Raw genomic sequence first — 70,515 nt, 5'->3', positions numbered from 1 at the left:
AGTGTGGTGGTTATTCATGTTTAATTTATAAAGACACTATACATGAATAAACTAACAAAAACAATAAACGTGCGAAAACCTAAACAGTCCTATTTGGTGCAAACACAGAGACAGTAACAATCACCCACCAACACACAGTGAAACCCAGGCTACCTAAGTATGATTCTCAATCAGAGACAACTAATGACACCTGCCTCTGATTGAGAACCATACTAGGCCGAAACATAGAAATACCCAAAACCTAGAAAAACAAACAGACTGCCCACCCAACTCACGCCCTGACCATACTTAATAAATACAAAAGAAAGGAAATAAAGGTCAGAACGTGACAACGCACAACGCATCACCGGGTGCATACTACCTGCCCTCCAGGACACCTACGCCACCCAATGTCACAGGAAGGCCAAAAGGATCATCAAGGACAACAACCACCCGCACTTCCTGTTCACCCCTGTCATGTTTTGTCATATATTGTCTTGTCCTTGTGCTTTCCCTTCTGTTCGTTTCCCCCTGCTGGTCTTATTAGGTTCGTTCCCTTTTTCTATCCCTCTCTCTCCCCCTCCCTCTCTCTCTTCTCTCTATCGTTCCGTTCCTGCTCCCAGCTGTTCCTCATTCTCCTAACTCACTCATTTACTCTTTTCACACCTGTCCCCTATTTTTGCCCTCTGATTAGAGCCCTATTTCTCCCCTTGTTTTCCGCTTCTGTCCTTGTCGGATCCTTGTATGATGTTCGCTGTGCTGTGTCCTTGTCTCGCCCTGTCGTGTTTTGTCTCCTTCAGATGCTGCGTGTGAGCAGGTGTCTTAGTCTGCTACGGTCGGTGCCTTCCCGAAGCAACCTGCAGTCAATGGTCGAGTCTCCAGTCTGTCCTCGTTACTACGAGTGGATTTAAGTTTTTTCCTGTTTTGTTTTCTTCTTGATTTTTCCAGGATTATTACTTTTGTCATATACTGGAATAAAGACTCTGTTTTCGTTAATTCGCTTTTGGGTCCTCATTCACCAGCATAACAGAAGGATCCGACCAAGAATGGACCCAGCGACTACGGATTCTCGTAACACTGCCGTCGAGATCCAGGGAGCTATGCTCGGCAGACACGAGCAGGAATTGTCTGCTGCTCGTCATGCCGTTGAGACCCTGGCCGCTCAGGTTTCCGACCTCTCAGGACAGTTTCAGAGTCTTCGTCTCGTGCCACCAGCTACTTCCTGGTCTTCCGAGTCTCCGGAACCTAGGGTTAATAACCCACCATGTTATTCTGGGCAGCCCACTGAGTGCCGTTCCTTTCTCACCCAGTGTGATATTGTGTTCTCTCTCCAACCCAACACATACTCAAGAGAGATAGCTCGGATTGCTTACGTCATTTCACTCCTTACTGGTCGGGCTCGAGAGTGGGGCACAGCTATCTGGGAGGCAAGGGCTGAGTCTTCTAACAATTATCTGAACTTTAAAGAGGAGATGATACGGGTTTTTGATCGTTCAGTTTTTGGTAGGGAGGCTTCTAGGGCCTTGGCTTCCCTATGTCAAGGTGATCGATCCATAACGGATTACTCTATAGAGTTTCGCACTTTTGCTGCCTCTAGTGACTGGAACGAGCCGGCGCTGCTCGCTCGTTTTCTGGAGGGACTCCACGCTGAGGTTAAGGATGAGATTCTCTCCCGGGAGGTTCCTTCCAGTGTGGACTCTTTGATTGCACTCGCCATCCGCATAGAACGATGGGTAGATCTTCGTCACCGAGCTCGTGGAAGAGAGCTCGCGTTAACGGTGTTCCCCCTCTCCGCATCGCAACCATCTCCTCCCTCCGGCTCAGAGACTGAGCCCATGCAGCTGGGAGGTATTCGCATCTCGACTAAGGAGAGGGAACGGAGGATCACCAACCGCCTTTGCCTCTATTGCGGTTCTGCTGGACATTTTGTCAATTCATGTCCAGTAAAAGCCAGAGCTCATCAGTAAGCGGAGGGCTACTGGTGAGCGCTACTACTCAGGTCTCTCCATCAAGATCCTGTACTACCATGTCGGTCCATCTACGCTGGACTGGTTCGGCTGCTTCATGCAGTGCCTTGATAGACTCTGGGGCTGAGGGTTGTTTTATGGACAAAGTATGGGCTCGGAAACATGACATTCCTCTCAGACAGTTAGGGAAGCCCACGCCCATGTTCGCCTTAGATGGTAGTCTTCTCCCCAGTATCAGATATGAGACACTACCTTTAACCCTCACAGTATCTGGTAACCACAGTGAGACCATTTCCTTTTTGATTTTTCGTTCACCTTTTACACCTGTTGTTTTGGGTCATCCCTGGCTAGTATGTCATAATCCTTCTATTAATTGGTCTAGTAATTCTATCCTATCCTGGAACGTTTCTTGTCATGTGAAGTGTTTAATGTCTGCTATCCCTCCTGTTTCTTCTGTCCCCTCTTCTCAGGAGGAACCTGGTGATTTGACAGGAGTGCCGGAGGAATATCATGATCTGCGCACGGTCTTCAGTCGGTCCAGAGCCAACTCCCTTCCTCCTCACCGGTCGTATGATTGTAGTATTGATCTCCTTCCGGGGACCACTCCCCCTCGGGGTAAACTATACTCTCTGTCGGCTCCCGAACGTAAGGCTCTCGAGGATTATTTGTCTGTTTCTCTTGACGCCGGCACCGTAGTGCCTTCTTCCTCTCCTGCCGGAGCGGAGTTTTTTTTTGTTAAGAAGAAGGACGGTACTCTGCGCCCCTGCGTGGATTATCGAGGGCTGAATGACATAACGGTTAAGAATCGTTATCCGCTTCCCCTTATGTCGTCAGCCTTCGAGATTCTGCAGGGAGCCAGGTTCTTTACTAAGTTGGACCTTCGTAATGCTTACCATCTCGTGCGCATCAGAGAGAGGGACGAGTGGAAAACGGCGTTTAACACTCCGTTAGGGCATTTTGAGTACCGGGTTCTGCCGTTTGGTCTCGCTAATGCTCCAGCTGTTTTTCAGGCATTAGTTAATGATGTACTGAGAGACATGCTGAACATCTTTGTTTTTGTCTACCTTGACGATATCCTGATTTTTTCACCGTCACTCGAGATTCATGTTCAGCACGTTCGACGTGTACTCCAACGCCTTTTAGAGAATTGTCTCTACGTGAAGGCTGAGAAGTGCGCCTTTCATGTCTCCTCTGTCACATTTCTCGGTTCTGTTATTTCCGCTGAAGGCATTCAGATGGATCCCGCTAAGGTCCAGGCTGTCAGTGATTGGCCCGTTCCAAGGTCACGTGTCGAGTTGCAGCGCTTTCTAGGTTTCGCTAATTTCTATCGGCGTTTCATTCGTAATTTCGGTCAAGTTGCTGCCCCTCTCACAGCTCTTACTTCTGTCAAGACGTGCTTTAAGTGGTCCGGTTCCGCCCAGGGAGCTTTTGATCTCCTCAAGAAGCGTTTTACGTCCGCTCCTATCCTCGTTACTCCTGACGTCACTAAACAATTCATTGTCGAGGTTGACGCTTCAGAGGTGGGCGTGGGAGCCATTCTATCCCAGCGCTTCCAGTCTGACGATAAGGTCCATCCTTGCGCTTATTTTTCTCATCGTCTGTCGCCATCGGAACGCAACTATGATGTGGGTAACCGCGAACTGCTCGCCATCCGCTTAGCCCTAGGCGAATGGCGACAGTGGTTGGAGGGGGCGACCGTTCCTTTTGTCGTTTGGACTGACCATAAGAACCTTGAGTACATCCGTTCTGCCAAACGACTTAATGCACGTCAAGCTCGTTGGGCGTTGTTTTTCGCTCGTTTCGAGTTTGTGATTTCTTATCGCCCGGGTAATAAGAACACCAAGCCTGATGCCTTATCCCGTCTCTTTAGTTCTTCTGTGGCTTCTACCGATCCCGAGGGGATTCTTCCTTATGGGCGTGTTGTCGGGTTGACTGTCTGGGGAATTGAGAGACAGGTTAAGCAAGTACTCACTCACACTGCGTCGCCGCGCGCTTGTCCTAGTAACCTTCTTTTCGTTCCTGTTTCTACTCGTCTGGCTGTTCTTCAGTGGGCTCACTCTGCCAAGTTAGCTGGCCATCCCGGCGTTCGAGGTACACTTGCTTCTATTCGCCAGCGGTTTTGGTGGCCTACTCAGGAGCGTGACACGCGCCGTTTCGTGGCTGCTTGTTCGGACTGCGCGCAGACTAAGTCAGGTAACTCTCCTCCTGCCGGTCGTCTCAGACCGCTTCCCATTCCTTCTCGACCATGGTCTCACATCGCCTTAGACTTCATTACCGGTCTGCCTTCGTCTGCGGGGAAGACTGTGATTCTTACGGTTGTCGATAGGTTCTCTAAGGCGGCACATTTCATTCCCCTCGCTAAGCTTCCTTCCGCTAAGGAGACGGCACAAATCATCATTGAGAATGTGTTCAGAATTCATGGCCTCCCGTTAGACGCCGTTTCAGACAGAGGTCCGCAATTCACGTCACAGTTTTGGAGGGAGTTCTGTCGTTTGATTGGTGCTTCCGTCAGTCTCTCTTCCGGTTTTCATCCCCAGTCTAACGGTCAAGCAGAAAGGGCCAATCAGACGATTGGTCGCATATTACGCAGCCTTTCTTTTAGAAACCCTGCGTCTTGGGCAGAACAGCTCCCCTGGGCAGAATACGCTCACAACTCGCTTCCTTCGTCTGCTACCGGGCTATCTCCGTTTCAGAGTAGTCTGGGTTACCAGCCTCCTCTGTTCTCGTCCCAGCTCGCCGAGTCCAGCGTTCCCTCCGCTCAGGCGTTTGTCCAACGTTGTGAGCGCACCTGGAGGAGGGTGAGGTCTGCACTTTGCCGTTACAGGGCGCAGACTGTGAGAGCCGCCAATAAACGTAGGATTAAGAGTCCTAGGTATTGTCGCGGCCAGAGAGTGTGGCTTTCCACTCGTAACCTTCCCCTTACGACAGCTTCTCGTAAGTTGACTCCGCGGTTCATTGGTCCGTTCCGTGTCTCCCAGGTCGTCAATCCTGTCGCTGTGCGACTGCTTCTTCCGCGACATCTTCGTCGCGTCCATCCTGTCTTCCATGTCTCCTGTGTCAAGCCCTTTCTTCGCGCCCCCGTTCGTCTTCCCTCCCCCCCCCGTCCTTGTCGAGGGCGCACCTATTTACAAGGTACGTAGGATCATGGACATGCGTTCTCGGGGACGTGGTCACCAGTACTTAGTGGATTGGGAGGGTTACGGTCCTGAGGAGAGGAGTTGGGTTCCATCTCGGGACGTGCTGGACCGTTCGCTGATTGATGATTTCCTCCGTTGCCGCCAGGATTCCTCCTCGAGTGCGCCAGGAGGCGCTCGGTGAGTGGGGGGGTACTGTCATGTTTTGTCATATATTGTCTTGTCCTTGTGCTTTCCCTTCTGTTCGTTTCCCCTGCTGGTCTTATTAGGTTCGTTCCCTTTTTCTATCCCTCTCTCTCCCCCTCCCTCTCTCTCTTCTCTCTATCGTTCGGTTCCTGCTCCCAGCTGTTCCTCATTCTCCTAACTCACTCATTTACTCTTTTCACACCTGTCCCCTATTTTTGCCCTCTGATTAGAGCCCTATTTCTCCCCTTGTTTTCCGCTTCTGTCCTTGTCGGATCCTTGTATGATGTTCGCTGTGCTGTGTCCTTGTCTCGCCCTGTCGTGTTTTGTCTCCTTCAGATGCTGCGTGTGAGCAGGTGTCTTAGTCTGCTACGGTCGGTGCCTTCCCGAAGCAACCTGCAGTCAATGGTCGAGTCTCCAGTCTGTCCTCGTTACTACGAGTGGATTTAAGTTTTTTCCTGTTTTGTTTTCTTCTTGATTTTTTCCAGGATTATTACTTTTGTCATATACTGGAATAAAGACTCTGTTTTCGTTAAGTCGCTTTTGGGTCCTCATTCACCAGCATAACAACCCCGCTACCATCCAGAAGGCGGGGTCAGTACATGTGCATCAAATCTGGGACTGAGAGACTGATAAATTGCTTCTCAAGGCCATCAGACTGTTAAACAGCCATAACTAACACAGTGAGGCTGCTGCCTACATACAGACTTGAAATCATTGGCCACTTTAATAAATTGATCACTAGTCACTTTAATAATGACACTTTAATAATGTTTACACATCTTGCATTACTCATATAATGTATAAACTGTATTTTATACCATATATTGTATCTGCCTATGCTGCACGGTCATTGCTCATCCATATATTCATATATATTCTTACTCCATTCCTTTACTTATATTTGTGTGTATTAGGTAGGTGTTGTGGAATTGTTAGATTACTTGTTAGATATTTCTGCACTGTCGGAACTGGAAGCACAAGCATTTTGCTACACTCGTAATAACATCTGCTAACCATGTGTATGTGACCAATAAGATTTGATTTGATTTGAATCAGGCCTTCATGATCGAATTGCTGCAAAGAAACCACTACTAACGGACACCAATTAGAAGAAGAGACTTGCTTGGGCCAACAAATATTACATGTGGACATTAGACCAGTGGAATTTTTTGTCTGATGAGTCCAAATTTGTTTATTTTTGGTTCCAACCGCTGTTTCTTTGTGAGACGCAGAGCAGGTGAACAGATGATCTCTGCGTGTGTGGTTCCCACCGTGAAGCATGGAGGAGGAGGTGTGGGGGTGCTTTGCTTGTGACACTGTCTGTGATATATTTAGAATTCAAGGCACACTTAACCAGCATGGCTACCACAGCATTCTGCAGCGATAAGCCATCCCATCTGGTTGGCGCTTAGTGGGACTGTCATTTGTTTTTCAACAGGACAATGACCCAAAATACAACTCCAGGCTGTGTAAGGGCTATTTGACCAATGGGAGTGATGGAGGGTGCATCAGATGACCTGGCCTCACAATCACCCGACCTCAATCCAATTGAGATGCTTAGAGATGAGTTGGACCGCAGAGTGAACGAAAAGCCGCCCAACAAGTGCTCAGCATATGCGGGAGCCCCTTCAAGCCTGTTGGAAAAGCATTCCTCATGAAGCTGGTTGAGAGACTGCCAAGAGTGTGCACAGCTGTCATCAAGGCAAAGGGTGGCTACTTTGAAGAATCTAAAATATATTTAGATTTGTTTAACACTTTTTCGGTTACTACATGATTCCATAAGTGTTATATCATAGTTTTGATGTCTTCACTATTAGTCTACAATGTAGAAAATAGTAAAAATGAAGAAAAACCCTTGAATGAGTAGGTGTGTCAAATGTTTTGACTGGTACTGTACATTAATAAACATGTATTCACTCTGGACATGTACTGATTTTCAAAGTTTTGAGTCATAAGCTCTAAGTTTTGTCTTGATGTTGAATTTACCATAGAAGTTAATAAAAAAATGTGAAGACCAATGTGCCAAACATGCTATGAAAAAGTTATTCTTTTGTAATCTAACAACTGAAAAATGAAAATGAGTTGTGTATGCAAAACCTTATTGTATTTGTTCATCCCCAAAATGTGGCCACTTAAAAGCTTGATAGGTGCATCCTTCTTCCTCAAGGAACTGTCTGCAGATAACTGACAACAGGGTGGCGGGATTTTTTATGTGGTGCTCTAGAGTTCTATAGTCCAGAAGACTCACCTTGGGATAGGGGGATGGAAACATTCGTTTTTATAGACTTTTACAGGGAGGAGAGAGAGCAGAGTACACAAAATCCAATCCAACCAGTTGTCCGGGATAATCTGCCATGTCATCACACATACAGACTGCTATAGCTAAGGCGTTTTACATAGTGCATCAGGTATACTATTATGAGTGGAGCTTACTTTGTGCTTTTGTAAAAAAGGCTGTCCTGCTCCCCACCTCTCTACCCAACATCCCCTCACAGTCCACTTAGTTTCCCTTAAATCCTGTTCATTTGTCTGCTCAGTCTAATTTAGTTGTCACTCATGCCATTCCCAACCAATCAGAGTGCTTGGAAAAGCATGTCTGGACACTGCACCCACCCACACAGGTCAGAGTGTTATCGCTGTCCGAAGAGAGAAGAGGCATGTTTTCTGAATACTTTTTATTGTGGGCAGTAACACGAATAACTGAATGTTGTGTGTGTGCATTGAAATAACCACAAGTCATTCAGAGTATCACAACAGTTCAACTACTATTCCACAAGATTACTTGTGGAGAAGCAATTATTGGTACCATGATTGTCTATGAATTATTTTCATTTTTATTTCCATTTGCTATAATGGGGGATCCTGTTTTTTGCTAACAATGCCTGCAGTACCTTGGTCGGTTATGAACTTCCCATAACCCATAATTACAAAGCAAAAACATATTTTAGAAATGTTTGCAAATTTATTAAAAATAAAAAACTTATGTAAATTTGTTATTTAAGTATTCAGACACTTTACTCAGTTCTTTGTTGAAGAACCTTTGTCAGCGATTACAGCCTCGAGTCTTCTTGGGTATCACCTTACAATCTTGGTACACATGTTCAAGTCCGTGCTCTCGCTGGGCCACTCAAGGACATTCAGAGACTTGTCCCGAAGCCACTCCTGTGTTGTCTTGGCTGTTTGCTTAAGGACGTTGTCCTGTTGGAAGGTGAACCTTTGCCCCAGTCTGAGGTCCTGAGTGCTCAGGAGCAGGTTTCCATCAAGGATCTCTCTGTACTTTGCTCCATTCATCTTTCCCTCAATCCTGACTAGTCTCCCAGTCCCTACCGCTGAAAAACATCCCCACAGCATGATGCTGCCACCACCATGTTTCCCCGTAGGGATGGTGCCAGGTTTTCTCCAGATGTGACGCTTTGCATTCAGGCCAAAGAGTTGAATCTTGGTTTCATCAGACCAGAAAATCTTGTTTCTCATGGTCTGAATGCCCTTTAGGTGCCCTTTTGCAAACTCCAAGCGGGCTGTCATATGCCTTTTACTGAGGAGAGGCTTCCGTCTGACCACTCTACCATAAAGGCTGTCCTTCTGGAAAATTCTCCCATCTCCACAGAGGAACTCTGGAGCTCTGTCAGAGTGGTCACCTCCCTGACCAAGGCCCTTCTCCACCGATTGGTCAGTTTGGCTGTGCGGCCAGTTCTAGGAAGAGTCTTGGTGGTTCCAAACTTCTTCCATTTAAGAACGATGGAGGCCACTGTGTTCTTGGGGACCTTCAATGCTGCAGAAATTTTTTGGGGCACGCCTCCCCAGATCTTTGCCTTGACACAATCCTGTCTAGGAGCTTTACGGACAATTCATTTGACCTCATGGCTTGGTTTCTGCTCGAACATGCACTGTCAACTGTGGGATCTTATATCGACAGATGTGCCATTCCAAATCATGTCCAATCAATTTAATTTACCATAGGTAGACTCCAATTAAGTTTTAGAAACATCTCAAGGATAATCAATGGAAACAGGATGCACCTGCGACGCCCAGGACCGCTGAACCAACTGCAGAGGGAGGTGCCACATTTACCCGATAGTACCTAGCAAAGGTGCAAGAGGAAGCCCAGCTGGCCGCAGCACAGATATCAGCGAGGGGAACTCATCTCAGTAGAGTCCAGGACGCAGCCACACCTAGTGTTGAATGGGCCACCACAGATCCTAGCACTGGCCTGCCAGCCAGGTGGTATGCTGTCGTAATCGTGTCCACTATCCAGTGAGAGAGCCTCTGCTTTGATGGCCACGCCCCTAGGACTCTCTCACCATAGCAGACAAAGAGTTGGTCTGTTGTTCTCACTGACCGTGTCCGCTCCACATAGTGCACAGCATGCCGAAGGGAGGCCCAGACTCCCCCTCCACTGCCAGGGGGTCGTAAGCAGACGGGATAAAAGGGATGTTCACATGCCTGTCTGACAGAACCTTCGGGAGGAATGAAGGGTTGGGGCGGAGAGATGTACTCCTCCCCCAGGGGTCCATCCGGTAGCACTCAGAACTTACCGAAAGAGCATGGAGCTCACCCACCCTCTTCATGGAAGTAATTGCTACCAAGAAAGCCACCTTCATAGAGAGGTGTTTCTGGGAGGCAGACTCCAACAGTTCGAAAGGTGGCTTTGCCAAAGCTGCCAAGACCACATCCAAATCCCAGCTCCCCATTGAATGGGTCCTAGCTGGACGCAGGCAATGAACCCCCTTCATAAACCTGGAGACCAAGGGATGGCACCCCACTGGCCTGTCCATCCACCCCACATGGCAGGCAGATATAGAGGCCAAATACCCTCTCAGTGTAGAGGCTGCCAAGCCCTCATCCAAGTGAGACTGCAGGTATTGGAGGTCATACTGCATCCCACATGACTCGGGCACAACCTCAATACCAGTGCACCAAGAGTAGAGCAACCACCAGCGCAACTGATATGCCGCATTTGTAGCTGGTTCCCTTACGCTTGCATGGTGTTCATTACACCCTCCTGTAGTCCTAACATGGACCATTGGTGCCATTCAGTGGCCAAGCCCACAGACCCAGGCGGTGCGGCCTGAGAGAGCAGGTCCGATCTCAGAGGAAGTTGCCAAGGTGTCCCAGACAACAGGGACAGGAGAAGGCTGAACCAGGGTCATCTGGGCCAGTATGGGGCCACCAGAAGCAGATTATGCTCTGCCATCATGGTCCTGTCCAGCACAGCATGGATCAGGGGAAAAGAGGGAATGTGTAAAGCTCCAGCCCCGCCAATCGTGAGCCAGAGCATCCAAGCCCAGAGGCCCTGGTGGCTCCGAGATGGAGTACCACAGGGCGCAGTGTGCATTGTCCAGGGAGGTCCACTTGTGCCCTTCTGAACTTATCCCACAGGTGCTGCACCACCTGGGGATGTAGATTCCAGTTCCAAGGTGGCGGGCCCTCCCTCGAGAGCATATCCACTGCCACATTCAGGATGCCAGGTACGTGGTTGCGCATAGAAATGCTAGACATCCCTGAGCCCAAAGAAGTAGCTCTCGTGCCATAAGGTGGAGGCGGTGGGACCTTAGTCCACCCTGATGGTTGATGTAAGCCACCACTGTGGTATTGTCCGTTCTCACCAGGACATGTCTTTCTTTCAGATGTGGAAGGAAAGACTGCAGGGCCAGCAGTACAGCTCGGAGCTCTAGTGTATTGATGTGCCTGCCGCTCCAAGGGGGTAGCCAACAGCCGTTGGCCGATCTGCCCTTGGTCACATCCCCCCAGCCGTGCTGACAAGCTCCCAGCAGCACATCCTCATCATCTCCACCCACCTGAGAGAAAGGAGTGACAGCACCACCTCAACAATGCCCTGAGGCACTGTGCGGTCACCCGCAGCTGGCGGTGACGGTGGCGGTTCGGGTGCAGCCGGTGGGAGTTGAACCACCGTTGAAGAGGCCGGAGATGGAGCAGGCCCAGGGGACTCAATCAACAACGAGTCCCGCCATCTGCAAGCCCAGCAGGTGTCGGCAGATTAGGGCAGAAACCACCCGCCCCTGCTGAAAGCGGTCGAGGCAAGATAAGATTGCCTGAACCCTTCTGGTGGGCAGGCGTGCTCTCATGAGGACTGAGTCCAGTTCCATTCCAATTAATGCCACCCTCTGGGTAGGCATCAGACGACTCTTCTTGTTGTTTACAGTAATGCCCAGCCCACCGATGTGGGTCAGGAGCATGCCTCTGGGTCTTGGTCGGGGCACAATTCAACCAATCGTCCAGGTAATTGAGGATCAACAATCCTCGGCACGTGAGAGGTCCATGCACTTTGTGAAAATGTGGGGTGCCAAGGAGACCAAAGGGAAGAACCATGAATTTGTAAGCCCTCGCTCCAAAATCGAATCGGAGGTACTGCCAATGAGCCGGGTAAACAGGAACATGAAAGTATGCATCCCTCAGGTCCAGCGTCACAAACCACTTGTCCACTGCAACAGGCAGGCTGGGGACAGCATGTCAAACCTCAGTACCTTCAAGTACCCATTGAGGTTGTGAAGGTCCAGAATCGGTCAAAACTCTTCCGTCTCTTTTTGGGACCACAAAATAAGTGGAGTAGAACCCACCTAGCCGTTCTGTTGTCTTGATCCTGCGGATGGCACCCTTATACAGGAGTGAGGAACCCTCCAGTCGCAGGATTTTCTTCAGGGGGTCGGCCACCATATTGACATGAAGGCCCCTGAAGGATGGGGACTCCACACATTCCTCCCACTATGCCCTTTGAGACCTGAAGAAGAGGCCGAGGACGGGGAAGGGTGAGTCAGGGGTCCTCCCTCTGGCGCCCCGAGGGCCTGGGTCCCCCAGGCACGTCCCCATGGCAGTGACGGTTGATAGGTTGTTGCTCCACCACACGCTTTGCCCCTTCCCGCTGTCGTCCCTCATAAGGCGATGGGCAGGAGAGGGACCCTAATGAGGCGGTATGAACCGTCTCAAGGTTTCCCGGACGCTACGAACCTTATCAGTCTGCTCCAGAATGTCATTAACCCCTGGGCCAAACGTCAGCCACCACTGACGCCCTGGAGTGATGGGTAGAGTGGCAAATGTGCTCTCGAGAGCAGCTGGCAGACAGGATTGGGCCAGCCAGAGATGGCGCTGGGAGGTAACCACCTGCGCCATGGCCCGTTCATTGGAGCGGGCCACATCCCTCTGGAGCAGGGAAAGCAGGCGAGACACCTCCATTGCTTCCCGGAGGAGCTCCTTTGCACCCTCCTGCAGCTGGGGCAACAGAGTCTGCAGGTAGGCCTGCAGCAGCATGTTGGTAAGGTGGCCAAGAGAGCAGAGGGACCCATGTGTAGCTTCAAGTCCTCATCAAGGACTCTGGGGGGTCCCTGCTTCAGTCACGGGTTCTGCCCTATAATCTCCTGGTCCAGGAGGACCATGGCAGCTATCATGGTGTCCATGGTCGGGTACTCCCGGAGGCCGAGTGACTCTGTGCCAACAACATAACTCCTTGGTCCAGTCTCTGTTGTGAGTCGGAAGCGCCCCCTGGCAGAGGCCCAGCTTTCCTGAAAGGCCTCGCTGAACTCAACAGAGATGGGGAGAGTCATCACTGTCCACCAGTTTGATGTCCAAGTGCATTGGCTAACTGAGTGAGTAGGCCCCTCATTGCCTCTCGCCCCACTGCCGGCTACTGATGGCTTGTCAGTCTGGTAGCCCCGCTCACGGTGGTGAACAGTGCCAGCATCGTCCCCCAAAAACAGCCTATCACTGGCCAACAGGGAACAGCTGTCGTCGCCATCGTAGATATCAACCTCCTGATGCAGGGCATGCGCCCTCCTCTGTCCCAGTGGTCCGCCTCCTGCCCCCGTCCAGGACTGGCAGCAGATGGGCTCTGCTTCCCGGGAGGGGTACTGGGCCCAGTAGAGGGACTAACAGCTCGCTGGCACACCACTCCTGAGGGAGGGAGCTCGTCACCAGCCTGGGCCCGAGCCTGGCCGACCCACTCACACATGGCCTCCAATCGCGCTAGGCGCAGGCGTTCTGAGAACACCACACAAAACAGTGGCTCAAACCTAGGCAGTGTACACACAAGGTATGCAGATCTCCAGGGGGGATGCCACCATCACACCTGTCACAAAGGGAAGCCATGAGCTCAGCCAAGCCACCAAGGACACGGAGCAGGGTTCCGATGCCCTGGGAGAGCTTATTTCATGACTTGCTTGGAGGAATAGGTACCCGGTGAGGGATAAATTACCCGGTACCTCTGCAAAATATGGGGAAGAGTGTGGGAAAAGCAGGCAGACAAAAAAAACAGCAACCAGGCAATGGACTTAATTTATGTGTTTTTTAGTTTGTTTTACGCCAACTGCAATATTACCTAGCAGGTTTAATATACAAGCAGAAAACAAAAAACAGCACCATATGATGGAGTAACTCCATTAAGGAACTCCAAAGTTAATGTCTCAATGTAGTGGAAGCCCACCACAATACTCTTACATTCGGCAGTGGAAAGAACAAGAAGAAAAAAACCTGCAGGGTAATTAAAGCAATTCCCAACACACAGAACAAGCCAGTCAGCAAGTTGTGTAAGGTAAATACAGTATGTGGCAGCAAGAGCCAACAATATATTAATGGATGCACTTGGAGTTGTAGACTAACGCCAATGAAACACAAGCATGACAAACCACAGGCGGAAGATACAGATCAGCCATGCGCAGCAAGTGGAGCACTCAAGAAGAGGGGCTGGCCATGTGGACAGCCAGTGAGCAAACAGCCAGTGAGTATACTTCCACGCAAGATATTACACTTACCAGTGACTTACCAAGCGAACTTCAGAAAGTTTTACCTCAAACCATACGGACGCCCAGTGAGAAATGAAAGAGAACGTGTGTCGCGGCCATAGGGTCTATATATAGGGGCGGACCCCAACCGTGACACAGGTGTATACGGGAGTAACTCTGTAAATCCTCACCTCGGATGTATCCCTCCGCCTCGGAGTGATACCAATGTATTGGAGTGATCCAATATAGTGAACAGGAGCAAGGGAACAAACGCTGGTAGGTTTCACAAAACAAAATAAACTGGCAACAGACAAACAAAGAACACAGGTATAAATACACTGCGGATAATGAGGAAGATGTATGACACCTGGAGGGGGGTGGAGACAATCACAAAGACAGGTGAAACAGATCAGGGTCTGACACATTTCCAAATATTTTTTGTTAGCTGCATGTGTGACATAACGCCACTGGTCCTATTTATGATATAATTTACAAAGATCACACCTTTTTAAACATTGTTTTGAAAAATATTGCTTTTTTAAAAATCAATTAGTATATTTGAGTTTAACCACAATATTTGTTGAATTATTTGTTCTGTCTTTTCTGGTGGATTAAACTAGAATTGCAACCAACTTTCTATGGCTTGTTTTAAAGACAGTGATGTCTTGGAGATGATTTAATGTTCAAATAACTGAAAGTGAGAGGTTGTAATTTGAATAAAGGGGAAAAGGCCATTCTTGAACATGGGGTGAGACATTCTTTCTAATCTGCTATAGAATCAGTTTGGATTTAAATATAACTTTTGTATGACTGACACCTTTAGTGAGAGGTCTAATAATTTCTGATTCATATTCATATTCATTATATAAATAGGCCCTTTAAATTTTGTCTGACTTGTTGTTCCAAATAAAATTGAATATAAAAATATGAAATAAAAAATTTAAAAAACAGGTCGCTGGGTGTAAGCAAGACCATAAGCAAATAGGTCAACTAGGAATGTTATTTGAGTTCTCTAACGAGATCATAGTACTGGTGATACTTTGCCTCGTAACTAGCCACGCCCCAGGGAGCTCAGAGAGCGTGTCAGCATGACGAAAACGCCCCTTTTTCCTTGTGGTATAAAAGATTGAGTTAAGAATTAACATACCAGACTATAAGGACCACAAACTGCAGCAAGATCTACATTAGTCACGACCCTGAAAATCAACACAAGGTTGAAGAAGACGAAGTAGCCTCTAACAGTCAATGTTACGGTTGAGGTGCTGTTCTCGGTACTGTATCTAAAAAAGTTAATTTAAGTAGGACTATCCGGTTACTCTTTTCAAATCATCGCCGACTACACTGCTTTCTTCAACACTCTGGGAATCATCGACACGGCTGATTAGCTGTCCTCCGAAGAACACTCTTCCAGAACGAGTGCAGGTGAACACAGACAATTAAGAAGAAGGACATTGTGACCTCTTGTGGACAATCAGAGCCTTACACCTGTTTCCAAGTACTTGTCTTATATTATCTCCCATTTATTGTCCATGTAAAAAACTTGTCTGATTAGGATGAATAATATCAGACATTACCTTTTGAATTCCATGCGCTATACATTTTGCTAGAATTTTTGCATCACAAAAGTGCAGTGTAAGGGGTCTCCATTTTTTTATGGACAGGGTCTTTATATTTAGAACTTGGATCATGATTCAGTAATAATGAAATCAGACCTTCTTGTTGAGTAACTAATAATCTACCATGTGTGTAGGAGTGGTGCTCCACATGCTAATAACGGTCCTCTGAGTGCATCAACAAAGGTTTGGTATACTTCCACTGGTATGCCATCCAACTCTGGAGTTTTCACTGACTTAAAGGCTTTAATTGCATCAAGAAGTTCCTCCACTGTAATTTGGGCTTCACATGCGATAATTAGTTAGTTAATTTTACATAATTAATAGAAAAAAATCCATACAATTATCGTTGGTTAGTGGAGATGGAGGAGACTGAAAATAAAATGTGCTTAAACTACTTGCTTCCTCTTTCAAAATATTGTTTGGTGAATCATGGGTGACTCCATCATTGTCACAAGTTTCAGTAAATTATTTTGGGGGGCATTTCTAAATAATTTGGTGCATTTTTCCCCATATTCCATCCAGTTTGCTCTATTTTTTATAATATAATTCACTTGATCTTTCTTGAATAAGTTCCTCAATTTCTTGTTGTTTTTCCTCTAACTTATTATGTGCCTCTATGGTACAGTTTTTATTGCTATCTATCTGTACTATTAGTCCTTCCATTTGCTTTGTTAATATGGACTCTTTTGACCTAAATTGCTTTTGTTTTAGAGATGAGTGCTGAATTGCATGGCCTCTAAAGGCACATTCATACAATAAGGGGATCTGCTCGTCAACAGGCCTATGTTATGTCCTTTATAAATTCTTATGCCCTAGTTAAAAACAAATTATCATCCAATAGGCTGATTCAATTTCCAATATCCTTGCGTACGTGGAAATTCTGTAAGAGTAATATATGTTGGTATGATGGTCTGACCACATTCTGTCCCCCCTATCAACACATTTTAAACTAGTCAAGGTGACTAGCTTGATTGAGCCTCTGCCATGTATATCTCGCTAGGCCTGGATATTTAAGCCTCCATTTAAAGTGCATTCGGAAAGTATTCAGACCCCTTGACTTTTTACACATTTTATTACGTTACAGCCTTATTCTAAAATTGATTAAATAATGTTCCTCATCAATTGACACACAACACCCCATAATGACAAAGCAAAAACAGTTTTTAGAATTTTTGCTAATGTATAATTTATTTTTATTTTTAAATACCTTACTTACATAAGTATTCAGACCCTTGCTATGAGACTTGAAATTGAGCTCAATTGCATCCTGTTTCCATTGATCATCCTTGAAATGTTTCTAAAACTTGATTTGAGTCCACCTGTGGTACATTCAATTGATTGAACATGATTTGGAAAGGCAGACACCTGTCTACAGTTGACAGTGCATGTCAGAGCAAAAACCAAGCCATGAGGTCCCAGGGCCCCCGAGACACCGGGACCCAAACTTCGAAAAGAGCACACCGTGCCACCCACAGAACAGAAGCAGATCAAAAGCATTTCCAACGCCCTCACCTCGATTTGTATTATGAACTCAGCAAAAAAAGAAATATCCTCTCGCTGTCAACTGCGTTTATTTTCAGCAAACTTAACATGTGTAAATGTTTGTATGAACATAAGATTCAACAACTGAGACATAAACTGAGCAAGTTCCACAGACATGTGACTAACATAAATGGAATAATGTGTCCCTGAACAAAGGGGGGTCAAAATTAAAAGTAACAGTCAGTATCTGGTGTGGCCACCAACTGCATTAAGTACTGCAATGCATCTCCTCCTCATGGACTGCACCAGATTTGCTAGTTCTTGCTGTGAGATGTTACCCCACTCTTTCACCAAGGCACCTGCAAGTTCCCGGACATTTCTGGGCGGAATGGTCCTAGCCCTCACCCTCCAATCCAACAGGTCCCAGACGTGCTCTTCGCCGGACCTCAAATGGGATTTGAGGTCCGGTCTCTTCGCTGGCCATGGCAGAACACTGACATTCCTGTCTTGCAGGAAATCACGCACAGAACGAGCAGTATGGCTGGTGGCATTGTCATGCTGGAGGGTCATGTCAGGATGAGCCTGCAGGAAGGGTAACACATGAGGGAGGAGGATGTCTTCCCTGTAAAGCACAGAGTTGAGATTGCCTACAATGACAATAAGCTCAGTCCGATGATGCTGTGACACACTGCCCCAGACCATGATGGACCCTCCACCTCCAAATCGATCCCGCTCCAGAGTACAGGCCTCGGTGTAACGCACATTCCTTTGACGATGAACGCGAATCCGGCTATCACCCATGTAGAGACAAAACCACGACTCGTCAGTGAAGAGCATTTTTTGCCAGTCCTGTCTTGTCCAGTGACGGTGGGTTTGGCCCAAACGCGACTTGTTGCCGGTGATGTCTGGTGATGACCTGCCTTACAATAGGCCTACAAGCCCTCAGTCCAGCCTCTCTCAGCCTATTGCGGACAGTCTGTAAGCTGTTAGTGTCTTAACGAACATTCCACGGGAGAATGTTCATTAAATGTTTGTGGTTCATTGAACAAACATTGGAAACAGTGTTTTGGGATTTTTATGAATGATCTTTGAAAGACAGGGTCCTGAAAAAGGGACGTTTCGTTTTTTGCTGAGTTTATATAGTTATCAATACATACACTTCCATTCAAATGTTTGGGGTCCCTTAGAAATGTCCTTATTTTTTAAAGAAAAACACTTTTTTGCCCATTACAATAACAAATTGATTAGAAATACTGTGTTAGACATGGTTAACGTTGTAAATGACTATTGTAGCTGGAAATGGCAGATTTTTTTAATGGAATATCTACATAGGTGTACAGAGACCCATGGTCAGCAACCATCACTCCTGTGTTCCAATGGAACGTTGTGTTAGCTAATCCAAGATTATCATTTTAAAAGACTAGTTGATCATGAGAACCTTTTTGCAATTATGTTAGTACAGCTGAAAACTGTTGTTCTGATTAAAGGAGCAATACAACTGGCCTTCTTTAGACTAGTTGAGTATCTGGAGCATCAGCATTTGTGGGTTCGATTACAGGCTCAAAATGGACAGAAACAAATAACTTTCTATTGAAACTCGTCTATTTCTTGTGAGAAATTGCAGAGAAATTGAAGATCTCGTACAACGCTGTGTACTACTCCCTTTATAGAACAGCGGAAACTGGCTGTAACAAGAATTGAAAGAGTGGGAGGACCCGGTGCACAACTGCACAAGAGGACAAGTACATTAGAGTGCCTAGTTTGAGAAACAGACTCCTCACATGTCCTCAACTGGCAGCTTCATTAAATAGTACCCGCAAAGCACCAGTCTCAGTGTCAAAAGAGGCGACTCCGGGATGCTGGCCATCTAGGCAGAGTTCCCCTGTACAGTGTCTGTTCTTTTGCCCACCTAAATCTTTTCTTTTTATTGGCCTGTCTGAGATATGGCTTTTTCTTTGAAACTCTGCCTAGGTACAAGGTTGTCAAGGCTGGTGTTTTGTGGGTACTATTTAATGAAGCTGCCAGTTGAGGACATGTGAGGAGTCTGTTTCCTGCCAGTTGACTTTTGAACTGTAGTGTATATATAATTATTTTTTTGCTTAATTTCCACAATTCACAAATAATATGCGTAATAATGTAGGCAGTGTCACGGCCGTTGTCGGAATGAGACCAAGGTGCAGCGTGGTGAGCGTATATTTTATTTTATTTGTTGAAATGTCGCCAACAAAACAATAAATAATAAAAACGACGTGAAGCTTACAAAGAGGCTATAGTGCCCCAAACAAAGACAACTTCCCACAATGACAGAAGGGAAAAAGGCTGCCTAAATATGATTGCCAATCACAGACAACGATAGACAGCTGTCCCTGTTTGAGAACTTTACCCGGCCAAAACATAGAAAATAAAACAGAATGCCCACCCAAATCACACCCTGACCAAACCAAATAGACAAAAAAAGGCTCAATAAGGTCAGGCCGTGACAGTAGCACCCCCCCCAAGGTGCAGACTCCGGCCGCAAAACCTGAACCTAGAGGGTCCGGATGGGCATCTATCCGCGGTGGCGGCTCTGGTGCGGGACGTAGACCCCGCTCCACCTCTGGCTCACCCCACTTTGGTGGCAACTCTGGTGCGGGGACCCTCATTGCGGGCCCCAGACTGGAGGCCGTCGCCAGGGGACTCCGGACTGGAGGCCGTTGTTGGAGCCTTCGTGCTATGACTCTTAACTGGAGTCTTCTTGCCATGGATCATCACTGGAGGCTTCGTGCCATGGATCATCACTGGAGGCTTCGTGCCATGGATCATCACTGGAGTGAGGAGACGTATGAGCAGCCTGGTGCGTGGAGCTGCCACAGGGCTCACCAGGCTGGGGAGACATACTGGAGGCTTGGTTCTTGGCGGAGGCACCGGATACACTGGGCTGTGGAGGCGCACTGGAGGTTTCGAGCGTAGAGCCTGCACAACCCGTCTTGGCTGGATGGTTATCTTCGCCCTGCAAATGCGGGGCGCTGGCACAGGACGCACTGGGCTGTGTAGACGCACCGGAGACACAGTGTGCAGAGCCGTCACAGGATATCCTGGGCCGAAGAGACGCACTGGAGACCAGGCGCGCTGAGCCGGCACCATCCGTCCTGGCTGGATGCTCACCATAGCCCAGCAGATGCGGGGAGCTGGGATGTAGCGCACCGGGCTGTGATCGCGCACTGCAGACACCGTGCGTTTCACCGCATAACATGGTGCCTGACCAGTACCACGCTTCTCCCCACGGTAAACACGGGGAGTTGGCTCAGGTCTATAACCTGACTCCGCCAATCTCCCTGTGTGCCCCCCCAAAATATTTTGAGGGGCTGCCTCTCGTACCTGCTACATTGCAGTAACTCCTGGTATCGTTGTCGTTCCTCCCTTGCTACTTCCGCCTGTTTCCATGGCAGGGTCTTGTCCCCTGCCATAACCTGCTCCCATGTCCAAGATGTCCTCCACTCGCTCTTCTTCCGGGCCCAGGATCCATGCTCCTCCTGGCCACGCTGCTTGGTCCCTTGGTGGTGGGAGGTTCTGTCACGGCCATCGTCAGAATGAGACCAAGGTGCAGCGTGATGAGCATACATCACCAACAAAACAAGAAATACCAAAAACGACCGTGAATCTTACAAAGGCTATAGTGCCCCTAACAAAGACAACCTCCCACAATGGCAGAAGGGAAAAATCTGCCTAAGTATGATTCCCAATCAGAGACAACAATAGACAGCTGTCCCTGATTGAGAACCATACCCGGCCAAAACATAAAAATACAAAAACATAGAAAACAGAACATAGAATGCCCACCAAAATCACACCCTGACCAAACCAAATAGAGACATAAAAAGGCTCTCTAGGGTCAGGGCGTGACAGGCAGTTCATGCAAAGGTTTGTTACCTATAAGCACTATTGCCATTACAAAGATTACATTTTTGGCAAGCAATTATTATTTTAGGAAACAATTATTGTGATTCATCCTATATTGTCCCTAACATCACAACCCCATAGCAACAGATGTGGGATACATACACACACACACGTACTTGCACACACTCGACCCCTCTCCCCCACAAACAACCACAAGCTCAGATGTTCAACAGTTGTTCCATCTCTGAGAACGACAGGGTGTTGTCCAGGATCACGCCAAGGTTCTTAGCGCTCTGGGAGGAGGACACAATGGAGTTGTCAACCGTGATGGCGAGATCATGGAACGGGCAGTCCTTCCCCGGGAGGAAGAGCAGCTCCGTCTTGCCGAGGTTCAGCTTGAGGTGGTGATCCGTCATCCACACTGATATGTCTGCCAGACATGCAGAGATGCGATTCGCCACCTGGTCATCAGAAGGGGGAAAGGAGAAGATTAATTGTGTGTCGTCTGCATAGCAGTGATAGGAGAGACCATGTGAGGTTATGACAGAGCCAAGTGACTTGGTGTATAGCGAGAATAGGAGAGGGCCTAGAACAGAGCCCTGGGGGACACCAGTGGTGAGAGCGCGTGGTGAGGAGACAGATTCTCGCCACGCCACCTGGTAGGAGCGACCTGTCAGGTAGGACGCAATCCAAGCGTGGGCCGTGCCGGAGATGCCCAACTCGGAGAGGGTGGAGAGGAGGATCTGATGGTTCACAGTATCGAAGGCAGCCGATAGGTCTAGAAGAATGAGAGCAGAGGAGAGAGAGTTAGCTTTAGCAGTGCGGAGCGCCTCCGTGATACAGAGAAGAGCAGTCTCAGTTGAATGACTAGTCTTGAAACCTGACTGATTTGGATCAAGATGGTCATTCTGAGAGAGATAGCGGGAGAGCTGGCCAAGGACGGCACGTTCAAGAGATTTGGAGAGAAAAGAAAGAAGGGATACTGGTCTGTAGTTGTTGACATCGGAGGGATCGAGTGTAGGTTTTTTCAGAAGGGGTGCAACTCTCGCTCTCTTGAAGACGGAAGGGACGTAGCCAGCGGTCAGGGATGAGTTGATGAGCGAGGTGAGGTAAGGGAGAAGGTCTCCGGAAATGGTCTGGAGAAGAGAGGAGGGGATAGGGTCAAGCGGGCAGGTTGTTGGGCGGCCGGCCGTCACAAGACGCAAGATTTCATCTGGAGAGAGAGGGGAGAAAGAGGTCAGAGCACAGGGTAGTGCAGTGTGAGCAGAACCAGCGGTGTCGTTTGACTTAGCAAACGAGGATCGGATGTCGTCGACCTTCTTTTCAAAATGGTTGACGAAGTCATCTGCAGAGAGGGAGGAGGGGGGTTCAGGAGGGAGGAGAAGGTGGCAAAGAGCTTCCTAGGGTTAGAGGCAGATGCTTGGAATTTAGAGTGGTAGAAAGTGGCTTTAGCAGCAGAGACAGAGGAGGAAAATGTAGAGAGGAGGGAGTGAAAGGATGCCAGGTCCGCAGGGAGGCGAGTTTTCCTCCATTTCCGCTCGGCTGCCCGGAGCCATGTCCCCATGGGTTACTGCAGCTAGTGTTGCCAGCACTGCCACTACCTGGGTGGGGGCACCCCACCCAAATCCCCACCGGCTAGGTACAAGGTTGTCAAGGTTCTCATTAACAGCTTTGAGAAATTCCTTGTATATTATGCTCACCCATCAGGGGACTTTGGCTTTGTAGTCCCAACACTGCCAGGCAGGCTCAGAATCTTGACGGGGCAGTGCTGCTTTAGTTGGTCTCTGACCGCATTTATCTTCCTGTTGGCTGCGTATAGGCTACTTATGGTAGACCCATAAAACAGATAAAACTTCTCCTTAGTGTACAGGTCACTCAGGTGGGTGTCTAGTTTTATAGGGTTGGGAACTGTTCCATCATGATAGGACAATAAATAACTAAAATATATTTATAATTGATTTTAAAATGTATATCCCATATCTGCACAAAATTGAAAGCTCTCTCTCACAACCCCTGCTCAGATACACATGGGATCTGGTATTCGCATCCATTCTTTTTTCAAACCTTAACTCCACAGTTTTCCAAACACAAAAACACACACCCCACCTTCCATCACAATACACATGTACATACCCACATATTGTGCTTTCTAAGTCCTCTGTTTGCTGTGTTTTTATCCCTACCATGTTGATTCTGAGTAACTTTGTTGTTCCAGTTCCTTATATTTGAAGATGTATTATTTCGATAATGATCCTTTCTTCTAATACTATCTATTTATACAATTTTATAAATTGAAAGTTGAATACGAATCATTTTACAACATTCCCTGTCTTGATTGTTATAGTGTACTATTTTATTGTTTTCATATATATATATTTATTTTTTAAATATATATTTTTTAAATCCTCACCATGGATATTACTGAGTGTTCCATTATTCGACTCCTATATGGCAACTTTGTAATATTTAGAGTAGCCATGGTGTAGTTTTGGTGTCTCGGAAACATTTGGGTATCAATATACAGTTTATCGACTATGAGAGCTATACATTTTCCCTTTAGTCTATTCTGCTTGAAGAGTGGGTACAGAACTTTTCGCCGTTCTGCAATATTCATACCATGAATATGCATATCCATCTCGAGACCATTCCGATTTTTCACAAAGTTGCCGGGATGTTACGTGTCCTATTTATATCAGTACACTCGTAACAACGTAAACAGTATGAAACATATATTCAATCAAATAAACCTCACGTAGCAAATAAGCCATATTTCAACACTTTCATTGACCTCCATACAAAAAGTATTTGCTTGATCGGCGAAACAACGAAAAATCGCCATCTGCTGGAGGGAGACAGATTTTCCGCGGATGTTTCCCCATCCTCTCTGTGGAAACCAGGTCTCACGTAAATTAGCCCGAAGCTTCGTGAAACATTAGAGGAACTGTCGCGACAGTGTTGTCGCTTTACGTCATCCCGCCATTTTAAGTTGAGGACAAATATTTTTTCCTGGCAAGAAGCTAATCAAGCTGAAGCTCAAGTATATTCAACTGTAGGGAACATCTTGTGTGGAACAATTAGAGTGCACGCTCTTATTCCACGTTGCCTGATTCGGGCTCTCTGAGTTTTAAAGGGGTTGAATGAAGAGTTAAGGTGAGTGGGCCAGAAATGTGTAGTGTCCCTGAGTGGAGGCACGAGGCCTACGCTGGACAGTGGTTAGCGTTTTGGTAGATAACGTTACATATTCCAGTTTAGTTAACCGAACTAGACCTATTAAAATGTATCACATTTGCACCATATTTTATTTTAGGTATCTGGTCTTTCTGTAATTAACTAGCTTAAAGCTTTGGTGGATTGGCTAAGGTCCATTGTTTGACTGCGTTGTTAGCCTCAGTTAGCCCACTGAGGTGTCTCGTCGGAAGCCAGACTAATCTAATCATTGTATTGGTCACACACACACTCGCAATAACATTTGCTAACCATGTGTAACGAAATGCTTGTTCTAAAGGCGTCCTTATCCGGAACAGTTGGTGTATATATTACGGAATGTTGTGACATTTTTGTTCGTTTTAGTCTTGAAGGTGCAATTCGAAGGACTCTCCCCGCCTCCCTGCGCTATGTACACGCAGAGATTAATGGGATGCTTGAGAGAGGAGGGGGGGGCATCCCGTTATTTATTTTTTTTGGCTGTTCGTGCGAACAGTTGTTTGTCACAATACAAGCCGAAGTTCGGTGCCAAAGTCAACGCCCCTTCGTTGGTCATTGGTCAACACTAGGGATTCTAAAATTAACTGTTTGTGCAATAGCGGGTTCTCATTGTGTGGTTTTCCAGCAGAAGTAGACTGTCTGCTTTCACAGGTCAGTGTGGATTGTACATTTGTCACCGAGAAAATATAATAAAAAGCGAATGGAACTTCAATTGCACCACTGTTTAGCCTTACCTTACACCTAAAAACTATCCCACAAAACTGACCAACCCATCCCACTACTTTGACCCTAAATTATCCTACACTAGGCCTGGGAGAATGGAACCCCTTCTCTCAACGTCCTGCAGATCTTCTGTGTTAAAATCTTACACCCAAATATTTATCTGCTGCTGCAACTACCATGTATCTTTTGCTCCATCAGAGATTTCTGCTCCATCAGTATTAGAGGTTGACCAATTAATCGGAATGGCTGATTTAATTAGGGCCTATTACAACAATCGGTAATCTGCATTTTTGGACACCGATCATGGCCGATTACATTGCGGAGACTGCGTGGCAGGCTGACTACCTGTTATGCGAGTGCAGCAAGGAGCCAAGGTAAGATGCTAGCTAGGCATTAAATGTATCTTATAAAAAAACAACCAATCTTAACATAATCACTAGTTAACTATACATGGTTGATATTACTAGTTTATCTAGCTTGTCCTGTCTGGCATATAAATTAACAGGCACTGCATTGATTATCATTGCATCAGTCTACTTCTCCAAATGGGTGATTTAACAAGGGCATTTGCGAAAAAAGCACTCGTTGCACCAATGTGTACCTAAACATCAATGCCTTTCTTAAAATCAATACACAAAACATTTTAAACCTGCATATTTAGTTCATATTTACTTGCTAACATTAATTTATTTTAACTAGGGAAATTGTCACTTCTCTTATGTTCTGTGCAACTAGTCAGAGTATATGTGGCACTTTACTGCGTTTGCCAGCAGCTCTTCTCAATGCTTCAAACATTTGTGCTGTTTATGACTTCTGTTTATGACTTCAAGACTATCAACTCCCGAGATTCGACTGGCCATACTGAAGTGTCTATAAGAACATCCAATAGTCAAAGGTATATGAAATACAAATGGTATAGAGAGAAATAGTCCTATAATAACTACAACCTAAAACTTCTTACCTGGGAATATTGGACTCATGTTAAAAGGAACCACCAGCTTTCTCATGTTCTGAGCAAGGAACTTAAACGTTAGCTTTTTTACATGGCACATAATTGCACTTTTACTTTCTTCTCCAACACTTTGCTTTTGCATTATTTAAACCAAATTGAATGTGTCTCATTATTTATTTGAGACTAAATTGATTTTATTGATGTATTATATTTAGTTCAAATAAGTGTTCATTCAGTATTGTTGTAATTGTCATTATTGTGTGTGTATGTACTGTGGGGCAAAAAAGTATTTAGTCAGCCACCAATTGTGCAAGTTCTCCCACTTAAAAATATGAGGCCTGTAGTTTTCATCATAGGTACACTTCAACTATGACGGATGAAATGAGAAATCCAGAAAATTACATTGTATGATAACAACATTTAAAAAATGAATTTATTTGCAAATTATGGTGGAAAATAAGTATTTGGTCACCTACAAACAAGCAAGATTTCTGGCTCTCACAGACCTGTAACACTGATAATTTCCCTCGATCTGGGGCTCCACGCAAGATCTCACCCCGTGGGGTCAAAATTATCACAAGAACGGTGAGCAAAAACTCAGAACCGCACGGGGGGACCTAGTGAATGACCTTCAGAGAGCTGGGACCAAAATAACAAAGCCTACCATCAGTAACACTACGCCACCAGGGACTCAAATCCTGCAGTGTCAGGCGTGTCCCCCTGCTTAAGCCAGTACATGTCCAGGCCCGTCTGAAGTTTGCTAGAGAGCTTTTGGATGATCCAGAAGAAGATTGGGAGAATGGCATATGGTCAGATAGCTTTTTGGTAAATTCAACTCGTTGTGTTTGGAGGAAAAAGAATGCTGAGTTGCATCCAAGGAACACCATACCTACTGTGGAGCATGGGGGTGGAAACATCATGCTTTGGGACTGTTTTTCTGCAAAGGGACCAGGACAACTGATCCGTGTAAAGGAAAGAATGAATGGGGCCATGCATCGTGAGATTTTTGAGTGAACCTTCCATCAGCAAGGGCATTGGAGATGAAACGGGTCTTTCAGCATGACAATGATCCTAAACACACCGCCCGGGCAACAAAGGAGTGGCTTCGTAAGAAGCATTTCAATGTCCTGGAGTGGCCTAGCCAGTCTCCAGATCTCAACCCCATAGAAAATCTTTGGAGGGAGTTGAAAGTCCGCGTTGCCCAGCAACAGCCCCAAAACATCACTGCTCTAGAGATCTACATAGAGGAATGGGCCAAAATACCGTTTGACCTCTGTCATTGCCAAGAAAGGGTATATAACAAAGTATTGAGATAAACCTTTGCTATTGACCAAATACTACTTTTCCACCATAATTTGCAAATTAATTAATTTAAAAATCCTACAATGATTTTCTGCATTTTTCTTTCTTTTTTTCCCCCCTCATTTTTTTGTTCATAGTTGAAGTGTACCTACTTGCACAATTGGTGGCTGACTAAATACTTTTTTGCCCCACTTATGTATGTGTGTGTATATATAAATAAAATTGGCAGATTAATCAGTATCGGCTTTTTTGGTCTTCCAATAATAGGTATCGGCATTGAAAAATCATAATCAGTCGACCTCTAATCAGTGTAGTTGATGACCATGGCTCTAAATGCAAGAAATCCTACTCACTCGGGCTCCCAGTCGACTCTCACCCTCGGGCTATTCTCTGCTCTATTCACTGCCTCAACTTACGCTGCTTTTTGCACCACTTGAACTCTGGCAATCTCAACTTGTCTCTCGGGCACTTTTGATCCCCAAGTGCATGGGCACCCCCACAGTGCTTTCTCTATCCTAACTGTACACTCCCTCTGACTATGCCCTCCTGTACATTTCTCATATTGTGCGATCTCCATTTTATACACTGCTGCAACATGTCCAAATTGTAACTAACTTCAGTGGGCAAATGCACCCTTTCGATGGCCACTGGCATGCTGGAGAAGTGTGCCCTTCATGGATTAATCCCTGTTTCAACTGTAATGGGCAGATTGCAGACAGCATGTGTGGGTCAGCAGTTCGTCAACGTTGTGAATAGGGTGCCCCATGATAGCGGTGGGTTTATGGTACGAGCTGGCATTCGCTACAGACCACTAACACAATTGCATTTTATCGATGGCAATTTGAATGCACAGAGATACAGTGATCTGATGAGAGTCCCATTGTCGAAACATGAAGTGATGGATGAATGGCACGACATAATGCACAGCCCCATGTCGCAAGGATCTGTACACAATTCCAGGAAGCTGAACATGTCGCAGTTTTTCCATGCCCTGCATACTCACCAGACATGTCACCCATTGATCATGTTCGGGATGCTCTGGATCGACGTGTACGACAGCGTGTTCCAGTTCCCGCCAATATCCAGCAACTTCGCACAGCCATTGAGGAGTGGGACAATATTCCACAGGCCACAATCAACTGCACTGCATGAGGCAAATGGTCATGCCAGATACTGACTGGTTTTCTGATCCACGGCCTTTTTTGCGTGGTATCGCTAACATCTACATCTGTATTTCCTTAATATGAACTGTAACTCAGTAAGATCTTAAGTTGTTGCGTTTTTATTTTTGTGGTGTATCAGCCTAAACTTTAGGCTGATACAGTGATACATGTATTACATAAGGATGCAGTAGATGATATAGAGTACAGTATATACGTATACATATGAGCTAAATAATGTAGGGTATGTAAACATTATATTAGGTAGCATTATTAGTTACTATGTAGTTTGTAAACTAAACATGTATTTTTCTTGCTGCAGGTGAAAGATGACCCAGTTTTTACCCCCCAATCTGCTGGCCCTATTTGCGCCGCGGGACCCCATACCATTTCTGACCCAGTTGGAGAAGCTTCCACATGAGAAACACCACAACCAGCCATACTGTGGCATCGCTCCCTTCATCAGGCACTTTGAGGTAAGGCAAACCTACCAAGTTCTTGTGCAATTACTCTTCATGAATGAGATGGATAGTTGGCTATTTGATTGAATGCCTTTGGCCCTCTAGCTTAACTTTTGGACTGTTTTGATAGGATCCCAGAGATGCCCCTCCCCCTACTAGGGCAGAAACTCGTGATGAGAGGTTGGAGAGAAAGGTGAGACAATTGGAAGAGGGGTTACTTTGTTTTAGACATTTTCTTTCACTTTTAATCTCTAAAACCTCAATGCGTATCTGAATGAGATTGGATAACGAATCTTCAGTAGGTTGTACTAGTACATGGCTTTAATGTACATGTACAGTACCCATTTGGGGTTTGCGTCTGAGGGGCCTAGCTAACCTGTTTCTGTTTTACAGAGGAGGGAGAAGATCGAGAGGAGGCAGACTGTTGTGGAGACAGAACTGAAACTCTGTAAGTTGACATGATGAGCTTGTGACATTCATAGGATTTACTGAAAGTTGAAGTCATGTTGTAATATTGGCTTCTGCCTTCTAGGGGATCCACACAATGACCCCAATGCTCAGGGGGATGCCTTCAAGACCCTGTTTGTGGCTCGTGTTGTAAGTGTGCATTATACAGGCTCTTCCATGGCATCTTTACCTTCCATCCTGTTTTGGCCATTGATACTTAAACCGGTTAATGATTAATAACTACTGAAGCACACATACACAACAATATAATGAAAGAAAATGCAGATGCTTTGTTATCGAATGGTATGAAAGACAGAAGTGTGTTCTAAGGACAATTCTAAGACCAGGCTGCCAGTGAAGTTTACACCTTTTGTATTTGGCACCTGTGATCGATGTTAACTGTTATCATTGCTGCAGAATTATGACACAACGGAATCCAAGCTTCGCCGTGAGTTTGAGGTCTATGGACCCATCAAAAGGGTAAGTTTTGTCTCCCAAACCACCCATTGGTTTTACAATACAACTTATTGGCCATTTGTTAGTGGCAGTTGGTCCTCTTGCCCCCCCCCCCAGCTTGTTCAGCTAGCTTTATTATAGTCACTCTCTCTTTCAGATCTACATAGTCTACAACAAGCGGTCAGGGAAGCCCAGAGGCTACGCCTTCATAGAGTACGAGCACGAGAGAGACATGCACTGTGAGTACCACGTGAGACCAACCCCCTTATAACCCACCTCATCTCAAATGGGAGTCTGAATGCTGGGAGGGTACGTAGGTGGGATAGTATTTGTTGAAGGACTTGTGTAAGTGAGAAATGACGAAGGCACCAGATTGTGGCAGCTTACAAATGGTTGTAATTTCACTATAGCTTTAGAAGTTGTAGCAGTTGGTGTTGCTGATTATTAGTTAACATCAGCACCTTATACTCTTGCCCAGTGTACGAGGAAGCCTCTTGACTGAATAGCACCTTTTTTATGGTGCAAACTGACTAGGCTCCGTTTTTTTTAAAATGTTTTTTTTTCTTTCTGTGCTGCACTAGCAGCTTATGCTGTCCCTGGTGTGATTTCCCTTTGACGGGCCAGGATGGGTGTTGGTTTTACATTTATCCATAGGTCTAAGCCCACTCTTAATATCTGCCAAATATAATTTTAAAAAAATGTTCACACTGCTGAGGCACACTGAGCTGTTCTGCGCTGGTCTGATTATGCTGCAAGGACATGTTGAATGGAAAGTATCCAGGATATGGTTTGGAACAATGGTATGAAAAGAGTCAGACAAGAACTAACTGGCAAGTAGGCTTGGGCGGTATCCAGATTGTCATGCTTTCATACCGACCTTGTTATACTGGGATATTCGGTAATACTGGCACTGAACCCAAGCGGTGCTGTTTTCAAAACCCACTGATACGCTAATCTGAAGGTTAGCATTACTAACAAGTACATGTAAAATTCCAGAGAATGCTAAACGCATTGTGAACATTTTGTACAGTTTCTGACCTAAACTATACAAGTAACTCAAATGCTACACAGTTTGCTGCATGCACAAAACTAATATTTGCCAACAAGGCTCTTGATCCAGGAGGGGATTCTCTGCTGTTACCAAGCGAATGCTTGATTTTTGGAAGAAGCTAACCACTTAGCTAGATGGCTAACTAGCTACTAAATTAGCCAACCAAACATAGAGGAGAACTTTTAGACTTACTGTATATAGATCACCTGGCTCATGCGGCACAACAGTGAATGACTCCCAAGGCTCCGGTCTCTCGTAGTTGTGTGCTTGTAAACAAACACCACATGACAGGGGACTACAGTAAGCTTCATTTTAATGTAATGGGTGAAATTAAGAACTCAATGTTTATCTCCTAAAGTATTGTACAAGTTGACTGCAGGTATTTACTTAAGTAGCTACAAATGTTAAAATTTATCAAATTTCAAAGAAATTGTTTCAACAGTATGGAAAAACCATCCTTGTCTTTTTCCAAATACCCCGGTATACGGTATAACGCCCAAGCCTACTGGAAAGGGGGTTACAAATATGGATCCACAGTCCATACAAGTTGAAGGTATAACTCTGAACACAAGGGTCACCATCCATCCTTATTATTTTCAGAACTTTGAGTTTAGAATGGCTATGTTATTAATTAGGGGAAACAAGGTGCTGAGTGAGGTTTGTGTGACGTCTGTCTTGTGTTTGTGGAGCATGATGACCTCTTGACTAACTCAAGAAAAGGTTTCTGTACTGCACTTGGCTGAGTGAGTGCAGTTAGTCCAGCCATGGCACTTCTATGTGGCGGTGCCATTCGGTGGGAAGATTTGGCCTATGTCTTGTATGTATAAACAACTTCTAAGCCTTGTTCTTCTGGTCACCTTGAATGCCTTTGCTTGCATTAGGTTAGGCCTGTAATGGTTAGTGTTAAGTCCTCTGTGGAACGGGTGGGTTCCCTGGTTGGACCACCAACGGTAAGCTACAGGCCACCAACAGGCTAGTACCCCCCCTCCCAACTTGTCTGGTTAACTTGGGTACCCTCCTCTCTGTGCTTTTGTGTGACACTAGGCCATTTCTATCAGCTCATATCAGTGGTCCTCCACCCTGGTCCTGGCGAGCTACCATGCCTGTTGGTATTGTCATTTATCATATTTTAATTATCGTATTTAAATTCAGGCAGGCGGGTGTTCCCGGTCTAAATCTGGCCTCTTAAGATTTCTACTTACTGGCTACCTTCCAGGCCGGCTAAATTGCAGTCACTTACTTGCCAGATATCACATCACCTGAGTAGGTGTTTTACATATCAGCTAATCATATAAAATAAGAATCTGATGCCTGACTGCTAGTCGGTGATGAGGCAAGTATCCACACAGAGCGACTGCAATGTAGCTGGCCTGAAACGCAGCCACTGCTTAATTGCTGGAGCACTTCGGTTCATGCACCCATGGTGCAATGAACAGGCAGGGAGTAGTGTTCCCCGGGACCAGGGTCGCCCACCCTTGGTATGATGGGACTCAGGTGAGGGTTGACTTGAAGGGATGTCTATGCTGGCTCTGCAGTGTATTAATTGTTTGTTGTTCTCATTGCCACTGCAGCCGCCTATCTGTGATGGCTATTGGCCAGAGCTGGCTTGCAGATGATGATGATGATGATGGTTATGATACATCTACACCCTACTACCACAGCTCAGTATATGGTTGGTATGATGGGTTTGTATGATGGGTAAGCTTTCTTTCCACCCTCCATCCTATTTAGGGAAGAGGAGCTACGTTCAATGGGCAAAGCACATTTTTGTTTGAAGCTGCTTATGTTGCTTGAACAATATTGACATTGATAAGATGGCGCTAGTGCTTTGACCATTGAATGCACCCCCCAGGCCATTAGTCAGTTAATGGGTGCCCTATGAGTTTTCCTTTTGTGTTAAAGCCACCTCAGATGTATCCATTTTAGCACTTGTGTTTTTTTTATTTTTACAAATAGACCGAAGTGCTTTTACTATTTGAGTATTTTAGTTGTCTGAAACGGGCATTTTATCAAGTTGTCTCTTGCATAATCATTAAGTAAAGGGCAATATTTTGCATAACATTGCATCAAAAAGACCACATGTCCTAAACAAAATCCCCTAGCCGTGTAAGTTAAGGTCCTTTCTTGTGTGCGTTGAGCTGGCTTTAATGGAATAGGGTTACGAAGGGACTCTAAACACTTACAGCAAGGCACATACTTATGCGCACATGTAGCTTTGCCCCTACTATATAACTAGGCAAGAGCAGATGCCAACAAGGGCATAGCGGTAGCTCATTCAGACATGGCAGTCATCTCACCCCCAGATCTCTTTGGCACAGCTGATAGCAAGGATCCAGTGTATACAGCTAATAGAACCAGTCTAGTGAGGAAACATGTCACCACTGTTACTAGCCTACATTTATTCTAGCCTACACCAAACACATCCAATTTTCTCTAGATACATACCTTTCTGTTTCCTTTTTTTTTGTTGTTGATATGCACTGTATGTGTGCTTGTATAGTAAGATTATATTTAGGCCATGTTTTCGAGTCGTTTTTGGGGTCGAGGTAAGGCAACCCCCCTTTGAGTAAAGTCCTGTCTGATTGGTTGAGAAGGTTATGGTTTGTGGTAAGACAAACCTGGATTGGTTAGGTTAGTGAGGGGTTGTGGTAAGGCCCCCTGGTAGTATAAACGTGTGAGATGTCATTAAAGTACAGTGATAATTTGCCATGATCTAGAGAGGGTTCTGGTAAGGCCCTCAGATTGGCTATGAAAGTGAGTGGTTCTGGTAAGGCCCTCTGATTGGATATAAAGAGGAAAGAGTCCTCTGTGCCATTTCCCATTGGATCGTCTACCACAGCAGAGCAGACCAGTGTAGAGGCCAGGATGGGTCATCATGGATCTCGCCGAATTCTTCGGTCATAATAGACTGATCCCAAGACTGTCTGGGCCAAGGGAGTATATATTTGTGTGTGTTCTGAGTTTGATTCAGAAGCTGCAGCTTCTATGTGGTGGTAAATCTGGCAGGAGCCTGCCATGTTGACTTGCAACTGGAAGCCCTATGCTCTGGGAGGTTCTGAGTCCGACACTGCGCTCGTGTCCAGGCGGTGGTAAGATAGTTGGTGAAAAACAAACACAGCAGCCCATAAAACTCCCACTAAGGTATGTGAACATGGTCACATTTAACATTTCCTTGTATTGAGATGACCCCTCCCCTATATCTCCCCTCTAGACCAGTATTACAAGGTCAGAGGTTGTATGTAAGGCAACCTAATTTACTGTCGTCTCAATATACTCTGAAGCACAACATATATTGGGTAAGAAGATTGCAGCATTGCCATACAAGGTTGTGTACTCTGGCAATCAAGAGTACATATTCAGGAACTCAAACCAATGTCACAGAATTTGTTAATTTGGCATGGTGGGATCTTTGTGTCTATAAAATTGAATTATGTGCGAAATAGATGCCTTTTGTGCAAAATGTTGATTGTAATTATAATCTTATCAAATGACTATATAATGTGTGTGTGTGTGTGTGTGTGTGTGGTTCTCCCATTACGACTTGGGGAAACCATGCAGTTTAATAGGCTACAGATAAAATGTGTGGTGAAAAGTGCACGGTGATAAGCTTGATTTTCCTTTCCAATAAATATCGAGGGTCTTATGCTTGTGACATGATGATCGATGTTTGACTGCCGTGACAAAATATTCTGTCATCCATTATCTCGTGTAGTCTAGTCTATCCGTACTGTATATGCAATCTGTTTGCTAGAGCACACATGCCAATACCAGTGTAGGCACATTTGCTATTAAACGCAGGTTTGTGACCACTCAATTTACATTTTTATACAACAGCACTTAAGTGTGAAATTAAGTTGTGTGCACTGTCGTCACGCACCTTTTTTAAAATCCGCAACAAGTCCGTTTGGTGGGAAAAATTGCATTTACTTTGGATTTGAGAATATTTGCCAATCAAATCTGTCGCCAATTGGATGGAAACATAGCTACTGGTAGAAAATCCCCAATTCCACCTGCACTTTGGTAAGTGAGGTGGGTGTCTGATTTGACGCACGGTGACGCCTATTCACTGTTCCTTCTGGGTAAGAGGTTGATGTGAAAATGCGGAAATACATAAATATGGTGCGACATGAATTACTGTCATCTGATTTTAATTTCAAGTGAGCAAGCATTTTTCACAGCAGGCTCTCAAATGCACTCCACAACGAAGTACTGTCAACTGCTTGGACTACTTTGTTTACATTTTATTCATTTAGCAGACACATTTATCCAGAGCGACTTACAGGAGCCATTAGGGTTTGCTCAAGGGCACATTGACAGATTTGTCACCTAGTCTACTCGGATTTGAACCACCAACCTTTCGGTTACTAGCCCAACGCTCTTAACCGTTGGCTAACCACTAGGGACACGCAGTATTCAGTAATAACGCAATATCGGTAATGGTCTATTTATCTGCTTACCTTAGCTTTTAAATTAATGCATTTTTACAGAATCCCATGAGATTAAAGTTATGAAAGGTTGGGTATTTTCTAAATCACTGGAGCTATTTAAATTAATATAGTTTCATGTAAAAATCTTTGCAATGCTACATGAGCCATTCATGTTGCACACTAATTTAAGGGTATACATATAAACTCAGCAAAAAAAAGAAACGTCCCTTTTTCTGGACCCTGTCTTTCAAAAGATAATTAGTAAAAATCCAAATAACTTCACAGATCTTGATTGTAAAGGGTTTAAACACTGTTTCCCATTCTTGTTCAATGAACCATAAACAATTAATCAACATGCACCTGTGGAACGGTCATTAAGACTAACAGCTTAGATGGTAGGCAATTAAGGTCAGTTATGAGGACTTAGGACACTAAGGCCTTTCTACTGCCTCGGGAAAACACCAAAAGAAAGATGCCGGGGGTCCCTGCTCATCTGCGTAAACGTGCCTTAGGCATGCTGCAAGGAGTCATGCGGACTACAGATTTGGCCAGGGCAAAAAATTGCAATGTCCGTACTGTGAGACACCCAAGACAGCACTACAGGGAGACAGGATGGACAGCTGATCGTCCTCGCAGTGGCAGACCACGTGTAACACCTGCACAGGACCGGTACATCCGGATGGCAACAACTGCCCGAGTTACACCAGGAACGCACAATCCCTCCATCAGTGCTCAGACTGTCAGCAATTTGCTGAGAGAGGCTGGACTGAGGGCTTGTAGGCCTGTTGTCTAGTGAGGACCTGCCTTACTACATCACCGGCAACAACGTCGCCTATGGGCACAAACCCACCGTCGCTGGACCAGACGGGACTGGCAAAAAGTGCTCTTCACTGACGAGTCGTGGTTTTGTCTCACCAGGGGTGATGGTTGGATTCGCTTTTACCGTCGAAGGAATGAGCGTTACACTGAGGCCTGTACTCTGGAGCGGGATCGAGGTGGAGGGTCCGTCATGGTATTGGGCGGTGTGTCACAGCATCATTGCCTGCAATGACAACAAGCACAGTCCAATCTCAACGCTGTGCTTAACAGAGAAGATATCCTCCTCCCTCATGTGGTACCCTTCCTGCAGGCTCATCCTGACATTACCCTGCAGCATGACAATGCCACCAGCCATACTGCATGTTCTGTGCGTGATTTCCTGCAAGACAGGAATGTCTGTTCTGCCGTGGCCAGCGAAGAGCCCGGATCTCAATCCCATCGAGCACGAATGGGGCCTGTTGGATTGAAGGGTGAGGGCTAGGACCATTACCCACAGAAATGTTTGGGAACTTGCAGGTGCCTTGTTGGAAGAGTAGGGTAATATCTCACAGCAAGAACTGGCAAATCTGTTGCAGTCCATGAGGAGGAGATGCACTGCAATACATAATGCACCAGATACCAACTGTTACTTTTGGTTTTGACCCCCGCCCCCTTGTTCAGGGACACATTATACCATTTTTGTTAGTCACATGTATGTCAAACTTTGCTGTGAGGATTTCTTTTTGCTGAGTTTATAATTGATTTTCAGAATTTTTGCTTGCTTCCTTAGATGTAATATTTTAGCTTAGTTGTGTGCCAAGTCAAGACCGTTGATTGGTCTAAACTCTTCAAACTCACTCTGGACCTTGGAAGCCTGTTCCCCTTTATCAGAGACTGATTTAGACCTGGGACACCAGGTGTGCAATTATAAGTAAGATTTCAATTATTGGTCTCTAGTGCTCCATAGAAACCACACCTGAACAATCATTATATGCCTAACTTCAATGTTTTGTTTGAATATTATATGGCAAACTTGATATAATAAAATATAAGGTTTGAGATTTTAATAATAAATGATTTCAATGGAAGTTATCAACTTCTCCCCAATTTCGTGGTATCCAATTGGTAATAGTTATTCTTGTCTCATCGCTGCAACTCTCGTACGGAGAGGCGAAGATCAAGAGCCATTTGTCCTCTGAAACGCAACCCAACTGCACTGCTTCTTGACACAACACACATCCAATGTGTTGGAGGAAACGCAGTGCACCTGGCGACCTGGTCAGCGTGCACTGCGCCCGGCCAGCCACAGGAGTTGCTAGTGCGGCCAAGCCCTCCCTAACCCGGATGACGCTGGGCCAATTGTGCGTCGCCCCATGGACCTCCCGGACGCTGCCGGCTGCGACAGAGCCTGGGCTCGACCCAGGGTGTCTGGTGGCACAGCTAGCGCTGCAATGCATCGCCCCCGGTTTTGTCAACCTTATCTGCTATACCGGCTCACTTGTGATTTTAGGCTAGAATGAATTTCTTTATTCTATCCCTCTTTAGCATTTCAAAATAAAGATTTACTGAAGTAAAGTGCTTGCACAACAAAATACTTAAACTGTGCATCTTCAAAAAGAGAGATGTGCAGGTAAATGCAGCATTTAGTGGTGGAAAAAGGTCTACTACTACTACATGGTCTGCCCAGAGAGCAGCCCCACACTACCTCACCTGCTCCTGGTCAGTATATTCATGCACTCTTTGTTAACCTTACCTTTAAAACCGCAGATCTCCAACTTACCCTTCTCTACCTTATTCTCACCCCCCTCCCCCAGCTGCCTACAAGCATGCAGACGGGAAGAAGATCGACGGAAGGAGAGTGCTGGTGGATGTGGAGAGAGGCCGCACGGTGAAGGGATGGCATCCCCGCAGGCTAGGTGAGGAACTGTACATGATCTCTGTGACGGTGCATAATCATCCATACTACAGTCATGCCATTTAAAATTGGTCATTTTATGAATCCTTTTGAAGTATTTTGTCAGTTTTTAAATGCTTTCATTTCCTGTCTATGATTTCGGTATTACAATGAGCCCTGTTTTCTGTCCCCAACCAGGCGGTGGTCTTGGTGGGACAAGAAGAGGTGGGGCTGACGTCAACATCAAGCACTCTGGAAGAGACGACACCTCACGTTATGATGACCACCCCCCAATTGGAGGGTGAGTACCTACACTGGGCCCTTGAGGTGGTTTGCTAAGGGAGGGTTGTCACCCTATTTTTAAAATAGGCCCTACCCATTAGACCTGAACGAATTGGATAATCTGAAGGCGAGATTTATTACCATCTTCCCTAGTTACATCAATTTATTTTAGATCTGTGTAGAGTGTATGGACCAGCGGTAGATTCGGGATTGGACATTTTGTTGTTTGACTGACTTGATATTTCTGTATAGAGGTTTGACAGTTGACTTATTTTTGCCCTTCTCTTCACCTCAGGGAACGTGAGCGCGAACGTGGACCTGAGCCCAGAGGGGAACGCAGAGAGCGCAGCCGTGAGCGCGAACGGGGGGTGGAGAAAGAGCGCGGTGGCGAGAGACGGAGGTCCCGGTCCCGGGAAAGACGCAGGCGCAGCTCCCGCTCCAGGGAGAGGGGTGACAGGGGTCTGGTCCAGGCTGGGCCCGCAGAGGAGAGCGTAGGGGGTGGCAGGAGGAGAGACCGAGAGAGGGAGCGGGGGGGAGGAGGGCCAGGGGGAGACAGTCATAGCAGGGAGAGGAGCAGAGACAAAGGTGAAAGGAAGAGGAGGAGCCGTAGTCGAGAGCGCAAGCGAGACCGGGAGAGGGGCAAGGGTGTCGAAGGTGATGAGGGCTTGGTGCTAGGAGATGGTATGATAGGGGAGGGAGGAGAGAGGATCCCTGAAGAGCCTAGTGTGGGTGAGGAAGTGGGAGAGGAGCGTGGCGGGAGGGAGCGGGACAGAGACAGGGAGCGGGACCGTGACCGGAGGCGCAGCCACAGGGACAAGGACCGTGAGAGGGACCGTGAGAGGCACAGGGGCGACAGGGAGAAAGACAGGGAGCATAAGAGAGACAGGGAGCGGGGTGGCGGGGAGCGCAGGGAGGACCGGCATGGCTCTCTCCTGCTACCATCGGCCGAGCAGAACGACGTGGGTAACGGGGAGGAGGGCGACGCGCCGCCCCAGCCAGAGGAGAACAGCCAGGATGGGTTGATGATGGACCAAGAGTCGGTGCAATCGGGGGAGGGTTACGTTTCCAATGAGAATGGCTACAAGGTGGAGACCCAGGCAGAAGAGTATTAAAGAGGGGCTTTGCCATCTTTACTAATTTCCTTCAAAAAAATAAATGTATCCAACACAAACCCACATACCCCTTCCCTGTTAGTGTGAAGGATATTGTAATGAGCTACTGCCCTGTTAGAAACCACAACGGCGCAGTGTAGGCATAAGAAACAAACTGTCTGTTTTATGGGTTAAGTAGGTTTTGTTTGCTCTGTATTTGAACCCCAAGGATGAGGTTCACACCACAATTATTTCAAACCCGTCCCTCGGTACCAAACTGAGAACGGTGCTCACTGTCCCTTAAAATTCACGCTCTACCCCAACCGGAACTTTAATCTCACATTCTGCTCTGTTAAGTACTTAATTGTCTGATTTACAATCCCTTCACGAGCGAGGCAGAGATGGTGTAGTTAGGGTGAAATATTTGTTTCTCTTTTTCTAATCTCAGTTGGTGTATTTTTCTTTATTTTTTTATTGGGGTTACATTTTGGTTTTATTTAACATTTCCCCCCATATGGTTTGTATGAGTCCATGATCACACAAAAGCAGTACCCTAACCTATTGTTAGATTCTTTTTTTTCCTTCATAATTTTGGAGCCTTCATGTTAATTTTACTTTAAGTACAATCCTGAGAACATCTTACGCAACTGTCTGGACACACTTCTACCCTCAAGAAAATGTACAGCAACAGCTAGGTTTCCATTCAATTGGCGACAGATTTTCATGCACATATTCTTGAATCTGCTTAAAAACATTATGTGCATGTTTCCATCCTATTGACTTGTTGCAAATAAAAGGCTGTGTGATGTAGTGCAAATTAAAAGCTTTTTGTGGTTAAGTTCCCATGTATCAAATGAAAAACTAGTTAAATGGGTTTCATCACATTTAATCAACTCCACTGATTGCGTTATAGTGAGTGTGCTCACTTTGGTATTGGCATGTGTGCTCTAAAATAGCACGATCTGTGTGCTGTTGGCTAGAGCGCACATATTGCCTACGTGACATATGGACAGTAGTTTTTGTTTTTTTAACAACCAAGCATAGATTATCATGTCACCAGACGAAGACCCTAGATATTTATTGGTTAGTAGCGTCACGCTAATTACCTTGCACTTTCACCACCCTGTGAAGTTCACTTATTTCATCTGTAGTTTAATGAACAGCATGCTTTCCCGACTAGTTGTGGGAGGACCACATGACTCTTAAGTTTACTTCAATATGATGGTTAATTGTGTCAATATATGCGCATAAAAGCATTTCCACTGCTTTTCTAATTTTACTTACAATATATTCCACTTTGTCTAGTGTATTTTTTTTTTCGTTTTGACATTTGGATAATTTACCCCAAAAAATGTCTACGGCCTGTCCATTACTTTTTAGTATCTGATGTCCTTTACTCACATAAAGGTTGGCTGGAATCCTGGTTATTGAAAATGTTTGTGGGAGTAAGGAAATGTGTTGCAAAGTGCATGTCGAAGAGTTGGCAAATATTGCTCATTTTTATTCTGTAAAGCAAGACTGGGGAACCCTCAATGGAATTGTTCTGATTCTCCTGAAATAAAGTTTTGTTTTTAAACATTTCAGTCAGTGTCATCCTGTTCAGTAATCTAAATTACCAGGTTCATCATTGGTTGGCATCCAACCTTATGGTGCATTTACTGCCACCTACTGTACTGGAGTGTGGGCCAGCAACTGGGAGGAACTAAACCAATCGTACCTTATGTGGCCAATTTCACGCCATTGAATTGAAATGCATCGTAAACATGAAAAAGTTGCTAATGTAAACATTATTTTGAGGAGTGAAATTGATAATCAAAAACCAAATGATTTGAAGCAAAATTTATAGAATTGTAAACTACACTGCTCAAAAAAATAAAGGGAACACTAAAATAAAACATCCTAGATCTGAATGAATGAAATATTCTTATTAAATACTTTTTTCTTTACATAGTTGAATGTGCTGACCAAATTACACATTATCAATGGAAATTAAATTTATCAACCCATGGAGTTCTGGATTTGGAGTCACTCAAAATTAAAGCAGAAAACCACACTACAGGCTGATCCAACTTTGATGTAATGTCCTTAAAACAAGTCAAAATGAGGCTAGGTAGTGTGTGTGGCCTCCACGTGCCTGTATGACCTCCCTACAATGCCTGGGCATGCTCCTGATGAGGTGGCGGATGGTTTCCTGAGGGATCTCCTCCCAGACCTGGACTAAAGCATCCGCCAACTCCTGTGGTGCAACGTGGCGTTCGTGGATGGAGCGAGACATGATATCCCACATGTGCTCAATTGGATTCAGGTCTGGGGAAGGGGCGGGCCAGTCCATAGCATCAATGCCTTCCTCTTGCAGGAACTGCTGACACACTCCAGCCACATGAGGTCTAGCATTAGGAGTAACCCAGGGCCAACCGCACCAGCATATGGTCTCACAAGGGGTCTGAGGATCTCATCTCGGTACCTAATGGCAGTCAGGCTACCTCTGGAGGGCTGTGCGGCCACCCAAAGAAATGCCACCCCACACCATGACAGACCCACCACCAAACCGGTCATGCTGGAGGATGTTGCAGGCAGCAGAACGTTCTCCACGGCGTCTCCAGACTGTAACTTCTGTCACGTACTCAGTGTGAACCTGCTTTCATCTGTGAAGAGCACAGGGCGCCAGTGGCGATTTTGCCAATCTTGGTGTTCACTGGCAAATGCCAAACGTCCTGCACAGTGTTGGGCTGTAAGCACAACCCCCACCTGTGGACATTGGGACCTCATACCACCCTCATGAAGTCTGTTTCTGACCGTTTGAGCAGACACATGCACATTTGTGACCTGCTGGAGGTAATTTTGCAGGGCTCTGGCAGTGCTCCTCCTGCTCCTCCTTGCACAAAGGCGGAGGTAGCGGTCCTGCTGCTGGGTTGTTGCCCTCCTACGGCCTCCTCCACGTCTCCTGATGTACTGGCCTGTCTCCTGGTAGCGCCTCCATGCTCTGGACACTACGCTGACGAACACAGCAAACCTTCTTGCCACAGCTCACATTGATGAGCTGCACTACCTGAGCCACTTGTGTGGGTTGTAGACTCCGTCTCATGCTACCACTAGAGTGAAAGCACCAGCAGCATTCAAACGTCACCAAAACATCAGCCAGGAAGCATAGGAACTGAGAAGTGGTCTGTGGTTGCCACCTGCACACCTGGGGGTGTCTTGCTAATTTCCTATAATTTCCACCTGTTGTCTATTCCATTTGCACAACAGCATGTGAAATTTATTGTCAATCAGTGTTGCTTTCTAAGTGGACAGTTTGATTTAACAGTGTGAATGACTTGGAGTTACATTGTGTTGTTTAAGTGTTCCTTTTATTTTTTTGAGCAGTGTATATCAAAAGCAAAACCCCAAAACTTGCAAAGACAATTATAAAGCGAGAGCAAAAACTTGAAATTATTGAAAAACGTATTTGAAAACCAATGCAAAAATGTTTTCAGTTCAACTTCCCCAACAACCAATCCCATTGAATCCATTTCCACTATGCTCTTGGCTGCAATTACTACCTTTTCGTTATGCTACTCATGTCTTGGCTCTCGATTTCTTTGTTTTCACTGCCAGTTTTCTTTTGTGAGTTTTGGCTTTTTGTTGTTGTGAAGGGCAGGGTTTAGAGGGAGGTGTAGACAATGAGTCTCCATTGGTCCACTAATTTGAGGGATTGTTTACCTTAAAATAATCAATGAACATGAGTTTATTTTTTGGGCTACTTAACCAGACGGTCTGAAGTCACCACTACACGCCACATCTTTCACCCTGTGGCCGCATGTTCTGAACATGGCGAACCACTTACTAACAGTTGCGCCGAACTTTGGGCAACAGGTAATTCATATGTTTACCTAAGTAGGTACATGGTTTGTTATTAAATGTATTAGACACGCTTCTAATATCCATATATTACGTGACTGACAATTTTGAAGTACGTTAGCTTTGTTGGCTGGCTTTGGCGTCAAACTAGCCAAATGGAATGAATCGCAAGAATCGCTAGCCATAGTGAAAAGTTTGCCTGGAGTGTGAGAGTAAGATTAAACAGCCACAACCCTAAATAGCTATTCACATAACAATAACTGAAGCCTAAACACAATCTTGCCTGATACCATCCATTAAATTGTAGAACGAGATGCTTAATATACTTAAGAAAAATATAAACGCAACATGTAACAATTTTACTGATTTCACACAATCCCATACACATAGTCTGCGGTTGTGAGACCGGTTGGAAGTACTGCCAAATTCCCTAAAATGACGTTGGAAGCGGATTATGGTAGAGAAATGAACATTAAATTCTCTGGCAACAGATCTGATGGACATTCATGCAGTCAGCATGCCAATTGCATGCTCCCTCAACTTGAGACATCTGTGACATTGTGTGAGAAATCTGCACATTTAGTGACCTTTTATTGTCCCCAGCACAAGGTGCACCTGTGTAATGACCATGATGTTTAAACAGCTTCTTGATATGCCATACCTGTCAGGTGGATGGATTATCTTGGCATAGGAGAAATGCTCATTAACAGGGATGCAAACACATTTCTGGGACCTTTTAGTTCAGCTCATGAAACGTGGTACCACCATGTTGCATTTTATATTTTTGTTCAGTGTATTTTGATCTGTGACTATTGAAGTACGTTACTTAACTACATTGTTTAGTCAGCGGCCTTAAGTTGTCTGACTAGCTAGCGAAATGTAATGAATCGCAAGACACTACATGGTCGCAGCCAGCCTGTGGCTAGCCATTAGCAGCCGTAGGGTTGTCGGTATGTTTTTATTAAACCAAGTCACGCCGAAATAGGCCATTAGGACTAAAATCGCATCACGAATGTCTCCAGTTAGCTAGCTGTAGGCAACGTTACATGTATCCACAATGACACGACAAGACTCTTACAGCTACTTGGTTTACGGAAAGCATACGTTCAAACTAGTCATACATATCTGTATCTGAATTACCCTTTAAACTAGAGACATTCAAATTTGATCAGGTCGGTTAATGCTTTTCCCTTGTCTCTATATCCAACTAATGTTAACTTTGTGTTAAGCAGAGCGAGTATTCAGAGGTGGTTTCGGCTGCACACAGACCAGTCTCTGTGCTGAACCAGACTATTAATCAGGGTCAGAGTCCAGTGCCACCGCATCAGCGGCATTTTCAGGGGCATCATCATCAGCAGTGTCGTGACGTGACTATAATTCATGTGATGACTGCTATTCATGTCTCTTGTTGCTGCTGTTGTGTCATCCACCTCCATCAGAGTCCCCTTCCTTGAGGATAATTGTGGTTGCTTCTCCATTTTCTTCTGTTAGTGGTATGAGAGGGTAGATCTGTGTATAGTCGCCCGGGGGTCCTTTAGGTTGATTCTCATACGGCGGTGGGGAGTACTCATGTTCTGCCTCTGTCCTGAACCATTTCTTTCCTCCCACACTCTACTGTTCTCCCCAGCTTTTAGTTTGGTCACGGTGGCCTTGTTCATGAAGATCTGTCCTTCCAGCATCATCATTCCTATCACAGTTTCTGATACAAGGGTACTTTTCTTCATCCCCTTCTTTTTGTCCATTTTTCTTGTCTGAATTATCTCCTTGACTAAATCCAACCTAGTCTTGTTGAATGAACCATCCATTGGGTATATATTTTCTCCTGCCATCTCTGTCCAGATATGCCATTTTTTTTAAGTGAATGTAAATTCCACAGCGGGAAACTTATTTAGCATATATTCAACAGGTGTGACAGGCTTCATTGATCACTGCAGTACTTCCCAATATGTAATGGATGATTATCACTGAACCACCTCTTCAAAACCAAAACAACCAGTATTGGGTAATTGTCGCTGAATTACCTCTTCAAAATAAAAAATTGATGATTTTTATCTCTGAACCACCTCTCCAAAATAAAATAACTAGTATTCAGTAATGGTCACCTGAATTACCACTCAAAATAAAATAGATGATTATTACTGAATCACCTCTTAAAAAATAAAATAACTAGTATTCGGTAATGGTCACTGCATTACCACCTGAAATAAAAATTTTAATCATCAATCATTCATTTCATTCATCATATATTTTCCAAGCCGATTAATTAAAGGCACAGTCAACTTAGTGTATGTAAACTTCTGACCCACTGGAATTGTGATACAGTCAATTACAAGTGAAATAATCTGTCTGTAAACAATTGTTGGAAAAATGAGTTCTGTCATGCACAAAGTAGATGTCCTAACCGACTTGCCAAAACTATAGTTTGTTGACAAGAAATTTGTGGAGTGGTTGAAAAATGAGTTTTAATGTCTCCAACCTGAGTGTATGTAAACTTCTGACTTCAACTGTAACTCCACCAGTCCTATTCATGATCTAACTAAGAAATATTATACCGTTCTTAATACATTCTTTACAACTTTAAAAAAATCAACTATTATAATTAAATTTAACCATAATATTTGTTGTAATATTTGTTCTGTCTTTGCTGGTGGATTAAACTGAAATTGCAATCAGTTTTCTATGGCTTGATTTAAAAATAGCGATATTCTGGAGATTATTTAATTTTCAAATAACCGAATGCGAGAGGTTGTAATCTGAATAAAGGGAGAAATGCCATTTTTGAACACTGGGTGAGCCATTCTTACAAACCTGCTGGAAAACCAGTTTGGATTTAAGTACAACTTTTTGTACGACTGAAGCCTTTAGTAGTTAGTAGTTCAATGCTTCAATATTGAATTGGGGCTCAGGTGAATATAACTCCCTCAATGTCCAATGCAGGCTTCTTTGCAATTCTTACAAACAAGGAAATATGTCAAATGAAATAATTTGCTTCAAAACATCACACAGTTCAACCATTGGCGACTCGTCATTCAGGGCAGGTGGGGCATGTATATATATTTTGTTGTCTGTTTTGCATGTTATTATTTTGGCTTCAATATGTGTCACATATCAGTTTGCAAGAGATGTAAATAAATAAATCATTAATAAAGCTGCATACAAACATGGTCACTTTTTTGCTTTCTTGAGTAAGGCAGCTCCAAAATGCAGGTGTTTCCGCCTAGCTCAGTGGCAGCCAGTGGAAAATATGGAGTGTAGGGGTCGGTAATGTTCTCTAGTTGTGCCGTGATCCCCAAAATCTATGGTTAGAGATTGAAAATTCAAGCCCCTTGGGTGCTGACATAGACTTACATTAGAAGTGCCCGTTCAAGAAGGCTCAAGGTCATTGGCCACAAATAAAAGTATGTCAAATCACGTTATATCTACAGTAGCTTTGATTGGACTCATCATACTTACAAATCGTAGCTAGCAAGATAGCAGTCATCATCATGAATCAAGTCGGAAATCTCCTGGCAAATCCTTTTCAATCCTTGTCATATGAAGAGGAATTCTAGATAAAACGTATTGGTGCTTATCGGCCATTGGACATAAATATTACACAAGTTGGAAATCACAAATTCAACAATGGGTGCTAAGGCTCCACTGCAGCCCCGGGTTTGATCCCAGGCTGTGTCACAGCCAGAGGTAACCGGGAGACCAATGAGGTCTAGTGTCTTCTGTGTTAAGGGAAGGTTTGGCCTTCCCTGTAATACCTACCTGTTTCAAGCAGACCACCATAGTTCCTGTGCCCAAGAAAGCGAAGGTAACCTGCCTAAATGATTACCGCGCTGTAGCACTCATGTCTGTAGCCATGAAGTGCTTTGTTCCCTCCTGTACTCATTTACATTTAAGTCATTTAGCAGACGCTCTTATCCAGAGCGACTTACAAATTGGTGCATTCACCTTATGACATCCAGTGGAACAGCCACTTTACAATAGTGCATCTAAATATTTTAAGGGGGGTGAGAAGGATTACTTTATCCTATCCTAGGTATTCCTTAAAGAGGTGGGGTTTCAGGTGTCTCCGGAAGGTGGTGATTGACTCCGCTGTCCTGGCGTCATGAGGGAGTTTGTTCCACCATTGGGGAGCCAGAGCAGCGAACAGTTTTGACTGGGCTGAGCGGGAACTGTACTTCCTCAGTGGTAGGGAGGCGAGCAGGCCAGAGGTGGATGAACGCAGTGCCCTTATTTGGGTGTAGGGCCTGATCAGAGCCTGGAGGTACTGAGGTGCCGTTCCCCTCACAGCTCCGTAGGCAAGCACCATGGTCTTGTAGCGGATGCAAGCTTCAACTGGAAGCCAGTGGAGAGAGCGGAGGAGCGGGGTGACGTGAGAGAACTTGGGAAGGTTGAACACTAGACGGGCTGCGGCGTTCTGGATGAGTTGTAGGGGTTTAATGGCACAGGCAGGGAGCCCAGCCAACAGCGAGTTGCAGTAATCCAGACGGGAGATGACAAGTGCCTGGATTAGGACCTGCGCCGCTTCCTGTGTGAGGCAGGGTCGTACTCTGCGGATGTTGTAGAGCATGAACCTACAGGAACGGGCCACCGCCTTGATGTTAGTTGAGAACGACAGGGTGTTGTCCAGGATCACGCCAAGGTTCTTAGCGCTCTGGGAGGAGGACACAATGGAGTTGTCAACCGTGATGGTGAGATCATGGAACGGGCAGTCCTTCCCCGGGAGGAAGAGCAGCTCCGTCTTACCGAAGTTCAGCTTGAGGTGGTGATCCGTCATCCACACTGATATGTCTGCCAGACATGCAGAGATGCGATTCGCCACCTGGTCATCAGAAGGGGGAAAGGAGAAGATTAATTGTGTGTCGTCTGCATAGCAATGATAGGAGAGACCATGTGAGGTTATAACAGAGCCAAGCGACTTGGTGTATAGCGAGAATAGGAGAGGGCCTAGAACAGAGCCCTGGGGGACACCAGTGGTGAGAGCGCGTGGTACTCCCTGTTCACCCACGACTGCGTGGCCAAGATCTACTCCAAAACCATCATTAAGTTTGCTGATGACACAACAGTGGTAGGCAATCACCGACAATGATGAGTATAGGGAGGTCAGAGACCTGGCAGTGTGGTGCCAGGAGACAACTTCTCCCTCAACGTGAGCAGGACAAAGGAGCTGATCATGGCCTACAGGAAAAGGAGGGCCTTTCTCATCGACAGGGGCTGCAGTGGAGAGGGAGAGTTTCAAGTTCATTGGTGTCCATATCACCAACAAACTGCCTTATCTTACCTAATTTGCACTCACTGTATATAGACTTTATGTTTTATTTTGTTCTACTGTATTATTGACTGTTTTGTTTATTCCATGTGTAACTCTGTGTTGTTGTATGTGTCGAATTGCTATGTATGTGTTGTATGTGTCGAATTACTATGCTTTATCTTGGCCAGGTCGCAGTTGCAAATGAGAACTTGTTTTCAAATTGCCTACCTGGTTAAATAAAGGTGAAATATATATATATATATATATATATATATATATATATATATATATATATATATATATATATATATATATATATATATATATATATATATATATATATATATATATATATATCATGGTCCAAACACACCAAGATAGTCATGAGGAAGACACAACAACACCTTTCCCCTCAGGAGACTGAAAATATTTGGCATAGATCCCCAGATCCTCAAAAAGTTCTACAGCTGCACCATTGAGAGCATTCTGACCAGTTGCATCACTGCCTGGTATGGCGACTGCTCGGCATCCGACCGTAAGCCTCTACAAAGGGTAGTGCTTACGGCCCAGTACATCACTGGGGCTAAGCTTCCTTCCATCCAGGACCTATTTACTAAGCGGTGTCAGAAGACTCACCCAAGTCATAGACTTTTCTTTCTGCTACCGCAGAGCAAGCGGTACCGGAGGGCCAAGTCTAGGTCCAAAAGGCTCCTTAAACAGGCTGGTCCCCAAAGCCATAAGACTGCTGAACAATTAATCAAATGTTATTTTATTTGTCGCAAAGTTGTTCTACACTTGGTGCATATTATCAAAATGTGATGTTAGGTAATTCATATGTAATCACTATTTAGCTGAAGTTGTTGAACACATCAGGAACATGTTAGTTGCCAGACAGCTACAATCAGTTTGTTTGCGAGCTATCAAATTAGTATTACACAGCATACAATTACATTGTACACGATTCTGTGCTTCTAAATTTGTGGCAACAGTTTGGGGAAGGCCCTTTCCCGTTTCAGCATGACAATGCCCCAGTGCACAAAGCGAGGTCCATACATAAATGGTTTGTCGAGATCAGTGTGGAAGAACTTGACTGGCCTGCACGAAGCCCTGAACTCAATGGTCACATTTGTGTTTGTATTGTTTCTTTGTATTGGGGAAGAATGCTTTTACTGAAATGTCAGTCCTCCAAGGTCTTGCATGGAGGAGATGCTGAGCTCTCTCAGGGACGAATGCTGTATTCCATACCTGGACAATGTCCTTTGAATAGCTTGTGGACAGAATCCGTAAAGTCAACAAGGCTCTCCGACATCATGGAGTGAAACTCCGTCCAGAGAAGTGCGAACTCTTCCTCCTGGAGACCTGGTACATGGGGCGCCTCGTGTCAGCCGAAGGGGTGATGGACCCTAAGGACCTGAAAGCTGTGCTGTCCCTGAAAACCAAGACACCACAGATAGTGGGTGGTGTCAGGAGGATCCTTGGTTTCCTCAGCTACTACAGATCATATGTCCAGGACTTTTGTCGAATAGCAAAAACCACTATGAGCTGCTCCATGTAAAATCTGGAATACCAAAGTCCAGCCGCGCAGAGAAAAGACCAAAGGCCCCTGGCTGTCATCCAGGACCCCAGTGGATTAGACAGGCGAACACCAGAGCACACCTGAACGACTCGTTGACATGCTTGTGAACACACCTGTATTAGCATACCCTAACTTTGACTTACCACTCGTACTGCAAACCGATGCTTCAGAGAAGGGCCTTGGAGCTGTCCTTTATCAGCAGCATGATGGGAAGTTGAGAGTTATCGAGTATGGATCAAGAACATTGACACCAGCTGAGAGGAACTACAATTTGCAAAGCGGAAAGCTTGAGTTCCTTGCTCTAAAATGGGCAGTGTGTGAAACGTTTAGAGGCTACGTATCACCATTTATACAGATAACAACCCCTAACCTACGTCATGAGCACCGCAAAGGTTAATCCAGTCGGCCACCACTGGGTTGGAGAACTGTCAGATTTCCGGTTCAACATTAAAGTACAGGCCTGGAAAGATAAATATAGATGTGGATACATTGTCTCGTATCCCCATGGACATCAACCAATATGTGACAGAATGCACTAAGGAGCTGTCACAGGACATTGTGCGTGCAACTTGGGAAGGGAGCCAAGCGGCCCAGAGGAAGGACGTGGCCTGGATCGCTTCCCTCCACATCTCCTCTGTAGACTCCAGTCAACAGCCCAGTGCACTTCTGCCAATGACAGGTCATGATGAGCTGTTTAAAGCACAGCGTGAAGACCCAGCCTTTGGAGAGATTGTAAAACTTAAGGAGACTGCTACAGTAGTTACTGATGAAATGAGAAAAGTGGTGAATGGGGTCACAAGCAAGACGAGTTGAGCAAACTGCACCTGGACAATGGGCTCCTATATAGACGGACCAACGAAAGACTACAGCTCATCCTTCCTGTAAAGTACAGACCGGTAGCCCTTAAACATCTCCATGATGACATGAGACACGTTGGTACCAAAATAGTACTCCACCTTGCGAAAGAGAGGTTCTACTGGCCAATTATGAAGAAGGAAATCGAGAACTATGTCACAAGGAAATGTCTGTGCATAAAGCAGAAGAAACCCGTCATGCATGTGCGAGCACCTATGGGTAGCATCACATCTGTATTGATTACTTACATCTGAAGACCAGCAGAGGAGGTTAAGAGTACATCCTGGTCGTGGTTGATCATTTTACAAGATTTGTTCAAGCTTACCTGACAAAGACCAAGTCCGGACGGACTGCAGCAGAGTGTATCTTTAATGACTTCGTACCCTGATTGGAATACCCCTTGAAACTGCATCATGATCAGGGTCGGAAGTTTGAGAATGAGCTTGAATGAGTTTCATACACTCCAGCAGCTGTCGGGGGTTGGCCATTCCTGAACATCACCATACCATCCCCAAGGTAACCCAGCTGAGAGATTTAATCGCACCTTGCTACAGATGTTGCGATCGCTGGCAGACAAAGAGAAGGAGAGATGGAAGGACCATCTTCCACAAATTGTACACGCATACAACTGCACCCGACATGAGTCCACTGGTTACTCACCCTACTATCTCCTCTACGGTCATCATCCACGTCTTCCAGTGAACTTGTTGTTTGGCTTGCTGGGCGAGAGAGACACAATCACACACAAGAGATATGCAGAAGATTGGGCGGGAAGAATAACTGAAGCATATCAGATCGTAAACGAGAAAAGCAAGTAGTCAAGTGCTAGAGGCAAATCCTACTATGACCAGAAGATGAAAGGGGTAGTTCTGCAACCTGGAGACAGAGTTTTGGTTAGGAACCTCAGTGAGCGGGGAGGGCCCAGGAAGCTAAGATCATATTGGGAGAAAGTGATCTACATAGCGAAGGAAGAGTGTGCAGACAATCCGGTATATATAGTTCATCCCGAGGTTGGAGACAGGGGTAAAACCAGAACACTGCACCAAAACTTGTGGTGGAGGTTCAACTTACTGGTTGAACGTCCACCACTACGTCCAACTAAACCAGCAACGGAGAAGCGATCTATGCAGAGAAACAGACAATCAAAAGTCAGTGATGTGGAAGAACACACTCACAACGGGGACACATCTGACTCTGATGATGAATGGACAGAAGACTATTGGTTAAGGAGACCTGTGACTAGGCCAGAACAAAGATCTCCAATCCAGGTACCTGCAAGACCTCCCATGATACAAAGAGATACAATCCGAGTACCTGTAAGGGAAGAGGAAAGACAACCTGCAAATGGGTACCTACCTGATACAGTTCCAGTACCTGTAATGGAAGAACAAAGACAACCTGAGAATGAACACTTAGATGATCGATATGAACCAGAACCTGAGAATGAGGAGCATCAAACATGAGCAGGAAGAGAGACCCCCCCTGTAGTTGAGGCTCAAACTGAGAGTATGCAGTACACTAGAGATAGAAGGCCAAAGCCAATGTTCACATATGAGACACTCGGTCAACCTTCAATGCAATCACACCCTCCAGTTAACACACTCGGTGTAACATACGGTGGTGCGCCTTACTACTTACCAGTATGGGAAACACCTTACTGCATTCCTCCACCCTATTCACTTGCACCTTACATGCGGTCCACTTACATGCCGTATACATACACTACATCTGTTGATTGACGAAAAAGGAGTCAATTGTATTTGTGTCAGGTAGTGTGTGATGCACACAAAAGGTGTGTTCACATTTGTGTTTCTATATTGTTCTTTGTATTGGGGAAGAATGCTTTTACTGAAATGTCAGCACTCCAAGGTTTCGCCATTGCAATGCGTTTATACTACTGTTGGCCAGTAGGGGGCAGTGAAACGTGTTTGCTTCGCACTGGGACGAAATGTGATCCTGCACCTGTGTATTCTCCTAATTGAGAGAACCTTTGAAAGAGAAGCCACGTTCTCCTGTTTCATCCTTTTTCCTGTGTTACAGGAACTATTATCTGCAGCACCAGTCCCAAAACTGGGAACTGTAACATGTATATTTGTCTGTGTTGTGTCAAGATGATGTGAGAGCAAGCTGCTGCAGAGATATGGTGAAGTGAGACCTTCGTAAATTTCAATGTGCATTTTTTGCTTTACTGTTTTGCTGGATAATATCTGATATACACGTAGCTAGCTAGCTAGCCAGCTGTCGTTCTGGTTCAATGGACATGCATGAAATCACATAAAGCCTATGTGCAGTTATAGCCACAACATCAAGTAACTAGGCCTACAGTCATGCATCTGCATATCAGACAGGATAATAATTTCACAATAGTAAGTTAATGTTAGCTGTAGTATCTGATACCACCGGTATTATGATTAATTAATTAATGCTAGCTAAGCCAATAGTTGTTTTTCTAACATGGTTACAGTTTTCCCTAAGAAGTCTACAGTCTGATTCTACAGATATGTCTTAGGGCAAGGTTATATGCATCTGCAGATAAAACAAAATAGAAGGTTTTCTGAAGAGTAATTTTACCTAATGCTAGTATTTCAAACCAACCAGTGTGAGGGTTTTCTATCATTTACAGTTTTGTATCATTTTAACATTTGTAATGTCATTTAGAGTGCTTTCAGAAAGTATTGCCACAAGTGTTTTGCATGCATGAATGTGATAATGCAGGGTGTTGAAAGGTGCCAAAGCACACAAACAAAAGGCCACCAAGAACCACACCACAATCTACAACAGGTGTCTGCATGGAGAGAGTCTCCTCCATGAATGTGGAAGAGGTCTATTTATCCTGGGAGACACCTGGCCCAGGTGTTTCCCATATAGCTGACGACCCTCTCAACTCCGCCCACCAGAATCCTAATAAGGAAACAAGAACAAAGAAAGTGTAAAACCGGGGACCAACAAGGACCCCGGAACAACATACCAGCCTCTCGCGTCCCAAAGACACAGGCCTCTGGGTCCCTGACACAGGCCTCTGGGTATTGAACAGGCCTCTGGTCCCAAATTGACACAGGCCTCTGGGTCCCAAATTGACATTGGGTCCCAAATTGACACAGGCCTCTGGGTCCCAAATTGACACAGGCCTCTGCGTCCCAAATTGACACAGGCCTCTGCGTCCCAAATTGACACAGGCCTCTGCGTCCCAAATTGTCCCAAATTGACACAGGCCTCTGCGTCCCAAATTGACACAGGCCTCTCGTCCCAAATTGACACAGGCCTCTCGTCCCAAATTGACAAGGCCTCTGGTCCCAAATTGACACAGGCCTCTGCGTTGAGGGGTTATGTGTTCACACCTCCACCTGCCCCATCCAACCTCCTCCTCCCCAGACCTCAGCAACCTTTGCATAGGAAGCAATATTTAAGAGGAAAGAAGAACACAAGACCAGGAGGGAACCAGGAAAGATAGAACATGACAACCCGAAACAATGGTCAGTCACGTAAACATTCAGGAACATGGCACAAAAGACCAACAGCTACAAACTCCAACGAAAAGAACATCAGGGTCCTTCTTAATTTTTACAACTCCCAACGATTCATAGTCACTTCCAACGATTCATAGTCACTTCCAACGATTCATAGTCACTTCCAACGATTCATAGTCACTTCCAACGATTCATAGTCATCCAACGATTCATAGTCACTTCCAACGATTCATAGTCACTTCCAACAATTCATAGTCACTTCCAACAATTCATAGTCACTTCCAACGATTCATAGTCACTTCCAACGATTCATAGTCACTTGCATTCTAGTCACTTCCAACGAAACAGAATTTCACTAATTTCAATCATTTAAGCTTGTAGTGTTCAGCAATCTTCAACAGCTGTTCTTAAGTACATAATTCTAAAGGTCCTCTGAAATGAACTTGTATACATGAGACACCATAGTTAAGTAATCTTGCTCAACCCCTCTGCTGAGCACATCAGAGTAACCCTGAGCACCACAGAAGAGAGATGAGATACGGAGCTTCCCCAAAACCTACAATAACTCAACCCTAGTCTTCGTGCAGATTTCAAACCAACCGGTGGGTTTTACGCACTGTAGCCCGCTGGCAAGGAAATAGAGCTCCCCAGCATGCTTTTGTGGATCAACTGCTCAGTCCACAGACACCACACAAAAATAACAAACATTTTTGTCCAAAATTGAAACACGTCACTAAGCCTTCAGGGGAAAAAGGAGCTCTGGGTAGCAAGTTCCACTACCCTACACAAATCTCCTACCGAGGTACACAGCTGATTTACTCACCTCCTCAGACTGACTTCCCAACAGAAAGTAGAACAAGAGTTTCCAGGCTAGGCAAGGCCTGGAAACTAACCATTATACTCTCTCCAACGCAGCACACAAACCAAACAACAAAGGCAACCAATACTGGGCCGATCACACTCAAACACCATATTGAAACCAAACCGTACCTCCACGGTCTCCCAAACCAATAGTTCAAAGATCCCGGATGAGCACCCACTTGTCCACGCTCAAAGCCCGTAACAAAGGGAGACAACGTGGAGATAAACAAAATCTATATTTATTAAATAAGTTAAGTATAGTATACAATGGTGTGTGTAATCAGTAATCAGTAGTGTAAGTGAGTGTTTTGCATGCATGAATGTGATAATGCAGGGTGATGAAAGGTGCCAAAGCAAACAAACAAACGGCCACCAAGAACCACAACAGAATCTACAAAAGGTGTCTGCATGGAGAGAGTCTCCTCCATGAATGTGGAAGAGGTCTATTTATCCTGGGAGACACCTGGCCCAGGTGTTTCCCATATATAGCTGGCAACCCTCTCAACTCCAAAGCCCACAAACAAACAAGAAGCAAAGATGCCACCCCTCACTCAAATTTTGTTGTGCATCCTAATAAGGAAACAAGAACAAAGACAGAATACGGCAGACAGAGTGGGAGGGTCGTCACACCACCCCTTGACTTGTTCCACATTTTGTTGTGTTACAGTCTGAATTTAAAATGGATTACATTGAGATTTTGTGTCACTGGCCTACACACAATGTCCCATAATGTCAAAGTGGAGAAGTGTTGAGTCAATAAGTATTCAAGTCAATTGTTATTAGCAAGCCTGAATAAGCTCAGGAGTAAAAATGTGCTTAACAAGTCACATAATAAGCTGCATTGACTCACTATTTGTGCAATAATACTGTTTAACATGATTTTTAAATTGTCTGTAAGGTCCCTCAGTCGAGCAGGGGATATCAAACACAGATTCAACCACAAAGACCAGGGAGGTTTTCCAATGCCTCACAAAGAAGGGCATGCATTGGAAGATGTGTATAAAAAAGCAGACATTGAATATCCCTTTGAGCATGGTGAAGATATTAATTACACTTTGGATGGTGTATCAATACACGCAGTCACTGGTGACTTTACAACAGTTACAGAGTTTCATGTCTGAAAAAGAAAACTGAGTAAACTGAGGATGGATCAACAGCATTTTAGTTACTGCACAATACTAACCTAATTGACAGAGCGAAAAGAAGGAAGCTTGAACAGAACAAAAATATTCAAAACATGCATCCAGTTTCCAAAAATGTGGAAAGGAAATGAACTTTGTCCTGAATACAAAGCATTATGCTTGGGGCAAATCCAACAACACATCACTGAGTACCACTCTTCAAGAATGGTGGTGGCTGCATCATGTTATGGGTATACTTGTCATTGGCAAGGACAAGTGAGTTTCTTTGGGGGATAAAAGAAACAGAATAGAGCTAAGCACAGGCAAAATATGGTTCAGCCTGCTTTCCAACAGACATTGGGAGACAAATTCACATTTCAGCAGGACAATAACCTCAAACACAAGGCCAAATATACACTGGAGTTGGTAAACAAGACATTGAATGTTCCTGAGTGGCCTAGTTGCAGTTTGCATTTGGCTTGAAAATCTGTGGCAAGAATTTAAAATGGCTGTCTAGCAATGATCAACAACCAACTTGACAGAGCTTGGTGCAAATATTTTACAAGCCCGGTGTGCAAAGCTTTTAAAGACTTACCCCAAAAGACTCACTTATCTAATCAAGATACCATGTTTTCTTTTTCTTTTATTGTTTTATAAATGTTACAATTTTTCTTCCACTTTGACAGAGTATTTTGTGTAGATCGTTGACAAAAAATGACAAATCAATTTTAATCCCACTTTGTAACACAAACAAAATGTGGAAAAAAAGTCAAGGGGTGTGAATGCTTAGCAGAAAGTATTAAAAAACCCACCAGGTCTGTTATGCACTTGATTTAATGTACAGACATTCATCTACTGGTTTAGATTCCAAACGTGGGGAAAAGGAGGCGTCCCCAGCTCACTCACCGCCAACCCCCTTACAGCCGAGGAGCCTGAGAGGTCTCTGGATGTCACGATCACTGTCGTCGGGGAAAGGACCGGACGAAGGTGCAGCATGGTGAGCGTACATTTCTTTTATTGATAAATGTCGCCAACAAAACAAAGAACAAGAAAACGACCTTGAAGCTTACTTAGGCTATAATACCACTAACGAAGACAACTACCCACAAATACAAAAGGAAAAAAGGCTGCCTAAGCATGATTCCCAGTCAGAGAGAACGATAGACAGCTGTCGCTGATTGAGAAACATACCCGACCAAAACATAGAAACAAAGAACATAGAGTTTCCCACCTGAGTCACACCCTGACCAACTAAACATAGAGAATAAAAATATCTCTACGGTCAGGGCATGACACTGGAGATGAAAGTCCCCGGGACCCAGAGCACCGGCCAGAGCCCACCAAATCTTTTCAGTCACTTGAGGGGGAATAGGCTTTGTTGTGCGCTCTTCATGACTGTCTTGGTGTGTTTGGACCATTATAGGTTGTTGCTGATGTGGACACCAAGGAACTTGAAGTTTTTAGCCTGCTCTACTACAGCCCTGTTGATGATGCATATTTCAAGTGCATTCTGTTGTGTTTAGAATTGCACTCTGTGACAGCGATTTATAATCGACCATTTTGCTCTTTATCACAAACTCAAGTGACGGTTTCAGCACAACGCAATCAATGGCATATCCCAATACACAAGGCGTAGCCCAACAATAAAAGCTCTATCGAACTGTGTACTAGTGTAACTCAATGCAGCACTGTAAATGCAGTGTGCTGACATAACATTTCCTTCCCCCTCACAGGATTTCAAACGTGAAATGTAGTGGCAAAGTCTTGTAGGTGGTATGGGCGAGAGCGTGTACAAGCAGGCGAGGTGCACAAGCAGGTCGAGGTGGGGATTTGTGTGGCCGTGCTGAGGCACTGTTCCTTGAACAGGCCAAGGTGGGGACTTGTGTGGTTGTGGCTGAGGAGCAGTTTCTGCTTTGGTGGTGGCAGGCTGAGCCACAGGTGCATTCAGCCATTGCGGGCGCATGTCTTGGAGGTGAGTTGTGTGTGGTCTTGCACCAGAGGGTTCTAACACCTTCAGTAAGTGTCTAGCATGCCACCGCGAGGCATCAGTGAGGCAGAAGGTGGCTGGGGCAAGTTGGCTGCTGACGCCATTTTATTGTTGCGGGGTGGCCTGTTAACTCTGACCCAGTCTGAAACAGCGATGTTGGGGGCCCGAGCCCGTCCTGATTGGTCTAGTTGCTGTTTCATCCGGAGTTGCTGTCTGGTGACCGAGGCTTTGACATGAGGAGCAGGAACGGGGATCAGAGGATGAGTGGAGCGGTGCCTGTCGAGGTGCAGCTCTATCTCGCGGCCCAGCATGACGGATGCTGGTGAGGCACCCGTTGTGGAATGTTGCGTTACTCTGTAGTGTAGCAGCGTGAGGAAGAGGGCCTTGTGTAAAATACACCCCTCGTCTAGGTGTGCGTTGAGTCCATTCTTTAAAGACTGATTGAAGCGCTCCACCCCTCTGTTGGCCTGGAGGTTGTTGTACTCCATTCGGACGTGATGGATGCCTTTGCTTGTATGAGATGAGATGGGGCCCCTTGTGTGTAGTGATGGTCTTTGCTAAATCACAGAGGGAGAAGAGGGACTCTAAGAAGTTGATGATAACCTGCAAGGGGGCGGAGCCCACCGCAATGACCACTGGTTATTTTGAGTGTAGACTGCAGGACACCACCAAGAACTGTTGGTGGTGGGGAACCCCATGGATCTCACTGCAGATATCCAACTGCAGGTGCTCCCAGGGCTCAGCAGGCCAGGTGAGGGGTTGCAGGGGCGGAGTAGCCTGGTGGCCACTTTTATGTCTCTAATTGGGAATCTTCCATTTTGTTGTGAAAAAAATAAAAATCACTGGTATTGCATCACTTCTCAGCTGCCGTTGAAATTGATTCCCCATCAGTTTAGCCGTAAAATCACTCTAATCTTTGGTCACTGCACTATTCTTGATAACCGCAAGCCACTCGCAGAATCGGGGTGAATCTCTGATAGGTAGAACAGTGAATGATAAATGTTTATGATAAAAACATAATGTTGTTAATATAGAAATGACTAAATGCCGTGGCAGAGCCAGGATGAAATGACCCTTTAATATAGTTGGTTCACAGTTGGTTTTGGTATTTTAACCTGCATGTCATGAACGCATCTGGTGGGGATAGACAAAATCAACATGTGCACAATGATCATCTGGTTATTAGCGTAGAGAGCGCCACATTATCCTATGGGATCTGTCAGGATGGGCACAGCAGAAATATCACCAAAATATTTTAGTTCCTGCACATCACCTTCTATACCTGTATATATTCAAACAAGATAGGCCTTTTGGCGTGTTTTGGGAGTCGAGCAAAAGTCGACTATGACTCTAAACACAGGAGTCAGAGTCGACTCAAAAAATCCTGGAGTCGTTAACTTCTACATCAGACAGCCACTCACATTTTCACAAAAGACTGTGTTTAAATTGTAGATAGAAGCAGGCCATTGGCAACCTTCAACACGATGGGTACAGTGGGGCAAAAAAGTATTTAGTCAGCCACCAATTGTGCAAGTTCTCCCACTTAAAAAGATGAGAGAGGCCTGTAATTTTCATCATAGGTACACTTCAACTATGACAGACAAAATGAGAAAAAAAATCCAGAAAATCACATTATAGGATTTTTAATGAATGTATTTGCAAAGTATGGTGGAAAATAAGTATTTGGTCAATAATAAAAGTTTATCTCAATACTTTGTTATATACTCTTTGTTGGCAATGACAGAGGTCAAATGTTTTCTGTAAGTCTTCACAATGTATGTACAGGAGTTCTGATTGATTCAAACTTTAGCAGTTTGGCAAATTTGCCTGAGCAGATAGTGTTGAAATATACTTTAAATTATAAAGTGTGCAAGAATCGAAAGTGTCAACAACAATTGATTTACTGTTGTATACAAAAATCAGCTCCTCCCTCAACAGGGATCGATCAGTTTGACCCACCACATACTTAAATTGACTGGGTCTAAGCCACACGCTAACGCTCAGCCCCAGTCAATTTGACAACAAGAGATTTGCTGGCCACAAAAATACTACATGGAGTGCATACATCTTTAACCCGAGCACTGCTGTGTGAGGGAGAGGTTGGCACTATATTACTGCAGTTGTGCAGGTGAGATTGGAGCTAGCAGACAGAAGCAGAGAGTGAGACACTACTTGGCTACACCCAGGACTACCTAACTTGTAGCAGTCACAATGTTATTTATCATTCCATATACAGTGCATTCAGAAAGTATTTAGACCCCTTACCTTTGAGCCCAGGTGCATCCTGTTCCCATTGATCATCCTTGAGATGTTTTTACAACTTGATTGGAGTCCACCTGTGGTAAATTCAATTAATTTAATATGATTTGTAAAGGAACACACCTGTCTATATGAGGTCCCACAGGTGACAGTGCATGTCAGAGCAAAAACCAAGCCATGAGGTCGAAGGAATTGTCTGTAGCGATCTGAGACAGGATTGTGTTGCGGGACATATCCAGGAAAGGGTACCAAAACATTGAAGGTCCCCAAGAAAAAAGTGGCCTCCATCAGTCTTAAATGGAAGAAGTTTGGAACCACCAAGACTCTTCCTAGAGCTGGCCTCCAGGCAATACTGAGCAATCATGGGTGAAAGGCCTTGGTCAGGGAGGTGACCAAGAACCCAAAGGTCACTCTGATAGAGATCCAGAGTTCCTCTGTGGAGATGGGAGAATCTCTGCAGATCTCCACCAATCAGGCCTTTATGCTAGAGTGGCCAGACGGAAGCCACTCCTCAGTAAAAGGCACATGACAGCCCACTTGGAGTTTGCCAAAAGGCGCGTAAAGGACTCTCAGACCATGAGAAATCAGATTCTCTGGTCTGATGGAACCAATATTGAACTCTTTGGCCTGAATGCCAAGCGTCACGTATGGAGGAAACCTTGCACCATCATTACGGTGAAGCATGGTGGTGGCAGCATAATGCTGTGGGGATGTTTTTCAGTGGCAGGGACTGGGAGACTAGTCAGCATTGAGGGAAAGATGAACGGAGCAAAATACAGAGAGATCCTTGATGAAAACCTGATTCAGAGTGCTCAGGACCTCGGACTAAGGCGAAGGTTCACCTTCCAACAGTACACCGACCCTAAGCACACAGCCAAGACAATGCAGGAGTGGCTTCAGGACAAGTCTCTGAATGTCCTTGAGTGGTCCAGCCAGAGCCCTGACTTGAACCCGATCTAACATATCTGGAGAGACCTGAAAATAACTGTGGAGCGATGCTCCCCATCCAACCCTACAGAGCTTCAGAGGATCTGCAGAGAAGAATGGGAAAAACTCCACAAAAACATGTGTGCCAAGCTTGTAGTGTGATACCCAAGAAGACTCGAGGCTGTCATCGCTGCCAAAGGTGCTTCAAGAAAGTACCGAGTGAAGGGTCTGAATACTTATGTAAATGTGATATTTGGGAATGTGAAAAATGTCTAAAAACCTGTTTTTTTAGTCATTATGGCTTATTATATATAGATTGATGAGGGAAAAAATCATTTTTATCAATTTTAGAATAAGGCTGTAATGTAACAAAATGTGGAAAAAGTAAAGGAGTCTGAATACTTTCTAAATGCGCTATAACAGTACCTGTCTTGACTGGAGTAGCCTAGCTAGCCAGCTAATTGAGGCCACATTTTGCCTTTCTTCCCAACTCCCCTGTTGTTTGCTCGTTGTAGCCTACTCCTTCTCATTTATTTTAGCTTTTAATTCCATAATCTTGCATTGCGTTAGTGAACTCTCACAATGAGCCTCTTTGATTGGCCAACAAACAAAAAGCTACACACATGAAGGCTACCAAATGGCTGCAGGTCTTTTTTATGGGGTGCAGTGCATATGTCATAAAAACTACAAAACTACATTGAAAAGACAATTTTTTATTAAATTAATAATTTGAAATGTCATGGTATATACTATGTAATAATGTCACATGGATATTGTGATGTAATTTCAGAAAAAATACTTTTCAGTGTTAAAATAGGCCTATATTTTTATTTTGTGCATAAATTAATACTCACACTATTTTAATATTCAAATAACAGTGCACATCTCTAGTTTCAAGTAGTCTATAATAAATTATTGGTTCCCCACTCCACATGGGTTCTGAAACCATCCGCTCCATTTCACCAGATTTTGTTGTCAATAAACCACTAAAAGGGAATCTGGCAAAATTTCAATCTTCCCTATGTGTGTATGCAGGATAAGGCATACACCACAGACAAGCTCAAAGCCCTGTATGCTGAGTTGAGCTTCAGCCGGTCCAAGGTCCAATGTGACATTCCCAAACTGCGAGAGGAGCTCCAGACTACAACAGGGTCTCCCAGGGATGAGGATATGGGTGGCGACGGCCCCAATGCTGCTCAGGTATACGGTAAGACGGGCACACACAAACACCCCCACACCACACAGTTCAACCTCTTCACACTCACATGTGCACACCTGTATGCACACTTACTGGCATGTACTGCTGGCATACTGGCATGTATAGTTACTTAGTTCTTCTCTCTGTGCATACACTGAAGACATAGTGAAGTTGACAAGCAACACTGATTTCCCGAAGAAGGAGAGGGGTCAGGTCAAAGGTGAGAGGTCATCTGCATACAGGGGTGAGGTAACTCTCAACCAATCCCAATTTGATAATACTTTGCTATAACTAAAAACAAAACACTGATCTTGTGCCTTATTTCTTCACTTTTTATCCATATGTGTCATCTCTTTGTCAAAGTCTGAATGAGGGTTTCTCTGTCCAGGAGAGAAGGATGCTGTTTGAGTCCATGGACTAGAAGAAGATCTAATTTTTTTTTTGCTCATTCTTCAGTGTGTGTGTGTTTGGTGTTTGCCAATCATGTGCTACAGTGCTAGTCTTAGAGCGAACATTACACTCCTTGCCACTTCTTGTCATTGCCAATCTTCATCTTTGGCACATTTAAAAAAATATATTTTACCTTTATTTTACTAGGCAAGTCAGTTAAAGAAAAAATGTGTATTTTCATGACATGACATGGACGACAGGGTATGAAAGGCATGACCTATTTCTACAAAAGAAATCAATCAGATCAAGTGTTAACCGGGTATAGCCGACACCACGGTGTAAAAGGTGGAACTGGTACCCAGGATACTACAGTGCTTGGCTTGCCTGTGTTCTGTAGAGTGTACCATTGGAAGATTTTTAGAGCAGTGATGTGGTGAGGTTACTATTTATTTATGTATTAATTATTACACAGACTAAATTATTTTTGATTTGAATGTCAGTGTGTCTAAATGAATGTAATCTCAGAACTATTTTTCTGTTTACCATCCTTTCTCCCAGTGGCCATGTTAACACCTGACCACAAGGTGTCCCTCTCACAGCAGCGTTCATTGGCATTCTCTCACTCATTGTCCTTATGGTTTTTATTTTTCTCAATGCGATGGCAAAATGAAGCCTCGCATCCCTTCCCTACCATTTATTTGGGATCCACTATTAAGCTATAGTTCTGTAAACTACCTGAAAACATGCAACAGTGGTGTCATTCAGTGGTATGATCATCCCATTGAAAGATTGTGTAGGCATAAATGATTATGAATCTATTTTACAGTGTAGTGAAGGGTAGCCTAAATGTAATTTACTCACCTTCATTTTACGTGAGCGTTTATCCACCTTTTACAGAAAATGTAATTGAAAGTATAGGGAGCATAACATTTTTCACTGCAACCTGGGATCAGCAATTCTTTTTACCACTACACCACTGTTTCTATGCCAGAATCTACCTATCAGAGTGGATCTGAAATGGCCTTTGTTAAAACTTTACAGCGACGCTATGGACATTGAAACGTCACTGTCCCATCACATGAATTTGGCACAGTATTTGACTCACAATGGGTGATGTTGGTTCATGGTGATTCTCAGATGTATGTGGAGAAAAGAGGAAATTGGTCCTGGTGAGGAAGTGTGTCATTCACAGCACTTTTTAATAACTGCAGCAATTATCTGCAGTAAATATTTCCAGATTGCTCTTATTCTTGAAGAATGTAGGTTATGCTCACTGGTTTGAGACCACAATAATGTGCTGCTCACAACTTTATTGCGATTAAAGAAAAAACATTTTTAGAGATTAAATACATTTTTTTTATGTATAGGTCCATTATTTCAACACACTTCTGGTTGTAGTTGTTTGAATTCATACTGGAGTATATTTTATATAACCTTTATTCCAACAGGGAGTCCCACTGGCACAAAGGACCGGTGTCTTTGATAAGGGAGCCCTGCATTTTACAATTTCACACATTTTACAAAATATAAGACAATACAAAAATACACACTTAAGAAAAACAATCACATTCCTCAACGAAGATGTTCTTGATCCATATTTTGAACTGCACCATTGTAACTGAGAGGCACCATTGTAACTAGTTGCAAGGAATTTGTTGATGCATACATGGGGTGAAAAGGCTGTAGCAACAGATAGATTTTCCAGTTAGCAATCCTTGTGATTGGGTATTATGTCTCATACTTTTTTCGGTGAGTAAAGAGTATGTGGGAGTTTTTGGCCAACTTACTTTCTGATTGCAGTAATGAGTGCAAAACATGCCACCTGTGATAAAACTATGTGCACTATGGAAAACTGCATCTTAACAGCTTCAATGAAGGGGCAGCTGCATTCATGTAAATGAGGTCACCATAGTCTAGTACTGGAAAAAATGTAGACTGCATGATCTGCATTCTACTATTAAGTGACAGGCATGACCGATTTCTATAGAAGAAATCATTCAGATCAAGTGTTAACCAGGTATAGCCGACACCCCCATAGCTGATGTTTTGGCGGTGTAAAAGGTGGAACTCTTGTTGGAGCTGTCAAATCGGTGTTCATTGTCAGGAAGCCACACCTGTCCCACTCCTGTTAGAAGTTCAGAATGAGAAAGTGTAGTGTATATAGAAATATTGACATCCAAATAGACAATCATTAAATAAAAGAATGAGGATTTATATCAGCCTAATAGAGGTGTATAGATTACATCTCACATTCTAGAGTTTGAGTTAAACAATGATGCATGGGAGTTCTCTCAATGCAACTCTATGTAGCAAATGTAAGTGTCCTATTTAGGTATAATGCCGGAGCTACTTGTGGATTTAACAGCTCTAAAAGACTCTACAGTGTACACAGTATCCAACGGAGATTAGTTTGCATAGGTGATGTAAACAGAGCTCCATACACAGCAACTACATTTACATAGACTGTGAAATCACTGTGGAGAGCCCTTAAAGAAAAACTCCACCCAAAACTATCTTTTGGTATTTGTTTAATTTTCATTGTTGATATAGTCCCAAAATGTTTTGCCTGTAGTAGCTGACGTGTATAGTGTTGAGTCATCCACATACATAGACACACTGGCTTTACTCAAAGATTGAAAAAAGTAAGGGGCCTAAACAGCTACCTTGGGGAATTCCTGATTTTACCTTGATTATGTTTGAGAGGCTTCCAATAAAGAACACTGTCTGTGTTCTGTTAGACAAGGTAACTCTTTATCTACAATATAGCAGGGGTGTAAAGCCATAACACATACACTACCGTTCAAAAGTTTGGGAGATTAGGTGTAATGTGAGTGACATCACATCACTTTAAAGGCCACAGTTAGACCTCTCACTCAAGCCCTTGTCATTTTCTTTTTGGTTTTATGTTGCACTTACTCCAAATGCTACATGACGTTTCCATTTGTATATAGACAAATACTGCAAAAAATTACAGTAAATATAAAATACACTTAAAATCAACAGTCTAATGTTTGTATTAAGTCATGTGTCAGATGAACCTTGGGTCTGATTATTTCCCCATAATCTCTAAAGTGTTCCTTTTCAATTGCTACCATGGTTATTCATATGCTTCTCATATTTCTCCAGTTAGGATTTTTTTTTTAAATGTGTCCCTATCAAGATAGGCCAATTCCCATGAATGCAAAGGGTTCAAATATAAAATATATAAAAACAAAAAACAAATGTCACTTATAAAGTATCCTACTAGGTAGGGTTGCCAGATTTCAGATTTTGCAAAACCAGACAATATTGTGCACACACAAGGCTGTGGGGACTTTGGAGAGAGAGCTACCAGAACACCGAGTTTGGGTTATTTAAGGAACTGTATGGATTCTTAGAGAACAGTTTTTCAAGTGTTTGTACAGGGTCCGGTCAAAAGACTGAAATATTGTATATCTGACTTGCAGACAGCCATGCCGAAATTAGTGTCATCTTACTGGGGACTGTAATTTTTCATTGGGTGACCTGGAAAAACCCTTTCTAAGAACAATAGGTGACCTGGAAAAACCTTTTAAAGAAAAATAATGTTGAGAGGTCAATTTTAATTTCCAATTTAAACACACCAGTCAATCAGCCTCATTTGTTTGATCTTGAAAAGAAGAAAGGGGTCAAAGTTACTCCTGTGATTTCATCAATAAACGTCAGAGGGAAAGTTGAAACACTGAAGGGGAGAGAGATAAATATATATTCAGTCAGCTAGACAAAGACCTGCACAAGTAACGTTGTCCTTTTTTCCCCTCTTTTTTTCTGTATCCATAATGGGCCACCAAAAATCCAACTTCGTCAATTATTTACACTACTTACAAGTTCCCCGAAGTTGGTCTGTATAACACTCTATAACAGCACCCCTCTTGGGCACAGGTCAAAAGTAGTGCACTATATAGGGCATAATGTGCCATTTTGGATGCAGCCATTGAGTCATGCTGTAACAATTATAGGAATGGAGACATGCAATGCAAATATACTGCAATGGGCACACTGGTCAGAGAAACCCTAGACAGCTCTTCACTCTATTGCCTGCATAGCCACTCCAGTCTTCTATAATTAAAGTCATGAATGTCTAAACACACCCCTTCCATTCCCTCTTGCCTGATTTAATGCATTGTAATGAACTGTAATGATCCACGTAGAGAGGAGTAGGGTTGGGGAAGAGAGAACCTGAGCTGACTTACTACTCACTTGAATCAAAGTGCAGTTGAGTTTAACATTGAAATGCTTTACCAAATGTGTAAATACATGTAGGAAAGGTTTTCCAGACACAGATTAAACCTGATCCTGGATTCAAAAGCAAACTCAATGGAAATTCTCAATTTTAAGTGCTTTTCAGTCCATGACTAGGCTTAACCTGTGTCTGAGAAATGGGCCCATTGGCAAGAGTACATTTAGAATTTACATTAAACTTTTTGCAGATGTGGAGTCTGGACTGAAGAGGGGTGGGGAAACTCATTAATAGTAAGCTCATCATGAATATTGTATACATTCAGTAATACCCATGAATAAGCCGTCTCATTTATAAGCACTATTACTAATGCAGTGGTACTGGTGTCATGGCAGCTCTGTTTACCTGATGGCTGGCTGGGGTGATCCACGCATGGCCCAGTGAGGGAAAGTAGAATTAAGGCCTTTGGAGTCACTTTCACTAAGGGCACCTTCACATGTGTCCTGAATGCATGCTGATTTCCTTTCTCTGCGCTATATGCACTTTCCTTTCGAAAGAGCTGTATGCACTTTCAGTACCCTGATACAATGTGAGCCTGTACACCCCCGGAGGTGGTCTGCCAGATATGATCACAATCAGATCACGCTTGTGTTATCTGGTTCTTTAAACTGGATACAGATCTTTAATACCAAGTGTAAATTGAGTCTATCCCTGTTTTATCCTGATCCTGGAGCATTTGGTACCCTGATCAGTGCTTAATGAGTAAAACGCAACTGATCCTAGTCCCTGCCCAAATGGTGGGTCCAAGATCCTGGACCACCGTACCAGAAGTAGTGTGACACTGTTGCGGTTGAGCTGTGTGTGTGTGTGTGTGTGTGTGTGTGTGTGTGTGTGTGTGTGTGTGTGTGTGTGTGTGTGTGTGTGTGTGTGTGTGTGTGTGTGTGTGTGTGTGTGTGTGTGTGTGTGTGTGTGTGTGTGTGTGTGTGTGTGTGTGTGTGCATGCGCATCATTCATAAATTAATACTAAAGCATTACTTAATGACTATGCTCATGAACTCTGTGACAAAGGAGGCTCCTCAGAAGAGGAAGGGGAGGACCAGCCTCAGTGAATTTCAGAAAAATATAAATAGTTAAAAATTAAAAGTTACCCTTTTTAGATACAACTATACAAAATTATTTTCACGTCACCAAAAAATGTATTAAAACACACTGTCTACAGTAGCCTCAACAGCACTCTGTAGAGTAGAGACTGAAAACGAAGAGAGAGAAAATGAAGAGAGAGAGAATTGCACACAGGGAGAGAGATCAGTATAATTACACTTCTATTCCTGCAGCATGAATAAGACATCATTACTCAGATAATGGGCTCTGAGTGTCCCCAGCAGTTTCTCACATCAGATTATCACATGCTCCCAGTCTGGAGGTATGTGTGTGTGGGGGGGGGGCATGTGTGCATGTTCACGAATACTTCCTTCCAGGCAGATGGGAAACTATTATGTGACTGGTGATTGAATTAAGCCCTGTGGGATTCTGACAACCATGATCAGAGTCCAGCCGTTACCTCCTACTGTCCCCACTCTACCTTCTCCCCCTTCCCCTGAAAAGGAGAGGCTCTTCTCTCCCTCTCTTTGATCTGAGTCTCATTAAATGAAATGGAGGCTCATGAGAGAGAAGGAGGACAAAGAGAGTGGGAAGGAGATAATAATGCCATGACAATAGGAGGTAATATTTACCACGTCAACACCATGCCCTGAAAATTAGAACGGGATAGAGAGAGAGAAGGGATGGGGTGTGGGGAAAGTGACATTACAATGCCTACCTGTGGAGTTAAATGTCAAGCAGTGGGAGTCAGAGAGGATGGAAATGGTGGGAGTGGGGGGGGGGGTAGATGAAGTGAGCCTGGAGGAGAGGCAGAATTCAGGTCAGCTACAGACTCAGATGGAACCATTTAAAAATAGCTGAGAGCAATAGCATAGCTATATCGTGACTGCACATACAGGGCTGATTTCCCAGACACAGGTTAAGCCTTGTCCTGGACTTAAAGCGAGTTCAATGGATAATTTCCATAGTGTATAGTGGTGTGTCTAGTCAGAGGGATTCACTACTTTTGGATTACTAGTGCTAATGTAAAGGACATGACGCTGCCTGCTTAGTGAGTACCACTTCATCTCACAACGAGGCTCGAACCCAGGACTTCTGTGTTGTGTTGGAAGAATGACACTTTGTTCTTTATAAAATAACTCTGGTTTAATAGCCATCCCTCGAACATGCTCACATTCCTCAGCTAGCATAACAACAATGTTTAGCCAAAGTACAGTGGCCCTTCTGGATAACAATACGGTGAGTCAAAAGACCCACTCAACAAACCCACAGGAGCTATTTAAATCCAAATCAAATACATTTTCTGAGGTTGCATACACATATTAATAGATGTTATTGCAGGTGTAGTGAAATGCTTGTGTTCCTAGCTCGAACAGTGCAGTTATATCTAACAACATAAAACAATACACACAAATCTAAAAGTAAAATAATGTATTTAAGAAATATAGAAAAATTAGGACGAGCAACATTGGAGTCCGGAGTATAAGTAAGTAGACAAATATACAGTACCAGTCAAAAGTTTGGACACCTACTCATTCAAGGGTTTTTCTTTATTTTTACTATTTTCTACATTGTAGAATAATAGTGAAGACAAAAAAACTATAAAATAACAGATATGGAATCATGTAGTAACGAAAAAAGTGTTAAACAAATCAAAATATATTTTATATTTGAAATTCTTCAAAGTAGCCACCCTTTGCCTTGATGACAGATTTGCACACTCCAACAGCTTCACCTGGAATGCTTTTTCCAACAGTATATGCTGAGCACTTGTTGGCTGTTTTTCCTTCACTCGGCAGTCCACCTCATCACAAACTATCTCAGTTGGGTTGAGGTCAGGTGATTGTGGAGGCCAAGTCATCTGATGCAGCACTCCATCACTCTCCTTGGTCAAATAGCCCATACACAGCCTGGACGTGTGTTTTGGGTCATTGACCTGTTGAAAAACAAATGATAGTCCCACTAAGTGCAAACAAGATGGGATGGCGTATCACTGCAGAAGGCTGTGATAGCCATGCCTTGAATTCTAAATAAATCACAGACAGTGTCACCAGTAAAGCACCCCCACACCATCACACCTCCTCTTCCATGCTTCACAGTGGGAACCACACAATGCTGAGATCATCTGTTCACCTACTCTGCGTCTCACAAAAACACGGCGGTTGGAACAGAAAATGTCAAATTTGGACTCATCAGACCAAAGAAAGGTTTTCAACGGTCTAATGTCCATTGCTCTTGTTTCTTGGCCAAAACAAGTCTCTTCTTCTTAT

At 44.5% G+C, this 70,515-nt stretch overlaps 2 protein-coding genes across 4 annotated transcripts; one reads left to right on the top strand and one right to left on the bottom strand.

Annotated features, from left to right (window-relative positions):
- Positions 1–10,446: 10,446 nt before the first annotated feature.
- On the bottom strand, positions 10,447–11,463 carry LOC124038674. The gene is given in 5 exon segments (XM_046354768.1): positions 10,447–10,612; positions 10,614–10,743; positions 10,746–11,086; positions 11,088–11,218; positions 11,221–11,463. Coding segments are annotated over 5 exon segments (1,011 nt in total).
- A 3,701-nt stretch (positions 11,464–15,164) lies between these two features.
- Positions 15,165–40,806, top strand: LOC124037929 (U1 small nuclear ribonucleoprotein 70 kDa-like). Of its 3 annotated transcripts, none has more exons than XM_046353203.1 (10): positions 15,165–15,420; positions 28,639–28,792; positions 28,908–28,970; positions 29,171–29,225; positions 29,310–29,374; positions 29,642–29,704; positions 29,838–29,919; positions 37,771–37,872; positions 38,049–38,151; positions 38,428–40,806. In XM_046353203.1, exons 2-10 carry the CDS (start codon positions 28,646–28,648, stop codon positions 39,242–39,244), a joined length of 1,497 nt encoding a protein of 498 aa, XP_046209159.1. In that variant the 5' UTR covers positions 15,165–15,420; positions 28,639–28,645; the 3' UTR covers positions 39,245–40,806. The 3 variants fall into 3 exon arrangements, with proteins under 3 accessions (XP_046209159.1, XP_046209158.1, XP_046209157.1); XM_046353202.1 differs by having other exon boundaries at positions 15,165–15,493; XM_046353201.1 differs by lacking the exon at positions 15,165–15,420 and adding an exon at positions 23,934–24,125.
- Positions 40,807–70,515: the final 29,709 nt, after the last annotated feature.

This window comes from Oncorhynchus gorbuscha, linkage group LG06 (genome assembly GCF_021184085.1).
Source record: "Oncorhynchus gorbuscha isolate QuinsamMale2020 ecotype Even-year linkage group LG06, OgorEven_v1.0, whole genome shotgun sequence".
Lineage (NCBI taxonomy): Eukaryota > Metazoa > Chordata > Actinopteri > Salmoniformes > Salmonidae > Oncorhynchus > Oncorhynchus gorbuscha.
Note: the sequence above shows the minus strand (reverse complement) of the source record. Positions and strands in the feature narration are given on the sequence as shown.

What these genes read in the sequence shown, in the direction of transcription:
- LOC124037929 (XM_046353203.1), top strand. Translation starts at nt 28,646, where the DNA reads ATGACCCAGTTTTTACCCCCCAATCTGCTGGCCCTATTTGCGCCGCGG. An exon ending in CCTTCATCAGGCACTTTGAG is followed by an intron (nt 28,793 to 28,907) that starts GTAAGGCAAACC and finishes CTGTTTTGATAG; the next exon opens with GATCCCAGAGATGCCCCTCC. An exon ending in TCTATGGACCCATCAAAAGG is followed by an intron (nt 29,705 to 29,837) that starts GTAAGTTTTGTC and finishes TCTCTCTTTCAG; the next exon opens with ATCTACATAGTCTACAACAA.